The sequence below is a fragment of the Phodopus roborovskii genome, unplaced genomic scaffold (genome assembly GCF_943737965.1).
Source record: "Phodopus roborovskii unplaced genomic scaffold, PHOROB, whole genome shotgun sequence".
Lineage (NCBI taxonomy): Eukaryota > Metazoa > Chordata > Mammalia > Rodentia > Cricetidae > Phodopus > Phodopus roborovskii.
Window position 1 is genome coordinate 31,862,324 of NW_026126541.1, and position 72,089 is coordinate 31,934,412.

Here is a 72,089-nt window from a genome sequence, read left to right on the forward strand (position 1 = left end):
TTGTAGATTCATGTCCTTCAATTTGAGTTTATCTGATATAAATTAGGTGATTAGGTGGTACAAAAGAAAAACAAAAAAAATTAGTGCCACCTGATGTTTTTTAAAGGTTCAGAGGAGACTCCTCAGTTCCTTTGAGTCATACCACCCACAAAACACACACACATACACACACACACACACAGAGAGAGAGAGAAGTCTTTCTTATTTTACATAAATATACCAGTTCCCTCTTCCTCCCTCCTTCCCATGAACCCGAACCCCCCTCCTGTCCCATCCCCCAACCACTCCACAGGAAGGGTGATGCCTTCCAGGAGGAATTATCAAAATCTGTCAAGTCATTTGGAGTAGGGTCTAGGCCCTCCCTCCTGCCTCTAGGCTAAGGGAGTATCCCTCCATGGGGAATGTGCTCCCAAAATCATTTTGTGCACCAGGGATACATCCTGGTTCCACTGTCAGAGGTCCCTTAGACTACCCAGGTCTTCTAACTGAGACCCATATTCAGGTGATCTGAGTTGGTACAATGCTGGTTTACCAGCTATCAGTATGGGAGTGCAAACTTGTATAGCCATTTTGGAGGTTAATATGGTGATTCCTCGGGAAAATGGGAATCAGTATACCACAGGATCCAGCAATTCTGCTCTTAGGCATATACCCAAATGATCCACATCCATGCAATAAAGACATCTGTTCAACTATGTTCATAGCAGCATTATTTATAATAGCAAGAATCTGGAAGCAACCTAGATGCCCCTCAACTGAAGAATGGATAAAGAATCTGTGGCATATTTACACAAAGGAATACTTCTCGGCAGGAAAAAAAACAATGGAATCTTCAAATTGAAGAAACCAAACTGAGTGAGGTAACCCAGTCACAAAAAGAGGAACATGGTATATATTCACTCATATATGGATTTTAGACATAGAGCAAAGGATCACCAGCCTGTAATTCACACCACCAGAGAAACTAGGATGCAAAGAGGAACCTAAGACATACAAGGTCTCACAGAAGGGGAAAGGAACAAGATCTCCTGAGCATATTGGGAGTGGGGGGGCAGTGAGTGGAGAGGGAGTTAGGAGAGAAGGGGAGGACAGGAGAACATGTGGGACCAGGAAGATTGAGTTGGGGGATGACTAGATGAGAGCAGAGAGAGAGAGAGAGAGAGAGAGAGAGAGAGAGAGAGAGAGAACATAATACAGGGAGTCATTATAGGTTTGAATAGAAAACAGACTCTAGAGAAATGTCCAGAGACATAAAAGGATAACCCCAATCAACAATTTGAGCAATAGTAGAAAGGCTACCTTATATGCCCTTCCCTGATAATGAGATTGATAACTAATTTATATGCCATCATAGAGCTCTCATCTAGTAGTAGCTAATGGAAATGGAAGCAGACACCCACAGCTAAACACTGAGCCAAACTCCTGGAATCCAGATGTGGGGGGTGGGGTTAAGAAAAGGGGTCAAGACTAGGCTACAGAAACACACAGAGACAGCTGACCCGAAGAAACACATCTTAACATAGGGAGAAAGAAGGAGATCCTGGGCCAGTGAGTCCTCAGTAGCAGGGCTTATCAGATGAATGCTGCAAAACACAACATGTTTATTGCAGGGTAAAGGCTTTCCTGATTGGCTGTGTCTTAATATGGATTCTAGATGATGGGCTTCCAAAAAAGTTCCCGAAATAATAAAGAGGAAAACAACTGAAAATGTGAAATTCAGAATGTTTTTATATAAGCAGAAATTATCAATCATGCAAAGAAACTGGAAAATAAAACCAAAACTAGGAAAAGAAAACAAAAGAATGATATAAATGTGGGATTGGGCTGAGTAGTAAAACAGAAATGAAAGACAGAAAAGGCCCTATTTTGTAGATGAAACTTTAATTGCATGTTTGACATCACAAAAGAAAATATTAGTGAATTAGATAAGATAGTTCTATATCCACAGGAATAGAGTTGAAATGGGCTGAACCGATAAGCACAACATCCTAATTCTTTGGGAGCATCGTCGCACACTAAATAATACATGTGCACCTAGAGACCTTGAAGGAGCTAAAAGTGGACAAGAAATGGATGTTTGAGAAAGTGGTGAGAGGAAGTTCACCTATTTTGAAGAAAACCACAAACATACAGATCCAAAACAGCCAACAAATCCTAAGAAAGCAAAACCCTTAGCAAGATGTGTCATAATCAAAATTTTAAAATTAAAATCTTTAATTCAACCAAAGATAGGAAGAAAATTCTTAGACACAACTCATGTCAGAAGAATAATTGGATCTATTTAAGAACAATTTTGTGAGAAATCACTGAATGTATTTGTCTTTTAAAATCTTATATCTCAGTTACTCCTCTTATTGATGTGACAAAATACCTGAAAAATGCCAATTTAAGCAGGAAGAGGTTTGTTTGAGTTCATGGTTTGAGTGTACAGTGTCCATCGTGGCAAGGAAGGAATGATGGAGGGGGTGACAGAGGCTGTGGTGGCAGGGGTGTACAGCAAGAAGCTGGTCGTGTTGGATCTGGAACCAGGATAGAGGTATAAATCGATGTTCTCCCGCTGCTTGCTTTCTCCCATTTATTCAGCCCAGAACCCCAATCCATAAAATGTTGCTGCCAACATTCAGAATGGATCTTCCCATTCTATATAAACTTATCTATAAAAGCCTCCGCAGATACACAGAGTTGTGTCTCCTGGAGATTCGATATCTCATCAACCCAGCACTCAAGATTAATTATCACACACACATACACACACACACACACACACACACACACACACACACACACACGTATTAGCTCCAGTTGATTTCATTCCAAAGATAATTATTTCAGGAGTTCACAAATCACAATTTTACAAGTATTAAATTTAAAAAGTCAATTCTAATGTTTACATATTATTTTGATTAAAAAAAACCTAGATAAGCATATATCACCAAAGGGGAAAAAAAACCACAAAAATTGTAGAATCAAGTATGAGAATGGGGATCCAGCAAGATGGCTCAGTGATTAAAGGCCAAGATCTAAGCTCAACTCCTGTACCCCATGAAAAGTTATAAGGAGAGAATGGATGGCACAATATTGTCCTTTGACCTCCATATGAGCACTGTGGCATGTAGCCCTCCCATATACACAAATAATAAATAATGATAATAATAATACAAGATTTTTTAAAAAAAATGAAAAAGGAGACATCAACATAACCTGAAAATGTTAAATATTTTAATAAGAGGTGATTATAAACAATTAAAAAAATAAATGATAACTGGATAAATTTGACAAATTTCTTTAAAAAATATCCAGTACCAAAGTTCAGTGGAGAAATTACAGGTGTTCTGAACAGCCTTGCCTCTATTACAGAAGGTGAATTCATATCTTTTATATGCACAGAAGGGGATTATATAAATGGGCAGCTTCACCAGAAAACTTTGCAAATCATTTGAAGATGAAATAATGCAGATTCCATACAAACTGTTGCAGAAAATATGGCAAAGAACCCTACTCAAATCCCTGATGAGACTACCATTGCCTTGACCCCAAGCCAATGGGGAGAAAAATCACAAAAGATTCACAGAGAAGTATCTTTGATGAGCACAGACAGAAAAATCTTTCTAAAATTTTTATCCATGAGTTACTATCCTGACTCCTATGCCCTGCTGTTCCTTCTAGGTAAGGAAAGCCTAGAGTCTACAAAGCCATCTCTTGTCCACATTGAATTTGTGATCAACCCCATTTTGGTTCATCTCTTTGTGTTTTTCATTGAACATTGACAGGCATTGATAGTGCTATACCATGGTTATAGAACCCTTCTGAATGTCTATTGTTCTACCCAGGTCCTATCTTTCTGTAGCTAACAATCATTATAAAGTTTGTTTTAACAGTGGTCATGACAGTGCCCTCCAGCAGAGCCTGAAGTTGGAGGAAAGTTGATTTCCTTGCTTTTGGGTAAGGTGAAACATACAGAAAGGTGAAGCCCAAACACATGAATGGAAGAAATTTATTAGTTACATATCCTAGGGGGTTAGGGTGCAAACAAGAGGTCTACAAGTAGCCTAGAGGTTTCAGGGAATTCAACTAGTAGCTGGGGAGCAGTAGAAAGAACCACGGGGATATACTCTGTTAAGACCTATTGGCACTGTCTATAAGGTTTTTGTTGGGGGAAAATAAATAAAAATCCTTCCAAATTAAAAAGGGAAAGAACTCTGCCTCCTGAGGCCTGGAGACTGCCTTCAGGGGAGCCCATCCCAGTGGACAGGCCCATCCAGAGTCTGCCAGCATCTTAGTCCCACCTTCAAACTCTGTAGGAGTTAAGCCAGGTCTGTTTCTGGCCTGCATTCCTGGGCCTTGCTTGGAGCCTCCTAAGGCCTGGGGACTTCCCATACACAGGGGAGCTTGTCCCAGTGGTCCATTCTATCCAGACTCTGCCAATATCCTGGTCTCACTTCCAAACACAGGAGAAGTCACACTACCACCCACTAGAAGAGGAGAGCCATTGGAGTATTGGACCTGCTTGCACCAACCTGAAGAGAACCTTGGTCCTGTACCCACCAAGAGAGGGAGAGACCCCACCAGCACTCACTGGAAGAAGGGATGTGTAGACGACAGTTTAAGAACATAACCAACAACAGAAAGATCAGTAATAAACACCAGAGTCTAGGGACTCCATACCAGCAAGACCTGAACATCCCAACACAGATGAAACAGAAAGGAATGACCCTAAAAACAACTTTATGATAATGATAGACACCCTCAAAGAGGTAATGAGAAAATCTCTTAAGGAAATGGGAGAAAAAACAACAAACAAAAAATCAAAGAAATAGAGGAAAAGGCAAACCAAAATTGCAAGAAATACAAACAGTGCAAGGCTTGAAAGCTAAAATAGAGACAAAAAAACAAACAAACAAAAAAAAACAAAACAAACAGTCTGAGGGAATGCTGGAAATAGAAAAGCTAGGAAAATGATCTGGAACTACAAATGCAAGCATAACCAACAGAATACAAGAGATGGAAGAGAGAATCTCAGGTGTTAATGATACACTAGGAGAAACTGATTCATTGGCCAAAGAAAATCTTAATTCCAACAATTCCCTGATACAAAATATCCAGGAAGTATGGGACACTGTGTAAAGGCCAAACCTAAGAATAATAGGTAGAGAAGAAGGTGAAGAAACCCAACTCAAATGTTCAGAAAACATATTCAACAAAATCATAGAAGAAAACTTCCCCAACCTAAAAAAAAACAGACATGCCAATGAAAGTAGAAGTTTACAGAACATCAAATAGAGTGGAACACAAAAAATTCCCTTTATCACATAATAATCAAAACACCAAGCATATAGAATAAAGAAAAATATTAAGAGCAGCAAAGGAAAAAGGCCAAGTAACATATAAGGGCAAACCTATCAGAATTACACCTGACTTCTCCACAGAAACTCTGAAGGCCAGAAGGTCATGGATAGATATTCTATCAACACTAAGAGATCACAGATGCCAGCCCAGACTACTATATGAAACAAAGCTTGCAGTCACTACAGATGGAGAAACCAAGAAAATCCATGACAAAATCAGATTTAAACAATACATATCAATTCATCCAGCCCTACAGAAAGCTCTGGAAGAAAAACTCCAACCCAAGGAAATTAACTACACCCACAAAAACAAAGGCAATAAATAATCCCACTTTACCAAACAGCCAAAAGAAAATTGGGAGGAAATCCACACATAATATAACCAACAAAAACAAATCCAAAACAAACAAGTATTAACAATCAGTGGTCATTAATATCCCTCATTAATGGTCTTAACTCACTTATAAAAAGACACAGGCTAACAGAATGGATATGAAGAAAGACTTAATTCTTCTGCTGCATACAAGAAACATACCTCAACTTCAAAGACAGATGTTACCTCAGAGTTAAGGATTGGGAAAAGATTTTCCAATCAAATGGACCTAAGAAACAAGTAGGTGTGGCAATCCTAATATCTAACAAATTAGACTTTAAACTAAAATCAATCAAAAGAGATGAAGAAGGTCATTTCTTATCCATCACAGGAGAAAGCACTCAAAATGAAGTCTCAATTCTAAACATCCACTCCAAATATAAAGACACCCACATCCATAAAAGAAACATTACTAAAACTCAAATCACACATAAAACCTCTCACACTTATAAAGGGAGATTTCAACACCCCACTCTCAACAATAGACAGGTCCACCAGACAGAAACTTAACAAAGAAGCAAAGGAACTAACAGAAGTTATGACCCAATTGGGTTTAACAGACATTTATAGAGCATTCCATCCAAACACAAAAGAATATACCTTCTTTTCACTGCCGCATGGAACCTTCTCTAAAATTGACCACATACTCAGCAATATAGCAAACCTCAATAGGTACAAAAAAATTGGAGTAACCCCTTTATTTTATCAGACCACCATGCTTTAAAGTTAGACACAACAATAACACAAAGAGCAAAAACCCTAAAAAACTCATAAAATTTGAACAATGTGCAATTGCACCATTCCTGTGTCAAGGAAGAAATAAAAAAAAAGAATTTACAGAATTACATACTCAAGCTTATGAAAAACTTTGAAAACAGTGCTAAGAGGAAAGTTCAGTGCACTAGGTGTCCACATGAAGAAACTGGAGAAAAGTCACACTAGAAAATTAACAGCACAACTAAAAGCTCTAGAACAAAAGGAAGCAAGCTCACCCTGAAGGAGTAGATACCAGGAAATAATCAATTTGTGAGCTGAAATCAATAAGGTAGAAACTAGGAAAACAATACTAAGAATAAATATAACAAAGAGTTGGATCTTTGAAGAAAAAAATCAACAAGATACACAAACCTTTATCCAAACTAACCAAAAGACAGAGAGAAAACATGCAAATTCACAAAATCAGAAATGAAAAGGAGGGGGACATAACAATGAACACTGAAGAAATCCAGAGAATCTTCAAGTCCTACTTTGAAACAGTGTTCTCCGTAAACTTAGAAAATTTAACAGAAATGGACAACCTTTTGGATAGATATCACTTACCAAAATTAAATCAAGAACAGATAAGCAATTTAAATAGACCTATAATCCCTAATGAAATAGAAGCAGTCATCAAAAGTCTTCCAACCCAAAAAAAAAAAAAAAAAAAAAAAGCCCAGGGCCAGATGGTTTCAGTGCAGAATTCTACCACAAATTCAAAAAATAGCTAACACCAATACTACTCAAAGTGTTCCACACAACACAATAGAAGCAGAAGGGTAATTGCCAAACTTGTTTTTACAAAACTACAATTACCTTGGTACCTAAGCCACACAAAGACACTACTAAGAAAGAGAGCAACAGACAATATACCTCATGAACACTTATGCAAAATAAATACTGGCAAACTGAATCCAAGAACACATCAGAGAAATAATTCACCATGATGGAGTAGACTTCATCCCAGGGATGCAGGGATATTTAAACATATGAAAACCCATCAATGTAAACCACCATGTAAATAAAGTGAAAAAGAACAACAACATGATCATCTCACTAGATGCTGAAAAGGCCTTTGTCAAAACCCAACACCCCTTCATGATAAAGGTCTTGGAGAGATCAGGGATAACAGGAACATACCTAAACATAATAAAGGCAATATAGAGCAAACCAACGCCAACATCAAACATGCAAAAAATAAAAAAAAAAATGGAGAGAAACTCCATGTGATTCCTCTAAAATCAGGAACAAGACGAGGCCATCCACTCACTCCATATCTCTTCAATACTGAACTTGAAGTACTAGCTAGAGCAATAAGAAAACAAAAGGAGATCAAAGGAAGAACTCAAACTTTCAGTATTTGCAATGATATGATAGTTTACATAAGTGACCCTAAAAACTCTACCAGGGAACTCCTACAGCTGATAAACACATTCAACAAAGTAGCAGGATACAAGATTAACTATGTACAGATGATAAAGGGGTTAGGAAAGAAATAAGAGAAACATCACCCTTTACAATAGCCACAAACAATATAAAATATCTTGGAGTAATGCTAACCAAACATGTGAAAGACCTATATAATAAGAACTTTGAATTTTTAAAAAAAGAAATTAAAGAAGATACCAGAAAATGGAAAGAAGTCCCATGCTCTTGGATAGATAGGATCAACACAGTAAAAATGCCAATCTTTCTAAAAGCAATCTACAGATTCAATGCAATACCCATCAAAGTCCCAGCACAATTCTTCACTGATCTTGAAAGAACAATACTCAACTTTGTATGGAAAAAGAAAAGACCCAGCCAAACAACCCTCTATAATAAAGGAACTTTGTGAGGCATTACCATCGCTGACTTCAGGCTCTGTTATAGAGCTATAGTCCTGAAAACAGCTTGGTAATGGAGCAAATATAGACAGGTAGACTAACGGAAATTAATTGTAAACCCTGATATTAACACCTGATTTTGACAAAGAAGCTAAAATTACACAATGGCAAAAAGAAAGCCTCTTCAAAATAGGTGCTGGCATAATTGGATGCTGGTGTGTAGAAGACTGCAGACAGATCCATATCTATCACCATGCACAAAACTTCAGTTCGTATGGATCAAGACCTCAACATAAATCTAGCCACACTGAACCTCTTAAAAGAGAAAAGTGGGGAGAGGGAGCTAGGAGAAAGAGAAAAAAGAATGTGGGACTAGGAAGATTGAGTCAGGGGAAGAATAGGTGAGAAAAAAAGAGACATAGACAGAGAGACACCATAAAACGGGGAGCCATTATAGGTTTGAAGAGAAAACTGATTCTAGAGAAATGTTCAGAGACCTGCAAGGATGACCCCAAGTAACAATCTGAGCAACAGTGCAAAGGCTACCTTAAATGCCCTTAACTGATAATGATATTGATGACTAACTTATCTACCATCATAGAGCACTCATCTAGTAGCTGATGGAAATAGCAAACACCCACAGCCAAACACTGAGCTGAACTGGAATCCAGATGCAGAGAGGGAGGAGTGATAAGAAAATGGGGACAAAACCAGGCTACAGAAACCCACAGAGACAGCTGACCTGAACAAGGGGGAGCTCATGGACCCCAGACTGATGGCAGGGAATCCATCATTGGACTGAATCAGACCCCCTGAACATAGGTCTCAGTTAGAAGGTCTGGGCAGTCTAAGGGATGTCTAACAGTGGAACCAGGATGTATCCCTGGTGCACAAAATGATTTTGGGAGCATATTCCCCATGGAGGGATACTCCCTTAACCTAGAGGCAGGAGGGAGGGCCTAGACCCTGCTCCAAATGACTTGACAGATTTTGATCATTCCTCCTGGAAGGCATCACCATCCATATGGAGTGGGTAGGGAATGGGACAGGAGGGGGATTAGTGGGCATTAGAGGAAGAGAAGGAGGGAGGGAGATGGAAATTGAATCCATATGTAAAATACGAAAAAATTAATTTAGAAGGAATAAAAAAAGATAACTTGCATAAATTCACAAAGAAGAAGAAGGAGAAGGAGAAGGAGAAGAAGAAGAAGAAAGAAAGAAGAAGAGAAAATGGGAGGTAATCTTGAACAAATTGATATAGGAGACTGTTTCCTAAACAAGACAACACTAGCACAGATATTGAGATCAACAATCAATAAATGGGACCTCCTGAAATTGAAAAGCTTCTGTAAGGTAAAGGACAAAGTCAATAAGGCAAAATGGCAGCCCACAGAATGGGAAAAGCTATTTGCCAACCCCACATCTGAGATGGCTGATTTGAAAAAAATATACAAAGAACTCAAGAAGCTAGTTATCAAAACACCAGAATTCTCAATAGAGGAATCCAAAATGGCTGAAAGACACTCAATAAAGTGCTCAATATTCTTAGCCATCAGGGAAATGCTAGTCAAAACAACTCTAACATACCATCTTACTCCTGTCAGAATGGCTAAAATCAAAAATACCAAAGAGATTTTATGCTGGAGATGAGAAAGAGGAATACTCCTCCACTGCTAGTGAGAGAACAAACTTGTACAGCCAATATGGTGGTTCCTCAGGAAGCAGTATGGTGGTCCTTTGGGGAAATAGGAATCAGTCTACCTCAAGATTTAGTAATTCCACTCTTAGGCATATATCCATAAGATGCACATTCATACAACAAGGACATCTGTTCAACTATGTTCATAGTGGAATCATTTGTAATAGCCAGAACCTCAAATCAACCTAAATGCCCCTCAATGGAGCAATTAGGAGAAAATGTGTTACATTTACACAATGGAGTACTATTCAGTGGAAAAGAACAATGGAATCTTGAAATTCACAGGCTAATGGGTAGAACTTGAAACTATCCTGAGTGAGGTAACCCAGTCACAAAAGCAGGAACATGGTAGGTACTCACTTAATATGGATTTTAGACGTAAAATCTACACAGCCAGAGAAGCTAGGAAACAAAGAGAACTCTATGGGAGACATACATGGTCCCTTCAAGAAGGGGAAAGGGACAAGATCTTCTGAGCAAATTGGGAGCATGGTGGGAGGGGACAGAAGTTACGAGAAAGAGAAAGGGAGTAGAAGAGGGCATGAAGGAGCAGGAAGATTGAGTCAGGGAAAGAATGGAGGAAGCCATTATAGGTTTAAAGAGAAATCTGGTACTAGGGAAATGTCCAAATATCTACAAGGTTGACCCCCAACTAACAATCTAAGCAATAGTAAAGAGGCTACTTTAAATGTCCTTCCCTGATAATGAGATTGATGACTACCTTATATGCCATCCTAGAGCCTTCATCTAGTAGCTGATGGAAGCAGAAGCAGACACCCACAGCTAGACACTGAGCCGAACTCCTGGAATCCAGTCGCAGAGAGGAAGGAGTAATGAGCAAAGGGGTCAACACCATGCTGGAGAACCCCACAGAAACAGCCGACCCGAACAAGGGGGAGCTCATGAACCCACGCCTGATAACTGGGAAACCAGCATAAGACTGGCCCAGACCGCCTGAACCTGGGTGTTAGTTATGAGGACTGGGCAGTCTATGGGGCCTCTTGTAGTAGACTTTGGAAGCTTATCCCATATAGAGGGATACTCTCTCAGCCTATACACATGGGGAAGGGCTCCAAATGATATGACACACTTTGAAGATTCCCCATGGAAGGTCTCACCCTCCCTGGGGAGCAGAAAGGGGATGGGATGGGGATTGGTGGTGGGGGGAACAGAGGAAGGGGGGTTGGGAACTGAGATTGACATGTAAAACAAACTTGTTTCAAATTTAAATTTAAAAACTTATCAAAAAAAAAAAAAAAAGGAAAGAACTCTTACATCAGGCTTAGCTGTGGAAAGTAGGCACACCACGTAAGATAAATTAATAGCATGATCTTGGGCAAACACTAAGTTCAAATCTTGGAGCAAAAGAAAGGAAAGGCACATGGTAGAAAATTGTCGTTTCTTTGAAGTAGACAACACTGCAGACTAATGCAGTTTCCCAATGAACCCATCACAGTCATCTTTGCATGACAAATTACTGTTTTTATAGTTGACCCAATTGTAGTAGGTGGCTCACAAACGAGACCATTTTTTTCAATAAATTCATGGATCTTTGTATTTAATCCCAACAGTAACTTCCAATTCAGTGAGATGCTGTGATAAACTCCATGGGAGTGAGATTACCAGATGCTGGGGAGCTTGAACCCACTTCAAGTCATTTTGGAGAGTGACAGGTGGAACCACCTACAATGATGCTTTGGTTCTTCTCTCCCTCCCTCTCTTTTGGTTTTAAATTTAGGATAGCATACTCAGAGTTGACTATGCATATGTTAAATTCATTCAGATACAATGCCACTGCATGGAAACGTAAAGAAGATTACACACACACACACACACACACACACTATATATATATATATATATATATATATATATATATATATATTCATATTCCTTGGGGAGCGGAGAGCCCAAACTTGACATATTAATGAGATCACTGTTGTTTCTGTTGTCCCTCCTGTGATATGACTGTGTAGAGGCTTGGAGAAGTTCTCCCTGATGTAAGGTCATCACATCAAGGACTCCCCCAGCAAAGTATTACACCAGTGTGCAACGGCCACGAGGAAACAAGCACAAGATACCTCACCACATGCAAACATCTATCCCCAAGGGGTCTGGTTTGGGTTTTGGTGCCACACTTTACTCCCCATGAAGCAGATACAAAAGTACACAAGTCAATTGTGATTAATTTGGGTTAGATTAAATTTAAAAAAAAAAAAGGTATGTTCTCAATTTATTCATTTTTCTTCCAAAATTTAGACCTCTAAAATATCGGCAAATGTTTCCAAAGTTTTATTATTCTTAATTTTTAAAGCCTCCCTTTATTGGAGGACAATTTAATCCATGTGTTTCTTGTTGATGTCCTCTTTGCCAGGTTCAGTGAGTTTTTTCTTGAGAAGCATTAATATGTGCTTGCAAGCAAAGTTCCTTTTTCTCTTTCTAAAAGCTGGAAGTCATTCTTCACCAGCTATAAATTAACTCATGCACCCAAAGTTTTAAATTCAGGTTAAAACGTCACAACTACAAACTAAAACCTTCTGAACTTGACACAGCCTCCTTCATATTTGGCTCACAGAGTCGTTGCCTGAAGAAGATGGTCTTTTGATTAAAGAGGTTTCAAGTTCTAAATAAAATAAAGTGTTGAGCAAATGCACTATTGATAAAACCTTCCCTCATGTAGCAAAGGGAAGGATCCAAAACTGCTTAAGTTTTGGATCAGCCACGTGTGATATTGAAAAAGTTCATGGCCACTTGATCCGTCACTGAAAATCAAATGCTATAATTTCAGAGAATTCAACTAAGCCCTTTTGTCAATTGTTCCTGATTATAAAATGTCAGAAAAGGGAGATAACAGAAGTACAGATCCATCAGACGCCACCCATACTGTCGTGTAAAACTGTAATGCTTTCATTGGTGGTCTCAGTTTAGTTTCCTAGGAACTTCAATATTGACCTCTACAATAAATGTACAAAGGAAAATTTATCCTTTCACTTTTATTACTGCAATTCCAAGCACAATGTACACTTTCAGGACTGTTCCTTCTAGACAACTTTATTGTGATGATAATTGTCACCCACACTTCCCACCAAACAAAGTCACTTGCTGTGCCCAGAGTATATAAAAACTGAAAGGCACAGAGTCAAGTAACAATCCTGAGTCTACCATTGCTATTTCCAGTGTTCCAAAGGCCTTGACCATAACTGAGAAGTATTGGAGCCAAATCTGGAGGTATAAAACTGAGCTCGGCATTTGTGCCTCGAGAATGCATCAGTTTAGGGCTTCCTCCTGAGAAGCTTTGCCAGATGGCCATTCTCCCCTAGCCCTTACACTTGTTTCACCCACTTCCAAGCACCAACTGTATATAATACCATCAGTAGTTATTGCCCTCTAATTAGTCCTATAGTTAGGGCTTGTCTTTGAAGGCCTAACTCTTGCACTAGAACATGAAGTCCTTGGATTCTCTGAATGTATATATTCATCAAAAAAGTCCCAGAGGCTGGCATTTTAAAAGGTTTCCTTTTCAGTATCTGTAATAGTGACTTGATGATCAATGTGTATAAACTCTGTACCTGAGCGCCATGCCCAACACTGACCACAAGCAGGTCCTTTATAAAATGCATATATACTTTAGTGCCTTATTTTCTAACATGATGACTATGTTTCTGTGAAAGGCAAGACATACTTCATGTGTTCTCTGTCACTTATTCTTGTTTTGCGTTGCAAACGTGGAAGGATTAAGGTTTATTCTTATCCTACAGCTTGTACAAAAACAAGCCAGGAGCCAAAATCTATGAGAGTTCCTTGCCTGATCACCCGGACCTATGACCATACTGCACTACAGAACACTCTGTGGCATTGGCACTATCTCCTGGGCTTCCTAGAATATAGTAGCCACCAGCCTTGTGATATTATATAAAGGCATTGATTATGATTAAACTTAAATAAAATGAAACCAAGCTAAAAATGCAGTTCCCCACTCCTGCTAACCATATTTCATGTGCTCCATCATATCACATGGCTGGTGACTCTTTAGAGATTACTCACTCCACCCTCTTGGAACTAGTATGAGTAAATGGTCTTCTAACCAACCAGTCAACAACTAGGAAATGTAAAGTTTCTAGGAACAGAAAGTTCCCAATTTGGTTAAATGCACAAAACAAGATGGCATTTGTCCACAAACGGAACAAAGGAAAGATTGTCAAATGCAGGTGGGTGCATATAGTCACTTCCGCTAATGGATTCATAAAGCCAAGGCCACTCTTTGTCATCTACAATACTAGTACACAAGGCGATAAATTGGAAAACAGCACCTTCATTTCATCTGCTAAGAAATTGCATCTACATTCCTTCAAAGGCACCATGTCACCAACATTCATAAGAATGGATTGCCTTAAAATCACAAAAGCCTCTTCTGACAAGAATCCATGGGTTCTAGTGGTGAGCAAGAGGCTTGTTTCTCCATCTAGTGAAAAACATCTGCTATGACATCAGTATGGTTAAAGACAATGGAATGATACAAAATCCCAGGGGCAGGGAAAACATCCAGCTAGGATTGGGAGGCATGAATGGATAGTGAGAACAAAATGGATGAAACACTGGGTCTTTCTGGTCCAAGAACTACAGCAGAGGAATATTAGAACAAGCTATCTGGAAGAAGAAGATAGAGGGCTGGTAAAATAAATAAATTTTGAAATGGAAGCTTTGAAACTGCATCAGTTACTGGTGATAACAAGGACTGAGATAAAACTTGGGACTGTGAAGCATAAAATGGTCATCAGATGTCAGGAAGTAAGGGAACAAGTGGCTGAGGCATTAGAAGGCCAGCTGTTGTAGGAGCTGAAGTCATTCACAATGTTGAAAGACTTGGAAGCAGGGCCAACGTTTACAAGGGACTGGGGATAGGGATGGGATGACAAGATCCCATGGCAAAACAGTAAGGAGCTTTAAGTAGATAATAAGGGCAGATGGCATAACCCTGCCCACTCCCACCTTCTTTTACAATGAGCCTTTCCACTCCCACCTTCATGTACATAAATAGCTCTTACCTGGGAAGGAGCTGGCCTACAGTTCAGTGGGTAGAATGCTTACCTAGCAGAAATGTGTAAGCTCTGGGTCTTTTCTGGTCTCCAACACCAAAAAGACCTTGTTGATTATTAGACCATACTGCAACTCAACTCTTCCTGGAATGGGACTGCTTCCCATTTCAGACCCCAGATAAGACAGACTAGTCAGAACTTCCAGTTTTAGCCCAGTCTATCAAAGGTACATATCATAAGGGCATTGAGGAGGGGCTGGCTTTCTCTCTGTGTAGAAGAGACTTTGCTAAAGAGTTGTAGGAATGAGAGACCCCAAACCGGCGGACAACCATATATGGGGGGGCCGGGGGGCCCCCGTGGGGGGGCGGGGCCACAAAATATGTTTGGGGGTGTGTGTTTGGGGGCCTCCAAATCTTTTTTAAAAAAAATTTTTTTTATTATTACCTCCCCCCCCCCCCCCCCCCTTTTCCCCCCCCCCCCCCCCCCCCCCCCCCCCCCCCCCCCCCCCCCCCCCCCCCCCCCCCCCCCCCCCCCCCCCCCCCCCCCCCCCCCCAGACCCCCAAACAGAGACTGCAAGACAAAGAGAAAAATAACTTATTTCAAGGAATCAACTTAACCGACTTACAGAATTATAAAGCTGGCAATTCTAAAGTCTGCAGAGTAGGCCAGCAGTCTGAAGGCCAACAGAAGAGTGTGTTGTATCTAGAAACTCCTGCCACTCTCCCTGCAGACTTTTCTCTTCCTCTGAGCCAGACAGTGTTTTTCCTGAAGGCTGTCATCTAATTACACAAGACCCACCCATATCATGACCAGTAATATGATTCACTTGAAGTCTAGAAAGGTAGCCAGAGATAGTGGCCTACACCTGTAATTCTAGAGAATGAGGCAGAACTGTTTCAAGCCCAAGGTAGGCCAGCCTAGCTACATATTGAGTACCTGGTCAGTGTGGGCTATTCAGGAAGACTGTCTTGACATATACACAAAAAATAAAAGTTTAGTGATTTGAATGTTTTTACCACCACCACCACAACAACAACAACATACCACCTTAACGGCAATAAAGAGTGAAAATAATGTTGTTCTTTTGTGTCAGTTAAGGGCGATGAAACATGAAGACTCAACACACCCATGTAGAGTTTATTGGGGGAAGGGACAAGAGGGGTTAGATGTTGGCCAACTGGGAACAGAGAAGAAGGGGGAAAAGGGAAGGAAGAGAAAGAGGAAGAGGAAGAGGAAGGGTGGAGGTGCTTACTTAAAAGGGAAAGCTAGCACATGCATACAGAGTCTTTACTTGGTCACATAATGCATGATGTAGCCATAGTGTAGCCACACAAAATAGAGTCCTTTGAGCTGTCTAAGTATCTGCCTGAATGCAAGTATGCATACTCTGATCATTGTCAGGGGGCAGGGTCAGCATAATGCCAGGGTACCAACAAATAAGAAACCAATACTGATCTTGATGGACTTTAAATAGCTTCGCTAACCCTAACCCTAAGAATTCCATCTACTACACACAGGTAATGTTGGTAAAAGTCTCTTGCACCACAACAAGAAAGACAATTTTATGATGACTGTCAGTCTTGATTTGTCTGATTGTCTTTCTTGAGGGAATTTTATTTCTCATTGTCTGATTACTTTTGTGCATTTAGCTCACTAAAAATAAGTCTATATTTACCTTCACAGGACCTGCTCACTCAGGAAACACACAGGAGATTTACATGTCTCTCAACCACAGCTGAGGAAAGGACTTAGGAACCCAGGTTTCTTTCACCTACTTTCGTTTTTCCCAAAGGTCCTGTTAACTAACGTTTCATGGATGCAGGTGATGCTAGTCCCCAGGCTTAAGTACACTGCTTTGTTATCCAAAAAGTATTACTTACACTAATGTTCACAGCACATAACCACAGCATAGACATAAACAACTCAAATTATAATCACTCACTGCATAGGGATCTGATATGTTTTAGAACTTTGCTAAGGATCTGAGAACCTCTCAACATCTACACACAGAGTATGTGAGTAATTAAATCTCAATTATTGCTAAATTCTTACTGGAATGTAGGGTACTTTTGACTGCAAAGGCAGACTACAAACTGTGGAAACTTCCACAGAACCTGCTACAGATATTTTTCACATAATATTATATGTGTTGTTGCTATTTCAAGCTTTCATTAAATTATTAAACTCACCATTATATTTGGTTATTCCATGCAGCAAACACACACACACACACACACACACACACACACACACACACATTTATTTCTATATCAATATGTTCACACTTGATATTTATGTCTCAAGATGATTATATGTTTTACATTTATAGTATCCTAACTAGATGTTTAAGAATATGTTTCAAAAGCCTGAAACTTGTAAATACTTGTAAATAGTTTTCCTTTTATTATTATTTTTTCTTATTTTACATATCGATCCCATTTCATTTTTTCCCTAGGAGACAGGTCTCACTATCACACTATGTAACTATGTAGCTCAGGCTGATACTACAAGTGGATTTGGGTTTTCATCATTTCTATTTGAGCTTTACACAAATACTTTCAGAACCATGGTCTCGCTCACTATTTCTCAGTTATCAGTTAACATGCTTCTCCTCGCTTTGACTTCTTTTCTATACACTTGTTCTCTAAGTTCCAGAGGGTGACCTCCAATAAACCATACCTTCAGTGTTGAATGGGTTAGTTGGTAGGTAAAAAGCAAGCCAAAACAAAAGAATGATTGATGGACGGATGGATGGGCAGATGAGCATATTTTTTTCCTCAGAACACTGTAGTCATTTCTCCAGTGAGTTCTACTGAGTGATGCAATAAAAAAAGGCCATAAGCCAGATTTTTTTTCTCTATGTAAATAATTTTTGCTGTCCATTTTCCTTAAAAATAAAAATGTCATTATTCACAATGATTATTTTACCCAGAGTATGTCTAAATAATTATGGCTCTTAACTAAATGATCCTGGCACTCTTTTATGCCATAGCTTTTTTCAGTAAAATACCTTTGAATGGCTCATTTTCTTGGAATCTATTATTCAGATATATCAATTTAAACTTGGAAATATTTGTCTTTTGTATCCATCAGTTTTCCACCATTTCTATTCTGTCTTTTGCTTTTAACTAATATTCACTATAATTATTGCAGGCATTACCTAAACATGATGTAATTTTCTCTGTCAATGTTGTATACAATAAATTACATGCCTACATTGGATTTGTGATTTCCAATATGCTATGGTTTTGGTTCTCAATATATTTGTAGATGTTGATCATGTCTACTCGTCTCCTCTCTAGGCATTTTATCCCCTTTTTGTGGCAGGGACTATTTTCTAATAAACACGACTTATCTATGTTATCTCTTCCTCCTCCTCCTTCTTCAGACTTGGGCTCTAAATTCCTCACTTAATGACCTTCCACAAAGTGACCTCAAGAATCACATAATACAATGAGACAAAAATTTCAAAAGCAAACAACTGTGTAATGTATGGTCAAACATTAATCCTCTCATGATACATAGCTCTAAGTGTTTCAGAGACCTCTAGGTACCTTTAACTCCAGTTCTCTGGCAAGAACAGGGTCCTTTCCTACCAACCTCAATCTAACCATTCCATGTATCACACTTTTGAGGGTCGCTCCACAGTTTTCTTTTGGGGGAGGTGGTCCTTGAGTGAGGTTTCAACATAGCAGCTTGAGCCTGTTACCTTCTGCTGAGTCTCCTTCATTCAGAGGACTGAAACCAACTAATGGAAGGATACAGTGTTTTCTGGTAGTCCTGTTATTACTGGCTCCTACTCCTATAACTTGACAACAAAAGGAGTGTTTCTTACACATGCAAGAGCTAGAAGAAATCCTTCAGGGTGCCCCCTATGAATTCTCTTTTTGCTCTGGCCTGAGCCAATGAAAAGGCCTCCAGTTTTTTCCTCCACAGAAAACATATGAATGTTCTCTCCTCCTGAAGATTCTTCACTTCCCACATTGTTTGTTTGTTTGTTTCATTTTTTCCAAAGGGATAAAAGACTTTTACCTTATAAATGAAACACTGAAACATGCAGATGAAAATATAGGGAATACTCTTCCAGATGCTGGCATAGGCAAAAACCTTGGACAGACCTTCAACAGCACAGGAACAAGACCCATTCACCAACAGATGGAACCAAAATAAATTTTTCAAAAGTATGTATTCTTAAAACTTTTACTTGTCCGTATGTGTGTATGTGCATGTGCGCATGCAAGCAGGTACCTTTGGAGGCAGGTGGGCATCAGACTCCCTGAAGCTGGAGTTATAGGTTTCTATAAGATGCCCAGTATAGATGCTGAGAAGCAAACTGGTCCTCTAAAAGGCAACCAGAAATCCTTGTCTAGGGTATAGAGCATCCTCCACTGCCCCCAAGAGAAACAGGGCAAATCACCTCTTTCTACCAGTCGAGCGAAGTTCTCTCCCTCTCTGGGATTCTTTCCAATTTTAATCTTCACTAAAACCGACTGAAAGATGGAGGACTGGGTATGTAGAAAATCCAGATAATCTGTGGGTCTACTTACACATACCTTTCCTCACCATTGAGATTTGTCCCATCTTCTTGAGGGTACAGGAAAGGGTTCAACTTAACACTTAGGACACTGGTAGGAAAACATCCTATTTGCCTAATATTTCTAATAGTCTGTTCAAATAATAGTGCTGATAGACCATTGACATTTGAGTAGAAATGGTAAATGTACAGCACCCTCCAAGTCATTCTATATGTCATGATGCTACACAGGCGTCTACGTTTCTGTCCAGCCAGCAGCTGGTGGGGGGGGGGGACACTGAATTACTGAATTTACTGCTGAGTCCACAGGAGAAGCAGTGGCAACTCACTAAAGAATCTGAATGATGCAATTTCCCCTTCAGAACAGTCAGAACCAAGCACAGAGAAGAAAGGATTTATTGTGGGGCTCTCTTGGATCTTATCTTCTCTAAGGCAAGACACAGTTTAAGTAGATGTTTCTTAGGAAAGTCAAAGAGGGACTAGAGTGGCCTTTCCCGAAGGGGAGCCACAGACCAGCTGGCTCTACATTGTGGATTTTAAAGAAGTATTATGAATATTTATGAGGTGGATGGTATATCATGGGATAAGATGGCCTTTTTTCTTGATGGACCAGAGCTCCCTTTTAGTGTATTTCTTCCCATGGTCTTTAGAAAAGTCCACAAAAGAGGGGATGAGGCAAACCATGATGTAAATAACATCATAATGAGCCAAAGTATTTTGAGGATGCAGACTGTTAGTACACATTCGGGAATGTGTCCTGGCGTTTCAGCTTCTGGTGTAACAGGACACTCATCTGTAGCCTCGGAGACATTTACTCAGAGTCATCTGGACATCAGGAGACACTAAAATGCAGCCATTAAGACACTCCTCTTGGATACCTCATACCTAACCCCATTGGAGACCATCATAGTGTGTCTCTGAGTTTAAGAAACACAGTTTAAAAGAATAGTCACATGTTTCAGTGAATACAGGCATGAAAGTCTTAAGAATACAGTGAAATAATATGAAAACAACAAATAAAAAGTTAATCGTTTAAGCCAGGTAGGATAGCACATGATTACAGTCTCAGAACACTAGAGGTACATGGGGGAAGATCATAAGTTCAAGACCAGCTGGACTGCAAAGGGAGACTTTGTCTCAAAGCTGAACTCATTGGAAAATGACTTGTCCTTTTTTCTTTGGGTGGATCACAACAGTAGAAGTGGAATGGTATTAAAATATTTCCAAACAAACAAGCCTCTTCTTCCCTTACCATTCCCTTTAGTATAGTAGCCTTTGTCTCGCACATTACAGAGGCTTGAGCAACCATTAGTCAGCCACAAGCTTCCAGGTTGGATTTTACATGGCCTCTGCCTTTCCCTTTGTAATCCATGGGCAAATCAATTCCGCTCTTATTTCTCTCCCACACTTCTGGTAGCTTTTGTGCCCTTTTTAGCCCTTATTGAGAGAGGGGAGTACTTACCTGAGACACATTTGTCACCAGCCTTTACCACACTACATTCTTATATTGCTTCCCTTTTAACAAGTTGTTTTCTGTGCACTCAACATTCCTAAGGGAACCATAAAATTGATTTGTGGGCTATTTCTCCCCAAAAGGGATGGTGACAAGATTTATAGTGAGTTTACCACTCCTGAAATTCTCACCCGGAAGTCAATTTTGATCCAATAAGGAGGCAGCTTTAAATGTTGCAACCCCAAAGTTATTTAGGGTAGGCACAGTGCTATCCTACCAGTTGAATGTACAAGACTGAAATAGAACAAGACTGGATTTCACAAGACTTAGATTCTGGGTCTAATAATATATTCCGATTGGTTGGTCTTTGACCATTCACAGAACAGAGGGGCTAAGTATGCAGGGTACCCAGAAGGCAGCCTCCCTACTGTATTCTGACTAGGACACCAAGATCTACAACTCTTCCTCTCAACTAAATGTCTTTGTAAAGTGAGATCAATACTTCACAGTTAGTATAACCTTCAAGTAAACAGAGTGCACATGAAATACTTAAAATGGTGCCAGTGGGTTTGGGGTATCGGGAATGAATTTTTCTTTATTATTGTCATAGTTTTCCCTGTAAATCTGACCTTTTTAAGTATCTGGAAAACAATAAGCAATACTAATAGGTGTTACCTATTATCTAATGTAATTATATTATCTCTAACAAAAGCCTTCATTGTAATTCTCCCCATTTCACAGATAAGGAAATTGGAATTAGAAGGAAAGAAAGATTACCCTTAGCCTATGGCAACAGTGAAAATTGGACTCAGATTAATGACAGAGCTGACATACCAATGAAGAAAGGGAATAGAGTGGGGAAGAAATAGAGAAAGGAAAGAAAAGTGAGAAGAGAAATGTCCTAACTACCTATTATATCCTCTGCCTCAGCTCCCTGTATAATTTAACTACTTGAACTCTCCAATATCTAATTTTAACAACTACATAATAAGGAAATTGTTCTTCCTTTCCACGAGATTTATGAGAAGATTGCATGGTCCAAGGTTATCAAGCATGTTTTATAAACAATGTAGAGTTAGATAAACAAAAGGAAGATTAGTGTTGCAAGTATTTCCAATTTTTACAGATCGTAAAATATATATCGTGGCTAATTCAGATGCCATCTCTCTCTTTAGCACCTCAGATGTGGCATTTAGTTAATGCAGTTACTGGACTCCTAGCAGACAGTAGCTGGCACTGAGTGGGCATAGATGAACAAGAGTCAATCACTGCCTTGATGACAATCAAAAGTCTCTGAAGGACAGAGATTTGATGATGAATAAAAACACATTGAATGACATAATAGAGAAGAAGGCATCTATGAATTTGGATAACTCACTTTGCCCATGGGAGTGGTAGGAAAGGAGAGGGGGTAGGGTGTCAGCAAACCTTCTAAGAGGAAAAGGGCTTTCCACTGATCCTGAAAGATAAGTAGGCAGTTGTGTCTCTTTCTCTACTATTAGTTGGCCCCAATGGCTGTCCAGTCATTAGCTCTTAGGAGTTGCTGAGTATCAGTCCTGGAAATCCCAATATTTGGTATATATGAAGAAAGGCTTCAAGGTGCTGTCCAAATGTCTCATTTCTCAACATTTACATCATCCAGTGTGTATTCTTCACTGACCTGCACTGAAGACAAAGACTATGATCTCAGCTCATGTCCCCTACCCACCGCAATGTGATCATTGTTAGAATTACATTTAAAGTTTGCATCCTTATGTCTGGGGTTGCAGTGACCTGAATACATATTTCTGCCCACCTATGACCACCATAGGAATATGTGTTTCTGTTTCACCTATGCTTACCACAGGAAGCTTTGTGTGTTAACATCACTGTACTGGCTTGCAGGGAAATGGCAGAAATGTAAGAGAGAACCCTCATTGAGATGGGCTCTGATAGAAAAGGAAATGACTTCAAAAACTTTAGCTTTCATGAGTGTGATATGTGCTTAGTTCTTATTTTTCTAAAACTCAAGGGCACTCAAAGTATATATTACCATCAAGAGCCATCCCCATTGGTAGACAGGCCCTAGCAGAGGATGGAATGAGTTGGCAAGGAACAGAGACGATCCTGGTCATGATGGTTGGGAGAAACTTGCATCCTACTGACTAGCATCTAGAGTGCTTCTTTATTCATACAGAATTCAGTATGTAGAAATACATTCATGTTGTTCCAAAATATAGATAATATCGTTTTTGTTTTGGACATTTGATTCACTCTTTTTGCTCATCTTTTAGTCACCATTAATAAACTATGACAGAACAGAGTTATCATTTCCAATCATTTCCACTCAAGTTTTGACATCATTGATAAAGTTATCATTTTTAATCATTCTTACTCATTAACCTCATAACCCAATTTTTAATGTGATAGACTATTCTCAGGCTTGTAGCTATGGTGGCTACAAGGACACTATACTAAAACCATCTTCAAGCCATCCTGGGCATACTACCATGTCCCAAGCAGTGTATTATTAACTCTTAATGGTCAGAGTGACTAAGATATATACTCATGCCAAAGCTGTTGCAGTTATTACTCAAATTCTAGCATAACACATTTATATTTTTATAAAATTTGTTTATAAGGCTAATCCGGGTATTCTATTGTTCCTTGGTCATATGACACCACAGTGGCTCTGCATGTGCTAACTTTTCTAAGGGAGGTCCTGACATTTATTCTTTTATTGTCTTTCCACTCCATTCTTTGTTCATCAATATAAGTCTCTGTGTAGGGCTGAGGTAACTTCAACTAATCTAATTTTGTTTCTGTGTATGCCTCTTAATTTCCTGAGTGTATAGTGGGAAGAAGCTTGCCATCTGAACTGTGGCCACCTCCTTTAGTCCACTGAATCTTGTTGACTTTTCTGAGTTTACTTTGTTTTTAATTTCTTATTTATGAGTAAGGGGACAAATGTTTCAAGTATATTTCATAGTCTCGTAAAGAGACTTCTGGCACCCCCTGAATATGGGTGTTAGTTTGGAGAACTGGGCAGTCTATGGGGCCTCTGGTAATGGATCAGTATTTATCCCTAGTATATGAATGGACTTTGGGAGCCCATTTCACATAGAGGGATAATCCTTCAGCCTAGACAATGTAGGGGAGGGCCTAGGCTCAGCCCCAAATGATATGACAGACTTTGAAGACTTGCCATGGAAGGCCTCACCCTCCCTGGGGAGCAGAATTGAGATGGAATGGGGGTTTAGGGGGGACAGGGGAGGAGGAGAGGGTGAGGGAACTGGGATTGACATGTAAAACGTGTTTCGAATTTAAATAAAAAATAGGGAAAAGAATTAGAGAGAGAGGAGAGAGAGAGAGAGAGAGAGAGAGAGAGAGAGAGAGAGAGAGACCTCTGGCTTCTTTCTGTGCATCAAACCTCCAAGGCATAAGGATGCTAAGGATGTCTCCCTAGAAGTGGGAGGGGTGATGTGTTCAGGACTTTCCTGGGGAAGCACTGCTCCTGGGAGAAGGCATGATTGATTCATAAGAAATTTCCCCTCAACCCAATATCCCCCAAATTGTACAAATATTAAAAGACCCCCAAGTTTACAGCAGCTGGAGATGAAACCCAAAGGTGGCATGGTAGCCATCATATAACTCAACACTGCTAGATCTTTGTCAAGCAGCTCTCTGGCTTCTGCCACTGCCACAAACTATTCTATTCTATTCTATTTATCAATAAAACTTAGGTGTCAGAGCCGAGGGTGAAAACCTGCTACCTCAGAGAGGTTGAGGAACAACTAGCTGACCTTTCCTCTTTGCTGGTATCTCAGAAAGAGAGCATCATTCCATTCCACCAAACCAAAAAGACCACTACACTCAAAGTCCCTATTACTTCCTGTGTGTCTCTCTATCCATCTTCCAGACAACCCCTAACTCTCTATGATTGTGTCCTGTCAAGTAGTTGCTAGCTCTGCCTCTTGACCCAACGTTGACTTATTTAATTCATGCAAATGCAAACTTGGGGTTCACAGTGTTGTCATCTGTCCTAAAACATAGAGATCTCTAAACACATACATCATTAGTATTTACCAAGCAAATAGATCATTTTGCAAGATATACAAGATGATCCCCCTTGTAGTAAAAAGGGTCACAGCAGGCTTTTCATGCCTCTTCCTACCGTGCCAGGGGGCCCTTCTCTCCATTTGAAAACTGTTGTCAAAATATGAAGTTGAAAACTGTTGTTTTTACATACAAACATACATATGTACATATATATGTGTATATATGTATACATAATTATACATATATGAAGGCAAAGCCCTTTTAGGTCAACTTGGATACTATATTTCTATGATAAGGTTAAACCATCACCAGATAATTGCACTGTCAACTACAAATTATCAGAACACATCCTGGGAAGCCTGTTAAGAAGATAGTCATCTAACTTGTCAGGTGGCCCTGAATGATCACTACTGGCACCTTCAGAAGAGGACAGGCTGTTGGCTAGAGAGCTTTGATTTACTGAGTATGCTGTGGAATATTCTGTAGAGCTGAAGAGTTACATTCAACTGAGAAAATGTTGGGTACCAAGATCAGTCAAGCTTTCCAGAGCTAAATTCTCCTTTTGAATACAGTTTCCCTAGTCAACTCGGTGTCACTAATTGATAAATGAAAGAAACTGACAAGTCACAGAGAGTGACACTGGCATATGGAAGAGCCTTTAGACTATATCGTCATATGGCAGAAGGCAAAGAGCAAGAGAAAATAAGAGAGAGCAATCTTCAGCACAAGAAGGGCAAACAAAACAGATTAACAATCCATCGTCACAGCAATGAGCCCACTCCCTTCGACAGGATGTCTGAAGGGCCTACATCCTCATCAGAGCCCCACCTCTCAACACTGTTGCACTGGGAATGGAGTTCCCCATACATGGCCTTGGGAGGATGCATTCAAATGACAGCAACACATGAAAAGTTTCCACTGATTCCCAAATAATTACCTGTCACTCATTTCCAGCTAATCTCTCATCGTCAAATAAAAACCTTGCAGTCATCTCCCACTAATCTCTCCTCCAGGCCTGCAGGTATTGTCAGTAGAGGAGGACCAAATGACAACAGCCCATTGGCTCAGTGCGGGGGCAAAACATCCCCATTTAGTTCACTAAATAGATCTTTAAATCTGAGGAGTCAAGAGTCCAATCCAAAGAGTTAGGTTTTCTAGGTTCTGGTGAGGGGCTGGGCATGATACACTGTCATACTGAGTTTGTTTCCCTTATAAGTTACAGCTCAGAATGTTCTCCCAGAGGAGAAGCTGGGTATTAATCCTCTTTGCAGATGGTGAGTACATACTCATTAGAGTGGATCACTGTGTAGATAGTGTGGATGTTTTCCCTTTGTCATGCTAATCTTCAGCCTCTCACAGCTTTGTTGTTTCCCATGCAGACCCTCTAAGAGGGAGGGAGGGTTTCAGGTGATGTGCTGGGAATGAATCCACCTCCCCCATCACCCAGAGCTTAAGCCTGCTCATTCAATGGCACTTCACAATACCTTGGATAATTGCTTGTCTGAATTCAATAAACACTTCATGCATTAATAGGATTTTACTAGCAGTTGAGCCCCGTCATGAAATTTGATTTCTTCTTTTCCCCTCCCCCTGGCTCCATTGTAAACAGTCCAGAAATGCTTGTCAGATCCCTCTGTTTGTATGGGCTCCAATGATAGCATCAGCACACCCATGCCGCTGCACTTTCCAACAGGTGTAGAATTGTGCTGTGTTGTACAATATCAGCCAGGGAATTTCCCTGTATATTTATGCAAATTCCTTATGCCCTAGCTACTGTGTTTAGTGCAAAGTCTATACACAAAAATGATTCAAAGGATTGCCAATGTAGGTTTCCTAAACTCAGTATGTTATTTTCTGAATCTCCATGTCAAAAGGCCCAACATAAACATACAGTCATTATCTGGTTCTTCCCATCCCCAGCCTCAAAACAAGTAAAGTCCTGTACAGCTTTAAGGAAGCAAGTCAGGGGATCACTGGTTATGCCAAGTGTTGGAGCTAGAAGGTCAATGTTACCAAGTCCACTAGGCAAGCTGGTGGTACTCTTTTGACTCTAGACACTGAACTTCTGAGCTGTGTGAGGTCACACACAAACACTGCCTTAGTCTTAAGTTTCACCCCAATTCATGACTCATTGCCTCAAGGGCATGAAAGAGCAATAGCATCTGCTGCAATGCTGAGTAACTTCTCATGATTCAGCCCCCAAGTGGTTATAAATGTGTCTCTGGCATTAACAATCACTTAAGTGTAGTTGCACCACATTGTCAGGTGTGAATACAATACTTTTTTTATTTGAAACTAACAGGTGTAATCTGAGCAGTAGGGTACTTTCCCATGTTATCAAGAGTTCATCTACATAAGTTATACCCTGATTCTGTAAACTGTTCTCACAGGAGACCTCTGTACTATAAAACCAGCTACAACAGCTGCAGTGACCAGAATCCTGCCACTTAACTGGAAACTGCAACTGTTCGGTTATACTTGTTGAATTCCCACTTAATTCTTTCCCTGTATCTTTGACAAGCACTTTACAAAGTTGATACTATTCAGTAGGAGAAAATTAAAAGGCATAGCTGGAGATAGATGTGAGTTCTGGCCAGAAGAGCTAGCAATAAGCTTTGTGGACTAGGCCAATCAATCATGTACTTCCTTCTGATCCACTCTGTTATCTGTAAGATAATTATCTGGGCTTCCTAGGAGAGAGAACACCACTGGTAAGTTAGTAGGCAATTGTGTCCCTTCAGATATCAAGATTGTCTTACACTGGAAGCAGTATAAGAATGTATCTGAAGATTGAGGTCTCTCAAAGAAGTCAGTATAGGGACACTATCTAGCCCCACACTCAGTAGCTATGAGAATACAGAGAAAATATGTACTTTAGTATCTGTGATAAGGAGCCAAGCAGTAGTAGAGGATTAAGTGAATTAGTTTAGATAGTGGATAAGTTCTATGAGGCTCTATAAATCCTATAGGAATCCTAAAAACGCTACTGGATGGAGGCCTACTCCATGGGGAGACCCTGCTGATGCATCCCATCTACTTGAAGCAATGGTACTGTCCCCAAACAGCTGTGCATCTCAATGGAATGTTAGCAGTCACTGAAGTATATTAGGGAAAGTACTATATTTGTATTTCTTGTAATCAAAAGATGTTAACCAGGGCTAGAAAGTTGGTTCAGTGGTAAAAGACTATGTATTATTCTTCCAGAGGACCTGAGATTGATTCCCAGCACCCGTGACAGGCAGCTGACAACTACCTGCTACTCCAGCTCCAGGGGATCTGACACCTCTGACTTCAAAGCACACAGACACATATACACACACACACACACACACACACACACACACAGAGAGAGAGAGAGAGAGAGAGAGAGAGAGAGAGAGAGAGAGAGAGACTTCCCATTATACTGCATGTCCCCCACTGTACGGAGGTCATTTTAAGCACTTCTGCCTACTGTAGTCCCTAATGTACCAGCAGATGGAAGAGTTCTGCTGCCTGAAGCAGGGATGTGTGACCTGCTCTCCCTCTACAGCACAGGGCCTATCTTCAGAATCTGAGGTTCCTCAGAACACGGTGTGAAAATCCCTTGTCTGTATCATATCATTCTTAACCTAAAGAAGTTTACAACTTTTAGGAGCTTAAAAAAAGCTAAGATAGTCTGAATTCACTTTCACCTTATCAAATCAACCATTCTCTAGCCAATGGGATTATCTTCATCTCAAATAGACTCAGTTTTAGACTCCAAACTTCATATCTTTCTCCAGAAATGTCTTTGTTTGGTCCTCCATGTACTATAGCCTATTGATATCCCATGAAGCTTAGCTCCCGCCTTCTTCCAGAGCCTCCTCTTTCTCTATCCAGCCAAGGATGCCTTTGTTTCTCCTCTGCCACCCTATGCCAGTCTTCACAGAACTTGCAGTCTATGACATGTCATGGTTACTTTACAAAAGTTATAGCATCTTATCTTCTGTGCATATATTCATTGGTCTCTTTACTCCCTGAATTTTGCCAAATCCCATCTTCCCCAGGACATTTGCCCTAGATGCTCTCTACCTACAGACATCCTCCAGATGTCACACAATTGACCCCTCCTTTCTTCTAATATTTATCCAAACACCACCTTTCTAAACAAGATCCTCTTGAAAAAAAACCTACCTATAATTGTAACTCCTATCATTTTCTTTTTAAAAAATTAGTAATGTTTATTTGCTATACAAAGTGATGAGTTTCATAATGAGATTTTTGTTCTAATATATTATATATTCTGACCATATTCATTCCCCATTAGCCTCTCACATACCTTTCTCCTTCTTTCCTTCCCTTCTTACTCTTCCCAAATGGTCCTCCCTTTATTTTCATGACATATATGTAATATATCATATATATGAAAAAATACAATATTTATCTTTCTAATATGATTTCTAGTGTCCATTTTCTATGTTTTCTTCTAAAAGTTTCAGAATTTCATGTCATATGCTAAAGTCTTTAACACATTTTAAACTTATTTTAGTACATGGTGAAAGGTATGAATCAACTTCCATTCCTCTACATCCAGTTTTCCCAGCATCCTTTGCAGAACAGGCTGCCTTTTCTCTAGTACATGTTTTGACATCTCTGTCAAAACTAATGTTGACTCTAGCCACCTAATGGGTTTATCTCAACTCTAGCATTTTCAATATAGTTACTTTGTTTTACTTTCTCAGTAGCGTTTACCATGTTCAAACATGATAGATACTTATTATAATCATTTTAATTGTCTGTCTTCCTGAATGAGTATTTAAGCTCCAGAAAAGATTTTATCTTTTGCATTAACTAGAATTTCTCAACTTTCTAAAATAACTCCTGTACACTATGGCCAACCACATTATCATTGTTAAACTAGTGAACAAACATTTACCAAATGCCACTTTAGGGTGGGCATTCTGCTCGATCCCTGAGAATAAACCACTACAATAGATTTGGTACCTACTCTCCTGTAGCTTTAGAGGTAAGCTCCAAAGAGTGTAGATTAACACACAGAGTTCCAAGAACCTGGGAAATAGTAATGAGATGCAATGTTGGAACATACTTCATTACAAAGGAATTCTTAGGAGGCAAACAATCAATAGCCAAGAAAGAGCTAAAAATTATTCCTCAGAGAGATGTAAAGAGGACAAAAAATCCACCCACACCCAAAAAAAAAGAAAGGAAGAAAGAAAAAGAAAATTCCGTTTCACTCTACTATTTCATGTCATGAAATAGAGTCCTGCAATGTGCAGAATATATGCAGACTCAGAAGCCCATGGATTCTTTTCACATGACAGTTCAGCTTAGGTGAAGAATAGAGTTTTCCATAGAGGACTGCTAAGCATAGGAATGTGTGGTAGAGCTCAGTGGTAACTAATGTAGTGTTGATTAGGGTATGTGCATAGAGGAAAACTTGCCAAACAATCTAGGAAGTTAGGAGATTCCCCAGAAAAGCCAACACATCCTATCTTTCTATCAACTCAGGAGCTAATTGAGTGGTGGCTGGTGGCTTTGATACATTTCACAGATTACTTCCCTATAAGTCTCTGGTATCTAATGAAACATGTAATTTATTATTGAAACTGTAAGCAGCATACTATTTTCCATGAATTAAAAATCATTGTTTTGTCATAAGATTTTGGCAAGTATCAAGAACATTCCCGAATATTTATAGGAGACACATGAAAGTAGGCACTACCAGCTGTCACAAGCACCGATAGATGAAGTGAGTTGCTTAGCAAATGCACTAACTAAAGTTTTATGCAATGCAAACCTTGCTACTTTGATGGTACAAGTTCTGAACATCCAAGGAAAGGCAGGAAAATGGACTCTCTCTTTAACACTACTCCTAGAAAATGTGCCATCTGAGGAACTTCCTCAGTTACATTCAGAAATTCAGAGGTGTTACATTGCTTCTACTTGATACAAGAGATATAATGCTTTATAGCCAAGAGCTTTCCATCATTTCTATTATAAAAAAACAAATTGCATTTTGAAGAGGTTAATATTGATAGTCTATTTTAAGTGAAAAGAAGCATATTACAATTCACATCATGTCTAACTATTCCAATTCATAAAATAAGCATATGGACATGTATGTACTTGCACGTGTTATATGGGCATGTGTATGTCCATGTATACATGCTAGGAGGACTGTGATGTCAGAAAAGCTAAGCAAACATTCTAAAATACTAAGGAAGCATCACTGGGTACTAAAATTGCAAGTAACATACTTCCTGCTTTGGTCTCTTTCACAATTTGCTTGCTATATCCAGATTACTTTTCTACACAGAAATCACATATAGAAAGACATTTAACATACTAGAATGGCTGCAAGGACAGACACATAGTTGGGGGATGACTCCAATGAATATGCTATGATTTTCTGCAGTGTGCATCAGTATCCCAAGGTATTAAAAGAACGTGTAGACATGGTCACAGAGCCAGCATCGGTGATTCTAGAGGGATCAGAGAGAAAAGGCATGGATCCCAAATCTTGAAACTTTACAAATGTTGTCCAGATTTTCAAAAGAGGGGAACTGGTGAATGTCAAAGACGGGATCCCAATGCACATGACATCACTCCCTCCGTGAATTCAAGAATAGATTATTAAACAGATGGCTCTGAGTTCTTCACAGAGGAAGTATGGGCTCACTAAGAATGCATCATGGCAAACAAAACTCATTTCTTTTTGGTTGGACTTAGAGATTTCAAAGGAGGGAGGGGATTGTTATTTCAACTAGGCACAAGATAATCTTCACTGACATCTGCTAAACTCTAGCACTTTCCTCATGAGTGGATTCAGGCCAAGGAAAGATATCAGCAGACACACCCTCCAGGATGGAAGAGGCCCTTGGGAAATTGAACATATGGCTGAGATGCAAGGGAAGGGAGAGACAAGTCATAGCGCAGATCCCTCTGTGAGAATACCTTCTGAGAAGCTCACTACCCAAACGTCACCTGTAAGTGAAAGCTCCTCTAACCACCTTCTCTGATCCCTCACTATCACTCTGTCAGTTTGTTTTCCTTCAACTTGTTTCCTCCTCTCTGAAAGTATCCTACTGATGTACTAATTTTCTTATAGTCCCTACCACCCACTGGAATGTTGTTGGTCCTACGAATGCAAGAACAATGTCCATTATGCTCCACACAGAATGCCCAAAGTCCAGACACACAGAGTCAATCAGTATTTGCTAAGGGAAATAAAGTCTTCTGAACTACACGCTCTGTTCACGAAACTGCATTATTTCCAGGCGTTATTGTTTTTCTTCCTCTCAATGAACACCTAAGCCTCAACATGACCTCTCTTTTCCTCAGTCTATCCGATACAAGGAAATATACCCAGACAAGTTCTTAGCTATCTAAATCCTCTCTTACCTGATAAGCAATCACCACCGGTTCATGAGGTAGATAAGCAATGGGAGACAAGCAAATGCAATAGTAATCAAAATTAACCAGAGCTCTGGCCTCAGATTTTGATATGGACTGCCTCACCCTGGTGCTATGAACTGGTTACATGTGAGCATGGCCTGGTGTAGAATAGCCTTTCATAGTATCTACAGCCAAACAGTCTTTTCCTGGAGAAGATACAATTACCAGTGAACAAAGGTTTTCTCCCCACAGGCCAACACAGCAATACAAGGGAGGAAATGTGTCCCCTGGTAGCCTAGATCTCTACTGTGCCAGTGATGATCACTCTTCACTGTCAACTGGACTGTATCTAGAAGAAATCCCGCTGGGTGTGTCTGTGATGAATTTCTGGAGATCTCATCTCCAAGGAGGAAGACCTATCCTCAATGATGGGACCACAAACCCATGGGCTGGGGTCCCAGCAAGCTAAGTGCCATCCCTCTTTGCTTTCTGATTCCAGATGCACGGTGACCAACTCCCTCTCCAGTTGGCTTCTATGACTTGATGGCACAGACTCCATCCCTCACACCATAGCCTTCCCTTGTTTCTTTTTGAGCCTTTACTCACAAAAACGAGAAGAGTAACCAATACAGTGACCCACTGGTTCAAATTTTCTAAGGTTTAAGATCAATCTAGGTAACTTTGTCTTTACAGGGCTTTAGATCAGAAGAGAAGCAAGCTTGTCCTAGTAGTAGGAATGACTTCTGAAGCCAGGCTGTCTGGTCAGATTATAGCTTACTGCTCACTAACTGTTATTTTGGGCCAATTGGTTAATTTCTCTGTGTCTGAGCTGATATAACTTTAAAATGATTGTATGTATCAGCTATATAATAGGAATTTTTTTCAAAGATTATATGAATTAATAATGAAACCATATATATATATATGTGTGTGTGTGTGTGTATATATATATATATGTATATATATACATATATATATATAGAGAGAGAGAAAGAGAGAGAGAAAGATTTGCTAGAAAGTGTAATAGTTAAATATATTTTCATAAAGTCCTGAGCATGCATGAAACTCCTGAATCTTTATTAACCATTGAGCCCAGTCTTAAATTGTGCACCCCATATTAATAGAAGAACAAGGATAGGCATATATCATAAAACACTAGAAACAAATGTAGATTTCCAAGTTAATTTTGACATATTCTGTTTGTGTGATTCTGGTCATATTATTATCACTGTCCAAGATTATACTCAATCATGCCTTAAACTATAAGTTTTGTCATGGTAAGATTACAATTTTAGTAAATCATACACATGGTACATATGTTACAATGAAAAGTACTATTATCTAGACATGGGGTTTTCTTATAGACACCAGCAGGTACAAAATAAACCAATCACCATCAGATGTAAAAATGTGAAGTATATTAAATGCACCAAAGATTATGTGTGTGTACATATTGAGGATCTGTGAGGAAATGAGTTTTGTGCTGACAAAGCATCAAATAGCAAATAACAATCTTTTTTTAGTTAACAAGCAATATATTAGCATATAATCACTTAGTTATACCAAGTACACCTAGAAGATTCTTCTTACTAAATATAGAGATACTGACTGATCACTAAGCAGGAAAAAATTTATTTCTTCATCCTCCTATGAAATCAAGAAAGAACTCTTTTTAGGTGCTGTAAATGGACTTCACAAGACCATTTGTCAAATAATTTTCATAGCACTAATTTTGCTGATGTACAATTTATTCATTCTCTTAATATTTTGAGTGCCGATAATTTGAACAAGACTAAAATGACTAAAAGTATCCTAGCCCTAAACACTCATATCCCAACAGAGAAAAATATCAACTGTTCAATAGATAATCTACTACTACTAATTTATAGTAAGAATTTGATAAGTGAGCAATATGTTCTAAAAGGTAACTTCTAGAACAGGATGGCTGTCTTAGAGAGAGTTGGGCAGAGAAGTTGTTTTTATGGCCAGTAACATTACACTAAAATCCAAAATGAGAATCTCCATGTTGTAAAGAAATGGGGGCACATGTGTGAGAAAGGAAGAGAGTTAAGTCCTGGAATCCAAAGGCAGGAACAAGCTGGGAATGCCACTTAAAGATGGGCTACAGTGATGAGGCACTATGAATATGAGTAGGAAGCAAGACTTCAGAGGGAAACACCAGAAAGTACAGAACAACAACAACTCTTTTCACTCCATAGAACGCATGTGCAATAAAGCTACATATTTGTCTAAGAGTCATGAACAATTCAGATTGACTGCTGACTGCCTCCCCTGTGGTAATATACCCAGGATTCCTACTAACTACCTCTATGGTGCTTTTTCAATAAAGACTTGTTTCTTTGTTTGTTATTATGTATACAGCGTTCTGCCTGCACACCAGAAGAGGGCACCAAATCTCATTATAGATGGTTGTGAGCTGTGAGATGTGGTTGCTGGGAATTGAACTCAGGTCCTCTGGAAGAGCAGCCAGTGCTCTTAACCTCTGACCAATCTCTCCAGCTCCTCTATGGTTTTTTTTTTTTTTTTTTTTTTTTTTGGTTCAATAAATTATCAACAAGCTCCATTCATTTTCTGTATAGTGTATAGTGATTTGGATTAACCCAGATCTACCATTTATTCAAAAAAAAAAAACTCATGCCTAGTATAAGTGAGTACTTTTAGACCTGAAAAAGTCTTCTAGCCATCCATGAGCTTATAGTTAACTAACCTGAAAAGGGTTCAGAAGTCTTGTGTGTGTGCCCAAAAGTTATCACAAATAGCCATGAGGCCAAAAAATGAGTGTTACAGGAAGGCAGATTTCAGCTATCAGCTCAACATTTACTAGACTGGGGATCAAAAGCCTTTCATGGGAAGGTCTTGTGTTAGCTTTTCTCATCACTGAGAGAAAGTTCCTGACAAGGAGTGACTTAAAAGAGAAGGAACATTGTTTTGGATTCTAATTTCATGGCAGGGTGATGGTGGCTCTAGTAGATTCCATGACAGTAGGAGCTTGCTAGCTGTTCAACCCCAAAGCTCTATATCTGCCATTTTTCCCTATATTCAAAAGGTTTCACAACCTTCCATAGCAAGGCCACCAGGAGGTTCACACAGGAGAACCCATTCTGGCATGGTACACATTCAAATAGAATCAGGTCTAGAATAGATTACTGTGTCTTCTCTGTGGTTACCATGAAGTCTACCTCTGTGGGAGAAAGGCAGCCTTAGTCAACACATAAGCAAATGGGATAGCTTTGCTCCATCAAAACTCGCATAATTTGCCCATTCCTAGAATGGGCAAACAAAGCAAAATGGCAGTTCACAAATGCCATCTCACCCCTATTCAGGCTTTATTTGGCTTTGGCTGCACTTTAAAACAGAGAGGACTTTACTAAAAGTACATACGCCTGGCTTTCCTTGAGTAACCCAGGACCTACATTCCTATATGTCAGCAAATGTCAACAATTGTCTGCAGCTGAGTAATGGCTGCCCACTTCGGAGGGAGCAGGGGCCCTATAGGCCACCAGACTCTCCACCACAGACCTGCTTCCCGCCTGACTGGATTTCATACCACATGCTATTTAGCAGGCTAGCCCATTTTCCCCCTTGTGGTAGGAAGTTATTTCTCTAAATCTGCATCTATATCAAATGGAGGAAAATAAAAGACAGATTGAAAAGACCACATTTCAAGAAAAATGAGAGAAGGCATATGGGTTTAATATGCATATAAAAGATGCTGTGTTGAAAGAGTCAATGTTTCTGTTTTTCAATTTGTATTTTTTCTATTTAAACTTAAAACATTTACATATTTATATTATGTTACATCTTTATACTATAGTTTGGCAACAACAAAAATTGTTTGAATCCATTTCTACCTTTGATTTTTTTTTCTTTTTATTACAGGCTAGTTTTATCTAGCTATAGTACCTGGCCATCTCCCACAGGCGTAGGCTAGCAGGACACCCTTCCCTGAGGGTGGCTGCAAGCTAGAGAATGCTTTAAATACACATTGTATTCTTAAACAAGGGAAGGATGAACTGAGATTCTTTCACCATCTACTAGCTGACAAAATCTTGCAGAATTGTATGAAGGACCTCCTCCTGGCAGTTGTATCTCCTGACTTCTTATTCTCTGACTACAAAACAAAACAAATCACATCGTATTCACGTCACCTTTTAAGAGGGATCACAAGCCACACAGTTTAAGACTCCAACAAGTTTGCTTTCTACTTGTTTACAAATAAATTACCTTATAATTTATTGCATGGCATTTTAAACTTTTATTGGGTTGTTATTATAGAAATAACACATTATGGATAGCTTTAAAGCATTGTGAAACTCCCATAACTTTTAGTCTGGAACAATGCTCAGTTTTCATGTTTCCAGTTATGATCTCAGAGAGGCACAGGCACTTGCAATTACATTCATTCCGGTTTGGGTTGCATAAATCTTTTTGGTTACTGGTAGTGTGGTCAGTATTCTACTTAGTGGGATATTCTTTGTGCTGAAGAGCTTATGTATATGTTTAGATGTGTGCTCAGACATTGCTCATACTCTTCTTGGTGTTTTATGTTCTCCTTTAGGGATGGGTTATGTCTATACAAAACAGAAACGGATAGGCTAAAGAATAAAGCTGAAAAGACACCAACCAAAAAACAAATTGAGGGTTGAGAAATGACCCAGTTGCTAAGTGAGCTTGCTGATCTTCCAGAGGATCTATGTTCAGTTCTCAGCACCTATGTCTATAGGCTCACAACTACCTATAACTGCAGCTTCAGGAAGCTGATAACATCTTCTGGCCTCTGTGGGCACCCACACTCACAAGCATATAATCATACTCAGATACACACCATACACACAAATAAAATACACATAATTCTTAAATGGGATGTATAATCTCCATGAGACAGTCAAATGGAGAAAGAAATACACATTACCTAATAGCTCCTAAAGATACATTTGCCTTTAGAAACATGGCATTTTCCAATGGCCCTATCATTACCATCTGCTTTGTGCCTGAACAACTATTATTTTTCCCCTACTTACTACATCATCTGAATCTTATCTGAAACTTACTTTTTCAGGTAACAGCCCATCACTGAAGGAAGCCAGGACAGGAATTCAAGGCAGGAACTGAGGTAGAGGCTGCTGAGGTCAGTTTGTTTTCTTCTGGCTCAAGCTCTGACATCTTTCTTAGAAAACTGAGAACCACTTGCTTGGTGGTGGTACCACCCAAAATGAGTTGAGCTATCCCCCATCAATCAGCAATCAAGACAACTCCCCATAGGCATGACTACAAGCCAACCTGAGCTCAGCAATCCCTCCATTGAGACTCCCCCCTCCCAATGTCTCTTGGTTGTATCAAACTGATGGTTAAAAACTAACCAAGGCAGTATGTCAGTACTCATAAAATGCACAGACTCCTGTTGCACCAGTCTATCATTGGATGACCAAACCACTTATTGGTCTGCCCCACTGTGGGTGTGAGTCATACATTTCCAAGGTTTGAGAATCAGGTATTAAAGATGATTGAACAACATTCTGCCTCAAGTAGAACCCAGAACCTCAGTTCAAAACAGCTCCAACACTTCAAAACAATCTGTTCAGCATGCTCTGACTTTGACAAATACTTGTCAAATCTGTGATGAGGAACCAGATACATTTTACAAATAAAGTAGAAATAAGAGTTATCCAAGTCAGTTCACTTGTTTAACATGAATTACATGAGACATCAACTGGCTGATTTGTACAAGGCCAGGTGTATACTTAGCACCAAAGTCAGGGACATGTCTTGTTACAGTTCCATAAGAGCTTGACTTGTCATCACTGCTTTTACAGCAGCACTCCATGGCAACTAGGACCTACCATCCTTGCCATATGTTTTCATCAAGTCTCTTTAGATAAAAATAAGGACATGTTTTACATTTTCAGTTAATCATTATTTTTTTAATGCATTGGTTCCACAGAATATAACCAAATTGACATTTTCTTAACAATTTTCATGTCTCATACCTTCAAGTTGAAATCTTTCAAGAGAGCCTCTGCTCATGACAAGTGAGTGCTTTACTCCATGCCCCACTGAATCCAGAATGCCTCACTAAGTGACACCAAAGACATAGTCATTACATGAGAAGAAATTTGCCTGTGGCAGCATTAGCTAGTGCAAAAAAGAATTTAAATGAAATGGCCACACACACCTGGAAATTAGTTTCTCAAGCATGACTTTTCATTTAGAAATCCATCACCAACTGTCCTTGGTGAACTGCTTGAAATGTCTACACCACGGTTTCCCAAATGAATCACAACTGGGACCACAGAGACTTCAACTTTTAGACAATAGCATGCTTCTTTAGCTCTGCACTCCTCGGCCCACACCCTTGCTTGTTATTTACTGCATTTTCCACATGTATTTTATTTCATGCCTTTATTAATCCAAGTCTTCCCTACCCCCATCTCAGTAGTAACAAAAGAAGCTGTAGAAAATCAATGAGCTCCAAGCTGAGAAACAGGAGTGAGCCCTGTGTACCCTTTCGACCCACTGGGCACACAGGCTTGCTGAGTGTAACCTGAAGTCTAATAACACTTTCCAAACCAGCCTGAAAGTGCAAATGAGAACTAGTTGGTTCCCCAAGTCAAGGCTTAAAATGAAAAGGCTGGTGTTGCTTACCCTGGGGAAGAAAGGCTGACAGACAGTAATCCTTCACCAAGGATTAGAGGGGAGAAAGAAAGCAGAGTGGAGGTTCTGTTTTCACTTTCAAATCTCAGAATTAAGTCAGGGAAGGAGGAGGTGTGGCTGGGTGTCTAGGAGGGTGCAGACATGCATAGCTTCATGTGTTTGTCCTCTGGGCTCAGTTACACACACCTCACCATGGCTAAACTGAAAGGCCTGTGCTCCGTTGACAGATTGGCAGCAACCAGTTTGCATGGACCATCAGCAACTCTGGGACATTCATAAGCAACCATAGCGCAAGCATTGCTCTGATATGTGGCTGACATGTCTGGCCACTCAATTTTTCTTCCAGCAGTGGTCTGAACAGCTCACAGGGTAAACCCAGCCAGGTTGGGACAGCAGGGGGTTTCCAATGTCACTCACTGGCTAGCAACTGACATTTTAAACCAAGTAACTAGGAAGGAAAATGGGCAAGCAGCGTCCGTGCATCCTTACTTGTGATTCAGAGTGGAGACGTGGGCTTCTTTGGTGAGACGGGCATATCAGACACGCAGCTGTCATGCCCCTGGAAGTCTGTCCTACTCATATGGAGCCGATGAAATGACCAGGTGGGAGTCTCTGAGGCCCAGCAGTGTGCTCACTCCTCCAGATGCAAGGTGGAGCAACCTTGCCAGCTTCTAGCCATTGTTGCCATGTGGTCCTTGGGCACTAGAAAGTGGCTAAGCTTGAGATGACATCATTATGTCACAAACATTACAAAAAGGAGCCATATACCCATCTCAAAGCCAAGGAATACTGCAGCAGGAATGCTGGGAGGTGGCTAAAGGGGGCCATAGCAAGACAAAACATCTTCCCATCATGTTCACTGTGTGGAAATTTCCAAATAACAAGCAAAGCAAAGTATTCATAGCATGAAGTGAAGGGTCACAGAGTATAAACTGAACTGATGAATAAAGGTTCCACATTGCTTGCACCAGGGTTTAGAGAGCTGGTAGACTAGGTCACATACTTCCACAGCCTCCCTGTCATCTCCCAAAATGAGCAACCTTCCTTTCAGGGTTGGTGTCTACCAAAATTTCTGTCACCTCACATCTCTAGCATTAACCTTTGGTTGTTACATGGGAACTCGGTTCTGTGGTTAATCCTGCTTTTTCCACTCTGTTATATGTAAGTCACCTACTGTGTCCTCACACCCATCTGTGTAGCTACTGTGTCCTCACACCCATCTGAGTGTGTCACAGTGAGTTTTTGATTGACTTAAAGTGACAGTTTCTCTTTCCCCAAGCAGAGCCCCTGTCTTCTCCAATCATTTGTAATTGTGTGTGATTTTTCTTTTGAAATACCTATAGCTAGCCCAATCTCCAATACTATTTTCACCTTGCCCAATTAATCAACATGTAAGCATTTAGTGGGTTCACATTCCACAATCAAAGAGCCTTAAGTCCAAATTCCAACCTTGCTGCTCACTGTGATCTTCAGATAGGCATCTTCTTCCATGATAATCTAAGCTGTGAAAAGAGAACTGCAATGACTCCCTCATAGAGAGTTCTTGTCGAGACAGTGAGATGTCAACCACAGGGCTGGAGGGATGGATGTGTTTGTAAAGTGCCTGCTGCATAAGCATGAAGAGTTGAATTTGGACTCCCCGGAGCATGATGACATGTACCTGTAATCCCAGGACAAAGGAGGTAGAGGCATACAGAGGCCTGGGGTTTCCTGACTCTATCAATGAGCTCCAAGTTCTGGGAGAGACCCTGCCTCAAAAACAGTAAGGTGGAAGGAATTGAGGAAGATACTTGGTGTTGACCTCTAGCCTCTACACACATCCTTACACATATGTGCACTCATACACACATGAGCGTGCACGCGTGCACACACGTGCACACACACACACACATATATGTATGTTCAACATATAAGTATTTACATGAGAATTATCACCATATACCATTTATAATGTTTATAATTTTATACTAATGGACTTCATACATTCATATAAATGTTCATTGTATGGAATACATTCCAATGTGTTTAAATACATTCACATGTTTCTAATTTTTACAGGGTACAGGGTTTACAATAGCTACTATCCTGTAGCTGTCCAAAGAAATGAACAGATATAAAAGATATATCATCTTCCTTTCAGAGGGAAGGAGCTCTCTCTAAGTTAAACAAACTTTATACGGTCCATACAAAAAGACTATAAATTTTAGGACTTTATAAAGTAATTCTGATCTCTTTCTTATAGGAGAGGCTGTATAGAAAAGTCAACTTGGCTTGATCATGTAGCAAGCAAAATTTGACATTACTCTACTATGTATACTTCCCATGTTGAGGAAATCAAATGTATTGGTGATTCAGGACTGAGTGCCTGGGAGAAGTCTATCAATACCGTGTGTGAGTTGTGGTACTATATCAGTACAACACAAAACACTTTTCCACCACCACACAAAACCCAGTTGATCATGCACCTCCCTCTAGATGAAAGAATACAAATGTAGAACAACGTGTGTTAAAACAAGATGAATGTGAGGGGCAATGCCAAATCCCTTGAAGGCCAGGAGACCAAGATGAGGGCCCCAGAGGGAGCACATAGGGTTGACAATCAGACAGTTGGGAGTTTCAATTCTTAATTAACTGTGCAACCCTGAGCAAGTCATTTGAACCTCCTGAATTTCTGATACTTAGTCCATAAAGGACAGATGATACTCAGATCCCCAGGATCTAGGCAGAAATTAAATGAAACCATGTATAAAAAGCATAGATGATGATGACATTATGCACAGTGGTGGCAGGAGGGAACCATGCCACACATCCCTCCCAGGGGCATGCAGCGTGTGATGGTGATGCAGTATCCTCAACTGGGGTGAAAGTTTATTGATCTATGTCTGGTGCCACCAACCAGTGAGGGTTGCAATAAGCCATCTGCAGAACTGAAGTGGTGTTGATTTGCTCAGAGGAGAAAAAGGATTCTAAACTGCTAATGCACAAGTTCTGCCTAAAACACCCAAAAGACACTATATACATCCGCATCAGTTATTTTACCTATGTTCTAGTTACTTGTTTAATTGAGGGTTGTGTAACAGACAACCCTAAGACTTGGTCACTTAAAAGAAAAAAGAAACAGAATTTGTTTTTATTTCAAATCTGCAAATTGGATTTGGGCTAGATGGGATGGTTTTTGTTTCCCATAGTGTTAGCAGGCAGCCCAGTTTAGAAGTTGGGACAATGTCCAGACTGGGAACTGATGACAGCTGCTAGGTAGGACCTCAGCTGGAATTCTGCCATGCCTGGGCTCCCCATCAGTGCAGAACTTCCTCACCACATGCTGCTGCATTCTAAGGGTAGCCACTCCAAGGCAGAGAACCAGGTAGAAAACAGGCCTTTCATGACTTAGCATTAGGACACATACAACAGGGCCTGGAGGGGTAGCTCAATGGTAGAGCACATGCAGAGTACACAGACGGCCTTGGGTTCAATCCATGACATGATCAACCATCAACAACAACAAAAAAACATCAGCAAAATCTCCTTCACCATGTTGTTCCTCCCAAAGTAGTTCTAAAGGCTGGAAGCCCCCAGAGAGAAGGTAAATAAACTCCCCACCCCCCCCTGCCCCAGAATGTGAACTCATGAGGTCATGAAAACATACCAGTCTGAAAATGCTGTTGTGGCCAGTTTTGAAAACTACATTCTGTCGCATCAAATGAATGATTGATACTCAAGTTAGCAAAATGAAAAAGGATAGCTGGATCCTTTCATTTCATCTAGAAACAGTAAAGTAGAACATAACTGAGCCTGGCAAGAATGGAGTGTCTCCCTGGCCAACTCTCCTTACATAATTTTCAGAGTCTTGTGCTCTCTCTTCTCTCTCGGTCTCTACATGTGTGCTACACTATTTACTCCTGCCTGAAGACCAGCCTTCCCCAACGTCTAAAACTTTAACCTTAGCCTTCTGTATAAATGGTTCAGTCAGTACTCTCTTCATTCTTCCCCAGCCCTGAGGAATCCCGCACCACCACCCCAGTGTACACTGCCACCACTCTTTACCCCACTATTATCCCTGGCCCTTTGTTCTTCTTGGTCCACAAGAAGCACATGTGAAGTAGCCAGGGAGCTGCTCTTAGCCAATAACCATTCCCAATTGACCAATAAATACCTCAACTCCCTTGTCTTCCAAGATGGCATAACTTTGCACATTCTACACTGGCTACTCCAACCCCCATAACAGAACTGAGTTCCAAAGTGGTCACTTGGTTGATGAGATAGATGTGTCTTGTTGCCAGCTTTTTCTTCCCTTCTCTTTTCTACACCCCACCTGATGTTCCCTGAGATCTTTGTTATACACGGCTGCACTCAAGCACTTGCCTTGATGTTTCAAAGGAAAAGAAAAAAGAGACTGACATATTCCATCTCTCCAGCTGGTTCAGTTAAGCCCCTAGGGAAATAGAACGATTGGCCCATTGTAGGTCATATGACCACTCCTCATCCAGTCTTCTGTAATCAGGGGAATGAGTCATGGAATAGCAGAGCCTCTTGTGCCTTCTCATTGTCAGAAGTCCTAAGTGGGAGCCAGTCCCAGCAGAAGGGTCTGAGGGCACAAAGGTCCTCAGAAACATGGCAGCCAAATTCTGTAAGATGCATTTCTAACATGCATTTAGAGTTTCCTGTGTAGCCAGACATGGCTACCTAAATCTTATCAAAAGAGGTTACCATGTTAAAAGAATAATACCCACCCCTGAGAACATGCTTATACTAGAAATATAAAGCAATGCCCTTCATGGTGCATAGACACAGTGACCTACTGCTTATGTGAGTATCACTGTGCTGGACTCTGATTTTATCCTAGCAATTATAGTTTGAAAAGTGAACACACACGGAGAAAAGTTCTTTAGAATAGATTCATTTTAACTAATAGATGTATTTGGCATGACACTCAGATCACCATCTCATTGCAGGTACTTAAAACGATTTGTTACATTGTGTGAAAAGTCTTTAAGAAATAAAACCAAACATCAATCTAGTGTTATCTGGAAAGCTATGCATGCCCGAGTTCACCTTCTTTGCTACAGAAAAATATTAATTTCAAATAAAGTAACAAATTTTTTTGGGGCTATTGACTCTACAGCCTGTTCCTAGAACTCATTTCTGACTAACTGCCTACTCAAAACAAACAAAAAAAAAATGGTAATGACAATACAGACCACGCCCCACCATGTGTTTTATTATTAACAATGAGATTCACTAAATGGAACAGGGAGGCCCAATCTGCCATAATAGCAGCAATGCAACTTATAGTCACTGTTTTGGCAATTCATGAAGAATTAAGAAACTTCCTCAAGGCCCCACTCAGTGGTGTCTGGGGGTCCAACAGGAAGACAAATTTGTCAGTCACAGTCTCCAATTCTTCCTCCATTTTCTGAACATGTCAATGCCAAGGGAAGCTGTTTGAACAGCTACCCACAGAGGTCCCAGAGTGACGATACTGTGATGCTGTATGTCAAGGACATACAGAACCCCCACCAGCATGGTCAGTGCTGAATTCTGAGCAGCACTAAGGATGCTGTCACCTTGTCACTCTGTTTTCTGACCTCAGGATGAAATCACTCTTCTCAGACACAGACAGGCCCAAGAATTCAACTTCTGTCCCAACCCTCAAACAAGAGGTTACATGGGCAGTATTTATCCCTTCATCTAAATAGTATTGATCCTACCCATGCCTACTGAGGTAAATGCATGGCAATGTACAGATGAGGGTCACAAGAATGCTGCCAGAAGCACAAAAATGCTATGTCCAGTCACTTGAAAATTTATTGTTACCACTCAGCTAAATAAATTATAATTAAATCACAACACCCATCAGAAGTACAACACTGGGCTGTATCTAAGTAGAATGGACTCGGCAGTAGTAGAATTACACACACACACACACACACACACACACACACACACACACCTCACAGAGGACTAAGGTGAAGTGACCAGAAACTCAAAAAGTTGAAAAGAATGTCCCAACACACTCAAACACATCTAAAAGTTACACAGAAAGTCTGAAATACCTTGTATTGAAACAAAAGACAACTCTTACCTGGTAGGTAACAAACATACTTAAGAAATGGAATTAGAAGTTACACCAAGCTCTGCATATAGTAACTGCCATTTTTTATTTAAAAGCATGATTTTTCCATGTACATACCTTTCAATGTACAAATGTACGTTCCAGATGTAGCCGCTTCTCAGAAAGAAACTCACTGATTATCCTTGAAAATAAGAGCACTAACATAAAAAGAAAAGCCTTCCGATTTCTCAATGACAGTCTCTATACTCAGTCAACACTCAACACCTTTGCTGTATTTCCACCCAAGTGCCTTTCAGCCTGGTGAATTTAAGCATACCTAGTTGGAATATACGATGAGTATCTAATGTTAGCTACATCTTTCAGAAACACTCTCAAAGCTAATATAAACTGAGCTTATTGTACCAACACTAAAGTAAGCAATTCCTCACTTACTCCTTATAAACATCTTATAAGGCAGGGTTTATTATGATTAGGAATCTGATTTCAGAAAGATTAGTTGATTTGTTCAATATGCTATGACAGAAACCTTTGTAGAATTGCATGGTCAACCCTTGCTGCTATGAAATACAGCAAAGCTATGGCATAAAAGAGATGACCACTGTACTCAACTACATGAGGGCCACTGTTGTGGTTTGATCATGAACTATTCCCCAAAGGCTCATGTGTTTGAACACTTGTTCTCTAGAAGATGTCACTGTTTGGAGAGGTTGTGGGTATTTGAGATGTAGGACCTAGTTGTAAGGACCATAGGTCATTACAAATAGTCTTTGAAGGTTATAGACCTGTTCCAACACTCTGTCTGCCCTGTAACTTGGCAGCCTCAAGCTTCCATTGTCATGCATTTCCCACCATAATTGATTACATTCCATGAGTCACAATAAACCTCTGTTTCTGTCATGGTGATGATAAAATTAACTAAGACAGCCACCATTCTCCCTCTTATTCATTTCTGCCCTCAACATCTGAGGAGTGGAGGAAGATGCCCCTTTCTTATTTAGGTTAAGGCTTGGGATTCTACTGATACTTCTTATGTTACCTCATAAGAAACCATTATGACCATTATGACTGACAGTTCCACCTACTTTACAAATGGAAAAGTAGATTTCCAGAAGATAAATAATATATCTAAATACATCTGATTAGTGCCAAGCTGGCATAAGGACCCACATCTAATGTCAAAGACCAACTCTTTTCCCATTGACTAGGCAACTTCTCAGATTCTCTAGATTTGGGTTTATATGAGGTCACTAGGCCTTTGGAGTGCCTAAAGGCATGTAATAAATATGGCTTATGTGAACAGTAATTCTCATCAAAGAATCTCACCCCCCCAAAAAAAGAGAGAAGAGATCAGAAAATTCACACTTCTCTCGAATCCCTCCATCCCCAAAATTGTGTTTCTTAGCAAAAAAAAAAAAAAAAAAAAAAAAAAAACATGTGCTGCTATTTCCAGAGTTCTGAACCTGAACCCGGTCAAGCATAAACCATGTTCCTAGCCAGGCCTGTGCTGTCTTCGATAAGAGGACACTTCACTTCTCTCCCTCTTCATGCCCACCTCTGACCCCCCCGCCTCCAGCCTAAGTCTTCAGACCTCTTACAAAGGCCTTGCTGTTGCCTAGAGAACCTGGAAAAATAAGAAAATGGTAGTTTCACTCTAGTCTGGTGGAAGTTTGAATAGGATACTATGTCTTAAAAAATTGATTTTGTATACTCCTTGGGCCAGCTTCCTGGTATTAGATATTTCTTTTAACACATCATGTTTTCTTCAGGCTTCTCAGATAGTCACAAAAGTATAGAAAATGGAGAGCATGGCTGAGCTGAGCCATAATTCAGAAGCCAGGTAATAGGTGAAAGATGTTAATCCCACCTGAGGGGAGCTCACAGAAATGGACCCTGACTCCCCATGGGTATCAAAAGCATGGCATCATGAATATTTATGGTGGAATATGGGACATGGGAGGAAACAAACTCAGCAGGAGCCCATCTACCCTAACAGCTGGGGATCATTTGGGGTGTTAAGATGAAGTTTTAAGGTACACCATTTAGATAAAAATCATATTTGAAAAGAGTTATGAGTATGTTCCAAATGCCATCAAGGACAGAGTGGTATCTGCTTGCTTTTAAACTTAACTCATTTTGTACCATAAAGTAGGGTTCCGTTTCAAAATCTCTCATATTTTTATGCTAGAGTGACCCAGATACAGAGGTTTATGAAAACCTTGAAATGAAAAATAGCCTGTGTAGATACATGAATATGCCATAAACTGACTTTACAAACAGCATTGATTGAAAAGTGTCATGTGGACAGTGACTAAGCATGTGAATTCTGGAGCCAGATTCCAGCATCTTTACCATTCCCTACAGGCTGTGAGGCCTTGGAGAAGTTCTGTAACTTCCCTGAGCTTCTAGTTTACAGTGAAAAATGTCTTTCCAGAGTCTCCCTTACATCAGTTAGGAGAATTAAATGAGTTTCGCCTGACGCATAACAAGTGCTGTGATAATATTAACTTTCATCATTCTCATTCAATTTTTATTTCATTGGAATGCTTTGGTAAAGAATTCAAAATAGCTATCATGTCTTTATATCAAATAAATATTTGTTATTGTTGTTGTTTAACAATTAAAGGAAAGGTCTGAGAAGATGGCTCAGTCAGTAAAGAGCCACTCGTGCAAGCATGAGGACATGAGTGCAGACTCCCAGCACCTAGGTAAAACTCCAGGTGCCTGTAATCACAGTGCTGAAGGGGCAGAGGTGAGAGGATCCCTGGGGTTTGCAGCCAGCCAGTCCAGCCAATCAATGAGCTTTGGGAAACAGGGAAACCTTATACCAGAAAATGAGGTTTAAAAGCAATGAAGGAAGATACCAGACGGCCGACTCTGGCCTCACACAAGAGTACATGCACACACATGCCTATGTACATGTGCACACAGACAGACAGACACATACATACATTGCACAAAGTACTGTGTCAAGTGCTATATGCAGAGGTACTTAAGTGAAAGTCCTAGCTAGCTAAACCCTCATTAAGCATGCATATAAACCCCTGATTTGGCCATCATTGAGCCCTAGTCACTGAGTGGTGTTCAAAAGAACTGGAAGACTCTCCAACAAAAGTAAGTAATTGCTACTCACCACCAACTTTCCTCATCATTTCATGTCCATGTCTCCACTTTCTCTTTGTGTTCTCATCATTCACATGGTACAGGTGGACCTAATCTCATCTCACATGGAAAAAAAAGCCATCTTTTTCTTGCTCTTATTCTGATTTTGTCATTTGTTATTTTAATCATTTATCCAAAAAAAGAAAGCAAAATAAAGCAAGTGACAGCTCCATTAAACCGGGTCCTGGTTGCTTATAGATTTTTATTATTGATATAGTTTGTTGATTTCAGCTCACTGCAACCTCCAATTATTATGGGGATCATTATCATCTCCACAAAGACCTTTCCAAGATGCACCTGCAAGCCATTCCATGCATGTCTGAAACCCAGATGGCTGCAAGAATGAAGAACTCTGCCTTGCTCCCAATAGTCCATCTGCTTTTCAACCAGAGGGAAAATGCAAATGTCATGATGTTGCTCCCCTGCAAAACCCTTTACTAATTGTGCAATCACCCAAAGATGAAGAGCAAATTGGTACCCTTAGTTTGTGTGATTCTGGGTTTGTCTCCCACTGTGTTCCCTGGATCCCCCTCCACAGTTCAGCAACACTGCCCTTCACATAGCTACAACTGGCCACCCTCCTTGCCTGAAAGAGTAGAGTCTGCCATCTCTCCCACCAGATAAATTCCTAAATACTTTGTTGCTTCTATTTAGTGTGAGGTGAGACTCATTTTCTGCTAATGAACATTGCTTTAAGGAGTAAGACTGAGTGGGAGAGGAAGAGAGGAAGATCCATATGCTGGTCTGGAGCTCTCCACCCTTGGTCCAGAGGAGAAAACAGGGGCCAGCCTGGAAGCTCTATTATAGTGAGCAAATATATGGTGGGGTTTGGGGGACGGAGAGGGAGAGGGAGAGGGAGAGGGAGAGAGAATGGTTCATGGTTCATGTCCTGTGGAGAGAGGCAGATTTGTCTTCGACTGGTCTATAATTTGGGTCTCTCTCTGGTTTTCTCTGGTCAGTTACTGCACAAGGCAACTTCTTAGGTCTGGTGAGAGTTTATTAAAAGGGTTTAGCTTTAGACCACAAAATCCATTGCCTGGTCTACCCTGTGAACCACACAGTGATATATTGCACAATCACTACCTTATATATGAAGTGTTTGGGAATTTCTAAAATTTTCACTGCCAGTTCAAAATATAGTTGTAAGCCCACATTAAAAATACCCAAGTCCAACAGACCAATGTTAGTATTGGTCTATTTTATGTTCAGAATTACCCTGTCTTTGGCGAAAGAGGAACCTCTGCACCTTAAGGAGGATAAGCCCAACTGTGTAGAAATCAGAGACAGAAATGCAACCTTTTATGTTTCGTCTATAAATGTTTGAGGATGGTTGCAGTTTGGTGCTCCAATGAGCTACCCAGCTATCTCCTGGAATCAAGTCTTGCCAATGTCATGATCACACTTTTCTTTGTTACCTTCCACATAACTTCTTAGTGATCTAATCTATTCCCAATACCTCCTCCAAGGGAAAGCTACTCATTCTGAAGACATCCAATCACAAAGTGGCTGTACTTCACAGACTTTTTTTTTTTTAAATCAATCAGAAATCAAGAAATGGCTGTCTAACAATGGCACTTTCTATCCTCATTGCCAGGTGAGGGTTGTGAGATCTCCGACCTTGCCAGTGTGTGCATGAGTGCATACCAGGCTTGGTACATGATTTCACAAGTGAGTTCTTGCCTTTTCAGGCAATGAATTTCCTGAGAACATCATAAAGAAGAATATTTGTCCTAGTTGATGTCTTAAAACTGTTGTTGCTATCTGCTCATAGTACCAAGAAAGTGCCAGCCTTGCATCTCTGAAAACTGCTGTGAGCTCCTGGGAAGAAAACTTCACAGACAATAGTGAGGCCTTAAAAAGGGCTATTCCCCTAGCAATTTCAATGGCTAGAAAATGGGTTCAGAAAACCATGGTCACTAATCAGTCATCAGTCAGAGTAATCCAAAAGAGCTTTGCTTTAGAAATGGAAAAAGCTTTCAAAAATGACTTCTTCAACTTATATTTCCCTTTTTTTATGCATGCATGAAAATGATTCTTAAAAACTATGCAGCAGTGAGTTTAAAATGAATTCTTTCCACAGGAATGAAATCAATGTATAAATGATAAGAACACATAAAGATATAATTTGAATTTAATTGGTGAAGTTTTCTGCTTCTTAGCAGTATAGTCACGCACCATACCAAGATGTTTCAGCCAATAACAGGCCAGGTAAACAGCAGTGGTCCCATAGGATTAAATTGCCTGCTAATGTCATAGCCATCTTCATCTTTGTATGGACAAATTATGATAAGATAGTCACACAATAGCAAAAATTGCCTAATGATGTTTCTTGAGATATATTCCCATCATTAAGAGATACACAATTGTATCTAAGATAGTGACATGACTTACATGCACGAGGGTTTTATAGAAATGCACTGTATTTCTTTTATGATTGCCTGGATGTTCCTTCACTGATTTATCTAAAGTATCACTCTGCTTTTGCAATTATTTATTTAATGCTTTTCCAACTTCTGTATCAATCCAGAGTTGGTGCCTTGAATAAAATAAACATTCTCTAAGTGTATTAGTGAATAAGTGAAATTAATATACATGGGTATTAATTAAAGATGAGTGACTGACTAACATGTGGATAGAATTTGGTTCCTGGGTGCCCAGATGTCACCTGGCATCTTACATGTCTACTCCCAGATTTCCAAGACTAGAGCCACAAGCAGAGCAGGACTCCATTTGTGCCTGATTGTCAAAGGTTTTCTAAACAAAACAAAACAAAAAAAACAAACAAACAAAAAACAAGAAACCTTTAAAACCAACAAAAAAAACTGGATGCCTCTAGGTGGGCCATGAGTTCTCAGACTTACAATCCTATCACTTGTTTTCTCTACATCATTTATTTGGCCCTTGCAGGTATTCCGTTTTTCATGTCTCCTCTGTGACTTTACACTAATACTCAACAATCCCATTTTTTCGTGTAGCTGAAGGATGGTGACTGACTAGTGGGAAAGCCCTACCCATGAAACACCTGTTGTAGAGAATCTTATTGATCAGATTTGCCAGGCTGCACAGTAGTCTGGCTGTTAATTCCTCACCACATCCCTTTTGGACTGCAACATGTGGGCGGCAATGCCAGCTGCTGTCCACAGGTGGCAGTGGTCCTTCACTGTGGCGCAAACCTAAAAGGCCAAACCGGCCTCCAGGTCCCAGTCCTGGAGCAAGAAGTGACACCTGTGTTGGAGCTGTCTGATTTCATCACGCACCTTTTCTTGGCTGGTGCTCATCTGCAACGTTTAGGTGGAAGAATGAACTCAGAATCCTGTGCTGCTCTACAATGTGCTTACAGTGGGAGAGATGAAGGCGGTTTGCAACGGAAAAGACTGTCCTGTGTTATTTAAACCAAATAATCTTTCCAGGTTAAATTCGAGAGCAATAGAAAAGGAGAAAAAGCTAATATTAAGGCTCATTTTACACCTTTACTAATTTTATCTCACTGTTAGTATGTCCTAATGGGCTTGTATATCTCACACATGATTCCCCAGTGTGCTGGGTTACAAAATCAAGACTTTTAAAACATGTATTTTCATTATTATTTTGTGCAAGTAGAGACATAAGGGAGAGCTTGGTTCCAAAGGAGTTAAAATTAAACAGTATTTTACCACTAGCTAAGTTTTACAGGTAACAGCATTGCCTAGATATGCATCTATAAACAAGAGTTTGTATTTGTTTTTTTTTGTTTTTTATCTTCTTCTATTTAAATCTAGGTTGCATTTGTTTTGTTTGCATTTAAGTTACCAAAGTAACGTAAGAACAGTCCCATATTGTCAATATTTCTTTATGACATATGGCAAGGTTTTAAATGCTTTTCTGTTGGACTGTGATGTCACCTACAGCAAAGAGTAAGTCACAGCAGACCATTTTCAAAGGACTAATTTCCCCAGAGAAAGTTACTCTTACTGACTGTATGACCATTAGCAGGGGTGTTGGTTAATGATGCTTTAAATGTTTCCTCCCAAGAGGAATAAACATAGCCATAAAAGCACATTTGTCAGCAATGCATTCTTCTTCAAGTTACGTAACCCAGGAAATTCTCAAGAAAGGTGTGGCCTTTACAAAGTCTGTAACCATTGAATGAATGTAATGCTGCCTTAGACGGGCCGCATAGAAGTAAAAGAACATCTACAAATCTGTACCCGTGTTTCTTGGCCAGGAAAGACCACTCGAGACAAATAAATCCATTTAGACTTTAAAACAAAGTACAATATGTTGCAGAATAGATATGAGCACTCTTAGTTTTCTCCTCCATAGGATGTTTATTTACTCATCAGTATCACTCAAAAATAAAACAACTGGTGTGTGACTTCTCTTGCTTTGGCTGGGGCTTTTCTCGCCGCAACTGCATATGTCTTGTGCCTAGATCCTCAGTTATAAACACCACACAAGCTAAAAGTTATTCAGGAACCCCTCTTCTCTGTTGTTGCCTTTTCTTCTGATCCTTCTATTTACCCACCTATGCCCAGGGTTAGTGGAGTACCATCACCTTGTACCTCTTCCATAGACTCAAACAACAGCTCGTCCACAGCTTGTCATAAGGAATACAATAGCACAAAGTGGTCTTGTAACCACCACATTAAGGTTAGATTTGGGCCCTAGACCCTGAGCAATACCCATAACACTACACTATGTGGAAAAGCTATAAAGACATGAATTCCATCAACTGTTTAAGAGCAGATCTTTTATATTGTTCATCATCATCACTTGGATCCCAAAGGGGTTAGCCAAACCTAATGACTCTGAACTACTGTCAGCAGAGTCAGTGACAACTGGAAAGGAACAGGGGACCAAGAACAAGGCACAATACTTACTAAGTGCCTAAAAATCAAAGCACATTACATGCATCATCCTAAAGAATTCTGCGAGAACTCTATGCTAGAAGTTTAATGAGGCCCACTTCATAGACAAGGAAATCAGGATCCACAGGCTAATTTACCTACCAGTTGCCTCCTTCCAGCATAGTAACCTACATCCATATGCTTCTAAATGTAGGAGTCTTTTTTACTACTCCCTTCCAATACCCCCTGTACCTTCTTTCTTGAAAACAAACAAAAACCCTTTAATCCCTGATTTGGAAATGGCCTTCCTGGGACCAATGAGGGAAGGATAAGCCTATGAAACATTCTCTCTCATTCTTCTCTAGAGGATCTTGAGGGATGAGAGGAATTTAATATCAGCTGTGGCTTTGAACACAGCGATTATTTTTATAATTATCCCTTTTCCTTGAGTTCAGTGATAGGCATCCTTGATTGTAGCATAAAGGGAATTCTTTTCAGTGTGTAATACTTGATTTCAGCACCAGCAATATGAGTTATATCAAGTCTCAAATAATTAGAGATATTTAAGAACCAATCTGTACTTAACCACTTTATCTGCCCAATGTCTATAAGCAAACAAGTTGAGCAAGAGGGTGAATTTTCCCCTAGAGATAGATAGCGCAGGATGTCACTATAGCATGGACTGAAATTCTTTCAGCTTCCACGATGTGGCCAATGTGGAATTGCAATGAAATGAAGAGATGCAAAATTACAAAGAATATAAGCTTTTCTACTGAGAGTCCTAGACAGCCAGGCTACCATGTTTTGTGCTAGTGAGTATAGAATGAACCACTGAACCTTGAAAGAGAATTTCAGATTGACAGCTTCCAAGAGGATTGGGCCTATATGTTAGTCTCTTAGATACAGCAATTAAACTAGACATCGTCAGATTTCTAGAACCTTCTGCTTGGCTAAGATTTGATATCAAAATCTTCTTTATTCTATTTGAACAAGGTTTCCCACTGATGGAAACCTCCCTAACACAGCTTCTGTCCTTTCTCTCCTTTACTCAAGAAAGATGGATATGTGAGAAACAACAAAATATGGATGGAAGCACTCCATGAGGCCCCTTGCACACTACAAAGGAAGTTAACCCTGGTGAGGCCTGCTTTTAGAGCCCTGGAGATTTTCACAGACTAAGGTACTTTTGTTTTTTTGCTACTATTGTTGTTTTCTGATTTGGGGGGAAAAACTGTGAATTAGAAAAGAACATCTAAAAAAATAATACATAAAAAGAAAAAAGAAAAGAATATCTGTGAGAAAGTTGCAAATTGGTCACTATACTACACTTTAAGGACTTAGAATTCTATCAATAAACAATATACTAACCTTAACAGCAACAAACCCTGCCATATTCTGTCTTTACATATATACAGAATATTGGCAGACTTGTCAGTGCTCATCAAATCTTTTTTTTTTTTTTTTTTGAGACAGGGTTTCTCTGTATTGCTTTGGAGCCTATCCTGGAATTATCCCTGTAGACCAGGCTGGCCTTGAACTCACAGAGATCCACCTGCCTTTGACACCCAAGTATTGGGACTAAAAGTCTGCTTTCATTATTATCCTTGTATTAGCCTCCACCAGAGATATCATTTCTACTAACAAACACTTTCTATGTGGCTACCTGGCTATAACTTGTTATTTCAGAGAACATCCTTGTAAACTACAAGTAAGTGACACTCCCACAGAACACTCAGAAGCCTAGCTCCAGATCAATTTCCACTTGTTGATAGTGTAGACAAGCTGCCTTAATTCAGTATTTTTAAAGAACCTACTTCAATGAGATCATGACCTAAGACTTTCTGTGACCACAAACATGACACATTTCCTGGTAGGATAAAATTAAAAAAAAAAAAACAAAAACAAAACAAAAAACAAAACTAGCCTTGGAGTCTGAAAATGGAAAACACCATGGTTTACCTTCAACTTAAGACTGCATTGCTCCTAGATAATGACCTGGGAGTCAAAGTACCTCCTCGGTGTCTCTGTCTAAAAGAAGCTAACAACAAGAGGTCTAATGCCCTTGGAGCTTTAGTGGGAAAGCACACTAAGACAAGAGTTAAAAATACATAAGATGTGAAGCAAAAGTTAGCACACATTGGAACTAATGTTTCCTGGTAAGGAACATTCCTAAGTGGTAAGTTGTAAGGAGTAAGGTTTTTTCCACCCGCCGCCAAGTCTTGTCCCGCCGCCGCGCCAGCCCCAAATAACACACAGAGACTCTGTATATGATATAATTCTGTTGGCCAGTTACTAGTTTCTTATTGGATAGTTCTGTGTTAATTATTAACCAATTTCTATGTATTTCCACATGGTCTTACCAGCGAGAGGCGGCTGGTGGTTCTAGTCTCTCCAGACTCTCCATGTTGACCCCTCCTTCCTCCTTCCTATTTCCTCCTTGTCTCCTAGTCCTGCCTATCTTCCTTTCCTATTGGCCAACAGTGCTTTATTCATTAATCAGTATGAGAAACATATACAGAATGACATCTCCCATCAGTAAGTAAACTGAACAAAGATGCAAGTGTAAGAAGATGGAGGAATAACTATTTTCTACGTCCTGTAAAATTCTCAGTACCTCCTGAAAATTCACAGTACCTATGGAAGTAAGGGTACACTTCCTTGTTTCCTCCAGCTAATGTCCCAAGTGAACCCCAGATTTGACCACCTTGGCCTTCTTTCTCCAACAGTGCTAACAGACCATGTCTATGCAGAAGGGTATTTGGTTCCTAAGATTCAATCTATGCTTGGGGAGGCCTTTTCCAAGCCTGGTGATCAGAGGACCCAGCAGATGGACAACACAACCCTGGCTCACTTCATGTAAGGAATGTTAGAAAAAAATGGACTTTTGGAAACATATCATTCCTCATACTCAGAGCTTGGTTACCCATACTCATTTTTGGCATACCCCCAATGGAAACACCCAATGTCAAGAGTACCCACCTGTTCCAGGTGCTTAGGAATGTAACTCAGTCAGGTTAACTGTCAACAAAGCCAGATGAAAGGAGGCCCAGGAGCTGGAAATAACCAGGAGGAAGGGGTGTTTACCCTAAACTTCCCAAGGATTTAGAGAGCAAAAATAGTCATGTTAACTAATAGGTGTTTTCTGCTAACACATTTGAGTGTTTCCCAACCTAAGAAACTTCTGAAAGGTATGACGGAATGGTGTGCTTTCCCAGATAAAATGAACAGCCTATTTCTTTCTGAAGAGCTGAACTTCAGTGGCATATGGCCTGGTTTTAGTTGCTGCTTTATCAACACTCTGGATCCACCTCTCTCTGTGCCCATTGCCATCATGTCCCAATATGAGAATGCAGAAGTGTGTGTGATCCAGTAGGAATCAAGAGTTGAGCTGGGGCTTGGTTTCCAATCAGCTGTCATGTCAGGCAGCCTGTGATGCAATACATCATGCTTGCCCTAAGAGTTAGCTCACCAGGATCCATTCAGCAGCATTTAAATAGCCCCTAGGGGCAGGCTCTGTGTTAGCCTCTGATAAAAGAGACCTGCGGAAAGATAGTCCTTCCAGATATCCAAAGATACTCATGGAGAATGTTACAACAAAACTGCCTTCAAAAGATACACAGAACCTCTACCCCCACCTGCTGTATTTGGAAAAGATACAATGGGAAAATGTGTGTTTTGGGGCATGTTAGAAAGATAAGCAGGCATATGTCTAACAAACTGAGGTGGAGATGTAAAGGGTGTCAGAGAAGCCATAAGAGAGTGGGTCAGTAGTGACATAAAGACAAGAAAGAAAGACCCGTTCTCAGAGGACAGAGTTCAGAGAGTAGTTGCTAATGTTAATAGATAGCCAAGACAAGATCGTCCATCAGAATTCAAACCATTGCAAGCAGAGGGTTTCACATGTCCTTGCACTGCAAAGGCTGTACTAGACCCATTTATTAATGGGTAAAATACACAGAAAAACTTGAGCCAGTGGCTTTGGGGAAGGTGTGTGGAGGGGCTTATGGAGAAAAGAAATAGGTACCTATCTGCTAGAAGCTTCTTACAGGAGAAAAAAGAGCTAGAGGAGTCTAATAGAAAGGCTTAAACATCATACTTAAAGTTGCCCTGGTAGGGTTGGCAGGCTGGCTCCCCTCAGAGTGAAGACTTTCTGATACACACTCCACGTCTGACTGCCTTTCCAGGCTCTGGCATGGAAAAATGGAGCTGTCCTGTCATCTTAAATGGCATGGAATCAATTTATTTCACCTAATTCAAGTTTTACATGGAGTCATGCTGCTTCTGATGATTTACTCTAATGTGGTGCATGTGAGCAGGCAGTGACAGAAGTCACCAAGGGCAGCACCGTAGTGCCATGCTGTCATCTGGGCGTGTCCCACTTTCTGTTGCTGTCAAATGCATCACCATGTACTGGAAATTAGAGGGAGACACCCGCAAGCTTATATAATAAAGCCCAAAGCATACAGTGTTGTAACTCTAATTACTCATTTGAACATTTGTTACAGGATAAGAAAGCTTATCATAAACCTTCCAGAACAATTAATGACTTTACTCTGTATTCAAAGGATCTCACGATAGCAAAGAACAGAAACATGGCACCATTCCCAAATTGCTAGGAATTGGAAGCTCCATGAGACTCTGAAAAAAAAATGTCAATAGAATGAACAATTCTGGGGATAGAAATGACACTTCCCCAAACTTCTACATACCCCACACACTACTTGTCTTGGGAAATCATTAAAGAATTTGTGGGCTGTACCTTCCAGTTTTTAGTATTATACTTATCTGACTTCCTTATCACTGGGTTTTGATCTCAACTCAATGTTCAGCCCAATATGTAACACTGATTGTTTAAAGGATGTGTGTCTTAATTGAAAGACCAAACTCTCCTCAATTTTTAAAAACTGTATAATGTATTATTGCAGTTAAATAAGGATCAGGATAAACAAATAGCCTGAGTAGATGTTTATTCAGGGAGAAATAACTTACAACCTAGACAGATGAACACCAGTAAGTTCCACCGGATGCTCTCCTGTCTGAGTCCCACCAGCAAGAGAGCGTTCCCTGGCCTTCCTCAGACCTCCTTCTACGGGCCACTTCTGCCCATGGCTCCACCCCCCCAATGGGCGTGGTCAGTACCACAGAAGGAGACAAAGTAAATATCTCACTACAATGTATGGTATATTTCCAGCCTTAGAACCAATTGCTGTAACACCAAAAGCTAAATAGAACAGCGCCACCAGCCTTACTGAAAAATTTCCTATCTTCAAGAAAATTAAAATGTTGTATTGTCTGGCTATGACAATGTCCTGAATCCTGACTCTAAATGTTAATATTTATTTCCTAATTATAACCTTTATGACTCATCCCTGTAGTGATTTCTGAAAGCTCATCCTCAATAGAACATCAGCTCACATTCACATAGAGGTTTACAACTGTGAAATCCTTACAAATCCCCAATGCCACATGACCCAGTGTGGACATAGATCTGCATTCAAAGGTCAGTCAGTCAGCCCAGAATCCAAAAATAATTGCAGAATTATATGCAGTATCTCCAGAAATGTCAAAAAGGAATGTCACTCATAATGGAAGACCAAATTCTTAGAATCCTCTTTCCATGTCTCCTTGCACTGAATGGAGTTGTCCCTGACAACGTTTCTTCAGACTCTGTCAGACATTGCAACACAATGTCATCATCTACAAAGGCCATGCTTGAGAGCCATGTAATCAAGTTACAAAACAAAATTGCAAAAAAAGGAAAAATTATCTCATTTTGTTTTAAGTAAGTTTATGATTTTTCTCGGGCTGGATTCACAGCCATCCTTGGCCACATGCAGTCTGTGGGTCACAGGTTGGACAAATCTTCAACTTCCTCCAATTGGGCCATACTGACTTTGATAGTGTTCTTTATTTTACCCTTTCAGATTTTTCCTCTGGGTGTCTTCAGTCTCAGTATCTGTGTCTCTGTCTCTGTGTCCCTCCCTCTATCTCTCCCTCCCCCTCTCCCTATCTCCTGTGTGTGTGTGTGTGTGTGTGTGTGTGTGTGTGTGTGTGTGTGTGTATGTGTGTGTAAGAGGGAGGATTTAAATGATTTAAGGTTATTTATTTATTTTCATTGCTTCAAAATTTTATACTTTTGAGCAACATGCCTGAAGTAAATAGGCCTTCCCTTCTCCAACAGCCATCATTTGTCAATGCTGGGATTTTGTCAGACTTAGTTGTGTGCAAGTCTTGTCCATACCGTCACAGCTACTGTAAATTCCTACCTACAAAGGCCCTGCTGTGTCTATAGCATAGTATTTTATTGCAGAAGTCCACTTGCTCTGGCTCTTACAGTCTATGTCCTTCTGCCGTGGCCCCTGGGCTTCTGTCTCTCTAGGATTTCTAATCGAAATGTTCTCCCCAGATACTTTCCTTTTATTTGTTACCAAGCATCTGTACAGCAAAACCCCAAAACTCAACAGAAAATAAAATTACCTTTATAGCACAGAGAAGGGAAGAGAGATCTGGTATTTTTCTTGCTATCAGGAGATGATGGCTTTCTAGAATAATGATCAAATGCTTGAGAGCAGAACTGTCATCCTGTCCTTTAGGGGGAAAAAATGTTTTCCCATGTCCCAAATGTGACCAATTTCTTGGGGGTTTGTGGCCATGAAAAATATAAGGTTCTTTATAGCAGCAATGTCAACTCCTACCACAAGACCTGGCCTTCACTGTGTTGACTGTTAATGGACCTTAAGTAAAAGGTTGCAACTTCTCCATCCTGGATGAACCCTGAGGGGATTACTCAGATGTCCAAATGCTACATGGCTTTTCTTTGTCCTGTTCTATCTGCCCCAATGGTAGCTTTGTGAAATACTCAGGGGCAAGGGGAGTACCCCTCATGCAGAAGCCACCCTTCCATTCCGTGGTATATGTGAAGAGTTCTTAGAGCTACTTCTCGAGTTGAAAGTGCTTCTGTGAAAGACAGAGCTGGGGACTTTGAGCCCCACGTGGAGAATGTTTCTACAACATGCCACTCAATTTAGGCAATACTACAAAATCGTTACTTGCAGATAGATGACACAATTCTGGCTCAGTTGGTGCTTTGTTTATATAATATTTTTTACTTAAATTTGCAACAAGCTTATTTTACATGTCAATCCCAGTTCCCCCACCTTCCTGTCCTCGCCTGTCCCCCCTCCCAATCCTCATCCCATCCCCTTCCTGCTCCCCAGGGAGGGTGAGGCCTTTCATGGGGGATCTTCAAAGTGTGTCATATCATTTGGAGCAGGGCCTAGGCCCTCCCCCATGTGTCTAGGCTAACAGAGTATACCTCTATGTGGAATGAGCTCCCAAAATCCATTCATATACTAGGGATAAATACTGACCATTACCAGAGGCCCCATAGACTGCCCAGTCCTCCTAACTAAACCTACATTCGGGGGTCAGTATTGGTCCTATGCTGGTTTCTCAGCTATCAGACTGGGGTGCATGAGCTGTTTCTGTTGGTTTCTCCAGCCTGGTCTTGACCCCTGCTCATCACTCCTCCTCTCCCTCTGGATTCCAGGAGTTTAGCTAGTGTTTAGCTGTGAGTGTCTGTTTCTGCTTCCAAGGGGCTTTGATTTTTTAAATGCCTTATGAAAGACATCTTTTCTTGTCACATATAAGATAAACAAATGACTAGAAGTAGAGAATTGTTTCATTCAGAACTATTTTTGTTTAAGGACTTTTATGTTCTGTTTTGAAAGATCTTTATTATTTAATTAATTTATTTTTATTTATTTTCTATTGAAAATAGATTCTTTTCGCATACGATATATCCTGATAACAGCCCACACACACAGACACACTCTTCCCATTTCCTCCCCACCTAACCTCCATCTGGATCTACTTCCTTTCTGCTGCTCATTAGAAGAGAACTGGCTTCTAAGAGATAACAGTCAGACAAGACAAAATAAAATATAGTAAGATGAAGCAAAAACTTTCATATTGAAGTTAGACATGGCAACCCAGCAGAAGGAAAAGAATCTCAAGAACAGGCAAAAGAGTCTGAAACCTACTTGTTCTCATAATGGGTTCTACAGAAATACTAAGCTAATAGCTATAACATGTTTACAAAAGACCTGATGTAGTCTTCTGTAGGCCCTGTGCTTGCTGCTAAAGTCTCCGTGAGCTCATATGCACTTTGCTTAATTCTTTCAGAGGGCCTTGTTTGTTCAGTGTCCTCTATCTCCTCTGACTCCTGCAATCTTTCTGCCTCCTCTTCCATAGGATTCTCGTGGGAGAGGGGATTTGATGAAGACTCTAATTTAGACTCTAATTTAGACTCTCTCTCTCTCTCTCTCTCTCTCTCTCTCTCTCTCTCTCTCTCTCTCTCTCTGTGTGTGTGTGTGTGTGTGTGTGTGTGTGTGTGTGTGTGTATGTGTGGTGTCTGGCTATGGGTCTATGCATCTGTTCCCATTTGATAAAGACTCAATACAACACCTATCAATGAGTATAGCAGGCTACTATTAGAAATCATTCTGTTGATATTTTTTTAGACCAGTTGCACTTGATTTATCTCTAGGTCTCTGGGCTATCTAGACTCTGATTCTTGGTTACTCAAGTAGTGACAGGTATGGGTTACTTCTGATAGAGTGGGCCTTGAGTCAAAGCAGACATTGGTTAGCTACTGCCAAAGTTCTGTGCCACCATTTCCCTAGTATAGTTTTCAGTTGGACAGATTATAGGTCTAAGATGTTGAGACTGTTTGGCCTGCAGCATACCTTCCCACACCAAAGAGACTAGAACGTAGTGGGTTAAAGCTCCATGCAGACCCCAGTTTGACTTCTCAGTGTTCACTGAATCACACAGATGTTGTCCTCTGCAATGGAGCCCCTCATTCATTTTGAGCAGAGAAACTCTTTAAGTGATTGTTATTGTCTTGTTTGAAGATGAAGTTCCTGATCATAACAACTCAAGGAAGCTAAGGGTCAGATGGTCAACTCTGGTATTACAATCTTGCACTCCAATCACAAAGGCTGAGGTAGAGTATGCATTTGTTAATTAGGAATTCATGAAGGCTAGTAGAGTCTCCTGCTTTGGGAGGCTGGGTATATATGTGGAGAAACAAACAGGGGCCTGGAGGTAAGACAGTATCACATCTTTCCAGGGATAATGCTGAGTGTGCTTACCTCGTGCTGAAAGAATTATCTACTCACTGGCATTATCTTTCCCCTATGTATGCTACTAAAGGTACTTCTAATTATAAAGGCAGGGTTATTAGGGGCTTAGGAGCATCTTGTAATGCTGGGACAGAAATATGTAATACTGGAATTCATCTCTTCATCAGGACTATGGGCAATACAGTGTGCCTCTGGATGGGCCTATTTGTCCACTCTTTCCTTATTAACTGCATACCTGGAAATGCTAAAGAGACAAATATGATTCCTAATATCTTAGTAAATAGGACAAATAGACCCAAATAGCAAATAAAGAAAAGCAATAATATAGTTGCTAGTTCTAAGTGCTGTGAAGAAAAAACAAACAAACAAACAAAAAACAGCCAATTAAGAGCCCAACCATCAGTCAGGACAAAGTTCCCTTCCCTGTACTATTTGTTCAAAAACTTGAGGCACCAGAAGCCTAAGAATAATAACTTTGCTTTCTGAGGAACAAAAACAGATGTAGGCTCCATTCCCATCTCCCTTGATCCATCTCCAGAAAAGGGCCATCCAAGTTTGGCTTACAAATCTTTCTTTCAGGGGATCATTGAAAGCCAAATTAAAAATTTGCTATCTTATATGGAATCTTCACATCTAAACTCCAAATCTGGTTGCAGTCATGGGATCTCTGGACAATTCTCCTAGTCCAGTTATGCCAGCTTCTACCAGCTACTCTGGAAGACAAACTCACTTGGAAGGTTCCAGAACCTTGAGATTCTGAAGATCAGCATTAAGTTGTTATTCTTAAAACCCTTCTTGCCCACCTACCTCTTTCACTGAACTTCTTTCCATTCTAACTTTGACCTCTTCCTAATGTGTCCCCTGTGTTATCACCACCTGCCACCCAGTTGGTGGGGGGGGTTCATCTCAAGGGTTCATGAAGATGGAAAGAACAGGGGAGGAAAACACGCATTCTAGTTTAGTCAAGATTTAGGTGGATCTTCACTCCCTTAGCCAGGTAGATTATGTGACATTTTGAGTAAAGGAAACTAATCTTTTAACAAACAATGGAAACAATTTCAGAACAACACAAAGATATTGATCAAACTATAAAAGAGGTATTAGTTTTATTTACTAAACACCTTGTCACTGGGCTGGGCAGAAGACAGTCAGAACAACAAAAGATCTGACTGAGCTCAACTGGTTTGCATATTGCCCTTGGAGGGGGGTTATGGTTTTTCCCATCTGCCCAGTCTGTAAATATTCACTCAGTATTTCAGCACACTTCAAGTTTAACAATTCAGTTGTCTCTTTACTTGTTCCTCAACACCGAACAGGCAACCCAAGTTCTGAAGGTGGAGGTGATAGCATTTGCTTGACACATGCACTGAACCTGGATTACACATTAAATGAGAAATGCTCTTCTTGAGCCAAGTTCACAGTGCAGCAAAAAACAAGCGACCTTCACGGCCAATGATGCATCCAATAAACTGGCTGGAAATCTGCCCTGTTTGCACACAGAATCAGAAAATAAAATACAATACAAAGAATGCATCCCATTCTTCTCATTTCTGCATCTTGCCTCAGCCACTCTCCCCAGAGCTTTATTCTAACCCAGTTGCCAAGGAGGCTTGAGGGGTTAGCCTCTCTGACACACCATTAAGGATCCTGTGGGCCCTCCTGGGGATATTCCAAAAGCATTCTGTGGGGAAACTGGCTTCTTCTCCAGGATCATCATATGGAAAGTATATTTCTCTACACAGCTGGCAAACAAATCTCTTTGAAGGAGATAGCCAAGAGGCCAAGGTTGGCCCTCATGTAATGAGTTCAGCATCTCTCCCTCTCCCCAGCCTATAATATTCTTCCTCCCTTGTAGTTATTTATTATTCAATATTTATACAAGCTATAAATGTGCAGAGCACTGCAAAATATCACAGAGAAGGCAAATACATTAGCAACACCTTCTCCTAAGAAATAGAAAGGCACCCACAAGTAAAGCCTACATGAGTGAGAGACTGGTGGATGGCTCCAATCATTCAGTGTCATAGGCACACCTTGGGTACCATAGCTCCCCTACCATTCTGTGGTTTCAAGGAGGAAGTGGCTCTGCCTCCTCTCTGTGCCTCTGGCTTTTTCCACACTTGTTTTGTAAACAAAAGCAGACACAGCAGCCTGGAATTAATACATGCACCATAAACCACAACTCCTATTTCCAGGCTTGATTCAAGGTAATAGAAGCTATTCCAAGAGGAAAACTGTATCAATCCGTGTTCCTAAACATGGAGTGAATAAGCTGCAAAATACCCTATCAGTATTTCCTATAACTTACTTAAAGATAGACTGTCCTGATATTCTCCAGCAAGGATTTGAACGGTTTCTCTGCTAATCAGGACACAGATGCAACAAAAAGCCTTGGAAGAACCATCCAAGGTCACACCACCAGGAAATGATAGAGCTGAGGTCCAACACCTAGTACCCTGATCTAAGACTGCAATTCTCCCAGGGCTGAGTTGTTGCCTCTCTCTGGTCCTTTCTTGGTTGTTCTGGGCTTTGGTTCTTCATCAAATAGTTTCCCTAAATGTCTATATATCTTTCACCTTAAACTCTCAGCATCTTAGTCTATTTTCTCTACAGATCCTTGATTTTTGTTTGTTTGTTTCTATATACTTCCTCTGAAATCCCACCCATAGTTTCTCAAGTTGCAACCATGCCCTTTATGGTGAACCCGATTACCTCTTCAAGCCTATACTGAGGAGAAGGAAAGGGTTACAAACTTTAGAGTCAGGCTACCCCAGGGCAAAATATCAGTACCGCCACCTACCATCTGCTAGACCTTGTTAAGTTCTCTAGAACTATAGCTCATCTGTAGTATGAAGGAAAGGCTTGCATATGCAGCCTCAAGTGTCTACAGGACTCTCTTGCTTCTGTTCTTCTAGAGATCCTGACCAATATAGTAGTGAACTTGCTCACCAGAAATCTGTCACATCTCCACTCTACAGTCTCTCCACACATCTTCTGGATCTGATGTCCGAGACTTCCTTTGAATTTCCAAATATCATCTGCAGAGTTGATCTTTGTATTTTAAATGTATTTGCTCTTGAGATCTATGTCTATGTCTATGTCTATGCTATGTCTAAATACTAGGCATCATCCCTAGAAAATTCCAATAGGGACTTTACAATCATTGCCGTCTTCATTTCAGCCAGAATTAGTTCCTCTGGACACAAAAACCCTGCACTATTTCCCTATAATAAAGAGCAGGGACAGCCAGCATCTTTGGTAGGAGTGCTCTATTCACCACATGTAGATGATATCTGGACCCAGCAAATGCTCAACACATACTGGTTGAATAACAAACTGTATCCTGCTATACATCATTGCTCCCCCTTATCTACTGAACATTGATCATCACCTGCCTTACATTACTGCTGTGCCTGTTCCTGTTTTCATCCCATAGTAAGGATAAGAATATATTAGTAAGATAATCTTTACCTCTCCTGTATACATAAAGAAAATACTTTACAAACTGGAGATACAGCTCGGATGGTAAAGAACTTGCTTAGCATGCACAAAGCCTTGGGTTGGATTGCAGCTCTTTCATAAATTGGATATGGTGATTCATAGTAGTACTGAGGGTACAGAGGCAGGAGGATCAGAACTTCAAGGTCCCTCCTGGCTAAATAGCAAGTCTGAGTCCAGATTGGCCTACTGGAAACCCTGTCTAAAGCCAATAGAAGCAAAGTAATACAAAAATAACACAAAATTTAAATACTGGTTCATGGAAATTATTTGCTACATTGAACAGTGAAATGTATTTTCTCTTTTGGTCAAAAGAAAGATTTGAATCCAATAAGAAACACATAATTTCCTTCACAAAACTAAAAATTAACAAATGAAGAGTTTCTTCCATATATTAAAAATGTCCCCAACATGCATAGAACCAAGTTTATATTATTTACAGTCCTTGATTGTAACATTGTAAATTGTGATAGCTATTTCCACACTGTGGGACTTCTATTGTTCTCTTTACCACAAAAATAAGATAGTCTCGAACCTCAAACATAGGAATAAGTAAATATTCTATTACCTGAGAAGCAATCTTGTTTTTGATGCTAATTCATCTCTTTGGGAAATATTACTGTCAAAGTTAATGCAAGATTTATTATTTGGAGGTATCTTATTACTACTGAACGGTTAAGAGATGATTATGAAGCAACCACTGCTTTGAGTATTCAGTTTTAAAAAACTTTGATAGAAAACAACGTAAATTTCAAAAGAACACTAATTTCCTGGGCCTTTGATAATAGAGTGTGGAGTCAAACTGAAGGTTTAGGTTTTGTTTTAAGGATAGAGAAAACCATTTACTGCAGGGAAAACTGAATTAAAATGAGACAGAATCAAAGTAGAACACTTATCCCTTGACATGAGGGTTAGGAATTGAAAGAAGAGATGTGGCGGGGAGAGGAAGAGGGCCTGCAGGGGATGATGAGAGGGAGGAGAGGGCCGTGAGATGGCGGTAGTAAAAATACAGGGTATTTTAGGGAGAGCCCATCATTGGGAAGGCTACTACTTACAGGAGTATACGCTAATAAAAACTAAGCATGAGACAGATATGGTGGAGCCTATAATCCCAGCACTCAGGAGTTGAGGTGGGAAGTTGCCATAAATTCAGGGTCAGCCTGAACTTCATAGGGGGCCTTTGGCCTGCTTGGGCCACACTGTAAGGCCCTACTTGAAATACAATAGATACATAAATAGAAGGAATTTACACTAATGATTCTAGATGAAATTAAGAAATATGAAGACTATTTCTCCAGTACTCAACCTGACTTAACCACACATGCATACAATTTTCAATCCTTCAGTAGAACTCTGGAGTTTCTGTTTCTCATTCTACCCAATGCTCTGCTCCCTGTCCCACCATCTGTCCTCAGACTCTCCATACTGGTATTAATAGTTCCTCAGGTGGCCTCACTTCCTTCCTAAGCCAGGATAGCACTCTCCACCTCTGCCTTGAGCTTGTTGGTTCCAGGATTGCAAACTGCAATCATGGCTGGGCCCAATGCTGGGAGGTACAATGGTGTTCATTCTTCCAAGCAAGTCAGATAGGATCTGCTGCCAACCATCCTGGCTGGCTGTGTGCAGTGCCTGAAGGGTAAGGGAGGCCCATCTGGATTTCCATCTTATCATCACTGCCGCTAAGGTTCATCTTTTGATTGTAGCCAGAGCCTCATAATGAACCTGTTATATGGTATTTTTGGTGTGTCGGCCTTGGTTGTATGAAACTATCCAAAATTTAATGGGATGCCCTCCTTCTCTGCCTCCTCCTTACGGTCCAGAAATGCTCCAGACATAGCAACCACTAATGACAGCCTCCACATGCCTCCAAGCCCTCCATGTGGATGTGGTAGGCCCTGTGTGGTAGGCTTTCTGTTGGTACAAAGTTAAAACTGAGAACAGATGAATCTTAATACACCACAGGAATAGTGAGCTACGTATTTAAACTGTCGTTTTGTGCTGCTGGTGTCTATACTGCAGGATTGGCTAAGGGAATGTGTCATTTTACTACTCTGAGCTATGGAAGACACGACTAAGTACTGTTCACACTCCACAAAAAGAAAAGCAAAGGCAAATATCATCTCTCCTTATGGACAGATTTACTGCTTCATAAACCTCAGAAATGGCAGGTGGCATATGCTCTTACTCGTACAGACAAATCAAGAGAAGCTAATCCTACCCACCTTGCCCCTGTATCCCCCATCACTAAAGCCATGCAGAGAGGCTGCCTTCCACTCCATTGTTATTATCATTAGTAAGGGTCATTTTGACAGTGGCAGAAAGAATGGGTTTATTTATGGGAAGTCCATATTGAAGACTGGATTTGCAAGAAAATGCTTGTTAGTGTTACACTTCTCCTTGGAGACAAAGGGGTATATCCTGAGGCTTAGGACTTAATGAGAATTTTTGGAGAGTATGGCCACAGAAGATAAATTATAGGCAATTAGGTCTGTATTTGATCCATTTTCCAGCATGCTAAGCTTCACTCGAAACCTGTCTTCGGATCAGTGTTTTGCTGCAAAGGGTAACTGTGCTTTGCCTCTGAGAACATAGTTCATTGGGAATGAAATATCTCGGCATTGATACCCAGAACTCTGGCCATAAACAAGCTCAGATTATGTTTGCGGACAGCAAGGTATTGGGTTACTGAGTCCTTCCGGAGCACATTTGTCACAACCCCATTGAAATTCAGCTGGGCTGGCAGAGGAGCTCTCATTTGCAAAGAAGAAATGTGAGGGTTATGCCAGCGGACAGGCCTGGCGAGCTAGCAGGTGTTTGTTGTGATTACCAGACACTGGCTCTAAGCCTGGCTAAGCCTGACTACATTGAAATTACCTGGAAACACCACCGAAAATACAAATTCCCTGAGTTCTGCTTGCTACAGGCTAAACTGGATCTCCCTCCAAATCCCAAACACCCTAGTAGTTCAGGATGTGACTGAATTTGCTAAACTGAATCTCCCTCCAAATCCCAAACACCCTAGTAGTTCAGGATGTGACTGAATTTGTAGACAAGGCCTTTAAGGAGATACTTAAGGTTAAAGGGAGGGAGGTCACAGGAATGGGCCCTAAACTAATATAAGAAGAGGTTAGGATACAGACAAGTGCAGAGAGGTCTGCCTGAAGTCAGAAAAGGGAAAACAAGACTAAGAGTGAGACCTCAAAATAAACCAACCTTGTCCCATATGTTAAGCTCAGATTTCTGGTTTCCAGAACAAGGAGCGAATAAAAATCTGTTGTTTAAGCCACCCAGTCTGTGGTATTTTGTTATGCGTGCTGACTGACTAATACACCCTCTATACAACATGAACAGATCCTCTAGAAGTCCAGAGAAAGGATGAGTCTGGCATACCATAGTTGAAAACCAACAATATGGACTTTATCTGACAAACAAAACAGTTTCATTCAGTGGCTTGTCACCTTGACTTGGTCTGACTGTGACCAAGTGTTAGACCCACACTTGCCATAGAAATACTATGTTTGCTCACAACGTAGTCAAGTTTCCTTCCTTATAATTTGCTCCTGAGAAAGTCACTCCCACATTTTGGTTCTAAATATATCAAGGAAATTCTAAATTGCTTCTACCAAAACACTTGAAAGACAGCTCAAATAGGGTACTTTTAAACCATGCAGAAATCTATTTCCTGAAAGAAAAATGCAGGGAGATAAAAGGATCAAGTCAAGACTACTGAAATTCTGGACAGTGATTAAGAAAAAGACTAAAGGAGCTCACTGGCTCATGAAGTTTGTGTTTAAGAAAGGGGCAGTTGGCAGAACATCATGATAGATTAATCTGTTTCGAGTTGCTATAATGAAATGTCAGATGCTAAGTAATCCAAAAAAGAAATGTGGTTTAGTTATCTTCTAGTTCAAGAATTCCAAGAACAAGATATTAGCATCCTGATGGGGATTCCTATGGTTGTGTGACATAATCACAGAAAAGTAAAAAGAGAGAAGGCCATGTGAAAAAGAACTGGGGTGGGGGATGTTAAAGAAGAGGCAAGCACAGGGACTCAGACAGGAAGCACAGGGACTCACTCAGACAGGAAGCACAGGGACTCACTCAGACAGGAAGCACAGGGACTCAGACAGGAAGCACAGGGACTCAGGCAGGAAGCACAGGGACTCAGGCAGGAAGCACAGGGACTCAGGCAGGAAGCACAGGGACTCAGACAGGAAGCATAGGGATTTAGAGGCTAGAGCTGCTAGCAGACGGAATTCAACATTGGGCTATTGTTTAGTTGTTGCTTTTCTTTCTTTTTTCCTTTCTTTCTTTCTGTTTTTTTGTTTTGTTTTGTTTTGTTTTGTTTTTTGGTATGTTTTGTTTTAAATCACTATGCAGTCTCCCAAAAAAAGTAATTAATGAACCAGAAAGCCATATTAATCCATCTGGAGGGTGCAGTCATAACCAATTGCCCCTGCAGTAGGCCTTGCCTCTTAAAAGATCCACCATTACCAAACTGGAGGAACATAACATATTCATCTCTTTTGACTTGAAATGGCAAAATCATCATATCAGTATGTAAAGTTGTGGATGATAAATTCAGACTATATTCAAACCACAGTGCACAGACTACCAGCTCTAGAAATGCTAGCACACCTGGGAGCTTACAGACAGAGACATTCTGCAACTTCTCTCCCAAGGATTACCATGCATACCCTGCTCAGGGTCATGAGATTGGAGTCAGGACCTTACACTTGAATATCTGCTATGTGATAATTGATGCCATGAGTGTAGCCCTCATGAGCAGGGTCCCCAAGGCTCCAGAATCCATCTATTTATGCCATTCCATGTTCACAATAGCCAGACACCCAAGCTTAAAAGGAAATAATGAAGGTCCTTCTGCAACCATCATTTAAATTGAGCAGTTGGTTCTTTAACATCATGTTTCAGTACCATAACTCCCTGCCCCTTAAGATTGGCAACTTTCCATTTTATTTGCCTAGAAGCAAATCTGATCAATAATCCCTCCTATGTGGGCATAGGTACAAGTATTTCTGTGGCTCAGTCCTAATGCAATCTCCACCATCTAATAACTTGTCAGGCAATGAATTTCCTGGTCATGTATTCATTTATTAATTCAATAAATATTAATGAGTACTTGTTACATTCAGGCCTATTGCAAGTAGTGGAGATGTAGTACTAAACATAGATGACTAAATTCCTGCTCTCACTGCTTTTAATTTCATGTAGTAAAAATAAACAATTGATGGGTAAATGGATAGGTTCATCTGGAAATGTGTTAGGATAGCAAATTCTTAGGCCTCACTTAATACTTTTTGAGTCATATATTCTGGAGGTAGGACATAGCAATTTGTTTCATGCCAAGGTTTGAAAACCATGGCTGCAGTTGAGAGTGGTGAAAGGAATGTCACCTTAGAATAGATGATTAAGGATGATCTCAATGAGAAGATGACATCTAAGATGAGACCTAAATGCCACTTGAGCTAGAAACATACACTGAACTAAATTCTCATCATAGTCCCTTAAACTCCTCTAAAGCCTTAGGTCATTTCCATGTTCACCAAACACTGTTGTACCTTTCCATCATGGCTGATTTTCTGGCAGCATGCCCTATGCCCAAAGATCCCCAGACTAAGTTCAATGCTGTTTTCACCATCCTTAAATTCACACTGATTTTATTTAGCTTGGGTTTTGCAAGTGAAGTCTAAGAAGACATTGATGCACACACTGGAGCAGGGGAGTTAAGGGAATTACCATTCTCTCCCATTCCTATTCAGCATTCTTAGAAGTCTGGTGAACCCATTGTGCATGGGCATCAGAGACACAAGCAAGCTTAGTATAAGCATGTTCTAGCTACAAGAAAGCATGTAGAACACTGAGACCATGGAGGCCAGCTCTCCACTCTAATCCGAATTTGCTCCAAACACAGAAGGGATATAATGGTGACTAAGAAACAAGAACTACCCAGAGGCCCATAATATTCTTTATTGCCTGTGTTTTCTCCATGCATGGCCAACCACTTATACTGAAAAAGAATGTAGACAAAGGACAAAGTGTGGGAAACCATATGCTCTTTTTCTTCTGAGTTTTCTTTCTTTCTTTTTGTAAGTTAAAAATGAAGACTGTTGGTACAAATTAGGTGAAATCAAAAAGGGAAATAAAAACAACTGAACTACTTTTGGGCTTCAATTCTGTTCTGGTAATAAAGAAAATCTGCATGCCAGCATTAGCTGTGCAGTACTGGTTGTATGATTTCAAGGGTTCTTCATATGATTTAA